General features: G+C 39.2%; 3 protein-coding genes and 1 long non-coding RNA gene across 4 annotated transcripts; 1 reads left to right on the top strand and 3 right to left on the bottom strand.

Annotated features, from left to right (window-relative positions):
* Window positions 1-3,056: 3,056 nt before the first annotated feature.
* LOC109561014 (olfactory receptor 2C3-like) lies at window positions 3,057-4,013 on the top strand. Its single transcript, XM_019963443.2, has one exon. The coding sequence runs from the start codon at window positions 3,057-3,059 to the stop codon at window positions 4,011-4,013; it is 957 nt and encodes a 318-aa protein (XP_019819002.2).
* Window positions 4,014-17,061: 13,048 nt separating this feature from the next.
* On the bottom strand, window positions 17,062-23,929 carry LOC109561011 (putative olfactory receptor 2W6). Its single transcript, XM_019963441.2, has 2 exons — window positions 23,021-23,929; window positions 17,062-17,247 (listed from the first exon to the last, which is right to left on the bottom strand). The coding sequence occupies exons 1-2, from the start codon at window positions 23,927-23,929 to the stop codon at window positions 17,062-17,064; spliced, it is 1,095 nt and encodes a 364-aa protein (XP_019819000.2).
* A 19,477-nt stretch (window positions 23,930-43,406) lies between these two features.
* On the bottom strand, window positions 43,407-44,351 carry LOC109561010 (putative olfactory receptor 2W6). Its single transcript, XM_019963440.2, has one exon. The coding sequence runs from the start codon at window positions 44,349-44,351 to the stop codon at window positions 43,407-43,409; it is 945 nt and encodes a 314-aa protein (XP_019818999.2).
* Window positions 44,352-49,756: 5,405 nt separating this feature from the next.
* Window positions 49,757-70,520, bottom strand: LOC139183909 (uncharacterized). The gene is made up of 3 exons (XR_011567413.1): window positions 70,455-70,520; window positions 51,891-51,993; window positions 49,757-50,186 (listed from the first exon to the last, which is right to left on the bottom strand). It is a non-coding gene; the product is annotated as an uncharacterized lncRNA (long non-coding RNA).
* Between the last annotated feature and the right edge of the window lie 1,569 nt (window positions 70,521-72,089).

The following is a 72,089-nucleotide window of genomic DNA, read 5'->3' as shown; positions in this document are numbered from 1 at the left end:
GTCTTGTGATTTTAAGAGTTTTATGACATATTTGGTCCTTTGGGGGTTGGCATATATTTCTTGTTCTGAAGATACTGTGAATTATCCTCATTATTTTTGCTAACCACTTTCTTAGGGAAAATATCAGTGCTTCTCTGTAATTTAAACTTATTCTAATTTAAAAAATTAAGACTGTGTCCTTACACATGCATTAGAATAGAATTTAGTACACCTGCCACCACTGACATGAAGATTTCCAATATTTTTAAGGCTTCCAAATCCCTTGGATGCTCTCCTATTTTTAATGCCACTTGCATTTAATTTGTTAATCTTATCAAATATTGAAATAAAATACTGCCCATTATACAATATTTGCACACTTACTACAGAGAGATGATGCTGAAAGATAGCCATCAGTGAGTGATATTCTTCAGTTTATTTGTTTTCTTTCATGGTACATATTTAAGATAAAATGGTATCACAGAGTTTCTGGTAATTCCAATAATAGGATTTTCTCTTTTTGAAGTCCTTGGTATTTTAGTAGGTTGCCTACCTTCAGGGGAAGAGTTTGGGACTGCATAAGTGATTTTAAAAATATGGGCTCATTCCTGTAACTGTCATCATGCTTTCTATGTTATAATGTCACAGGACTTAGGGTTGGGTTACATTTTTCAAGAGTGATTTTTATTGTAATGGTTTTGGTGAGTCATTGGATGAGCAAAACTCTTCCTTTACAGGACTTTTTTTTTTTTTTTTTTTTTTACTAAGAATCTGGGTGTCATGAGCGTAGCTCCAGAACTTGCACTAAGCAACTCTTGGACTTTGTGTAAGCCACTGAACATTTCTAGAAATGAATCACATTATCACTAAGATCTCCATTTCCTCAAAAATTCAACTGAACTATTAATTCATGACTGTGATTAATGTTTTGATCCCCATCTGTTGGGAACACTCATACATGTTCATATGTGAGTCAACAAAATTTTCATTATCTCCAGAGGGGCAACTAAACCTACAGATGACAACACAGTCCTCAGTTTAGACTTTTACATTTCTGTGTCATCATAAACTCATCTGTGGTGACTCCTTGCACCGGGAAGTTATTTTATTGTATCATGACTATTCTTTATTGCACATCAATATACTTATTCACATATCCTCCCACACATCCACATTATGAAACCACTCCTGACATCTCTCCATGCTTCCTGAATTTGGATGGGATCAGAATACATCCCCTTGGTGCCTTCTCAGAGTATTAGGTGCTGCTCTAGTATGCTGGAGGGTTGTCTCAGCATTCTGGTGCAGTGAAGACCACAGCATTACAACTTCTGTGTATGAATTTTTGCAAATTCCTGAAGCTCTCTGAGTCCTATTTCTACAAATTCATGGGGAAACTCTACATATATTTTTTATAATTTATTCATTTGGTCAACTTCCAGTTATACAAATAGGTAAGTTCCCTGCTGTGGGATTTTAAAAAAGTTGATAGTTGAGTTTATAAATGCTCTATTCTCCACAATGCATGGACTCCAATTATAATAAATTCTTTTCCTTTTAAAAGACTGAAAAGACAAAATTCATGTTTTTGTTAAGAACAGTCCCAGAACCCTTCAGATACACCTGAGGCAGACTGATTGTTTTCTTCTAAGAGCTTCTGACTTCACACACTGTTCCTGCTAGGTCCTGTGTTATGTATTTAACGTTTATAAGAGGAAGAGATGGTCTGGGTCACTGGGGCATGACTTTGACAGCCTTAAGTGTTCATTCTTAGAAATACTTTTGTGAGGTTATCAACTATAACCTTCATTTTGCTTCAGTTCTACCTCCACCATGATTACACGCCATTCTAAAAACTGCTTCACAGTTTTCTCATTCAATGATAATTGATTAAGGGACTTCTGTGTGCCAAACACTGGGTTAGCACTGGGGACCCAAAAATAAAGTAACAGAAAGCCATAACTCTATGAAATTTTTACTCTAATGGATTGAGGTAGGTAATAAACAATAAATTGGAATAGAATATTTGTTCTATGGTAATAAATATTATGAATAAAAATAAAGCAGGAAAGGGGGAGAATGGAGCTGAGAGGAAGCTATAATTTTCAATATTAAATAACACAGTGAGGGAGGCCCTCAGTAAAATATGACTTCTGAGAAACAAACTGAAGGAGGTGAGGAATGTGAGCATGTGGCTGTCTTGGAGGAAAACCACTGCAGGCTTTGCTCCATGAAACTAGGGGTGTTCAGCAGGGGAGCAATATGACCATATTGCATTTTAATGTAATCTTCCAACTACTGTGTTGAGAATAACTTGAAGGGAAGTAATAAGGAAGCAGGAAGACAAGTTAGGATGTTACATCAACAGTTCAGGTGATAAATGATAACAGCAAGGGTCAGGGTAGAAACAACAGAGGTGGTGAGAAGTCATGAGAATCTGGATAAATTTAATAATAAAACAAAAAATTGCCAATTATTGTGGGATTTGAGAAAAGAGAAATGTCAAGATGGATTCCACGTGGCTATTAACTAAGTGGCAAAGGAGCACAGGCTCAACTTCTTAAAATTTTACTTTATACTGGACTATGAATGATTAACAATGTTCAGGTAGACAGCAAAGGGACGGAGCCACATATATAAATGTATCTATTACTCCCCCAAGCTCCCCTCCCATCCAGGCTGCCATATAAGATTAAGCAAATTTTAGCACAGGCTCATTTTAATGCCTGTGCAGTACTTCATTACTTGAAATACCATACCCAGTGATAACTCATCAATAAAAACCTAGGTTAATTCCAGATGTTGCTTCTGTAAGTAATATTTCAATAATAACCTATTGCCAAAAATATGTTTCCACAGGCTATGCATATTTCCATGTCATTTAGCACACATTCCAAACTGGCCTTCAAGAAGATGATGCAACGTCATCCACAGTGAAGTTGAATGGATGATTTAGGAGCAATGAATATTCATCTAGATTTAAAGTTTGCTCACTGATATAGTCCCTTTATACCTCACACCCTGTGCCCCCCACTCATTTGCAGGTGACTTGTTTGCCCTACATTTAGCTGTATGTGATGATGGAAATAGCCAATGTAAGTTTTCCAGAAGTTTTTATTCTGCTGGGCTTCTCTGAACGACCCTCTCTAGAACCCATCCTTTTTATCTTTGTCTTGGGGATTTATGTGGTGTCTGTCTTGGGTAATGGCATCATCATTGTGGTCTCCTGCATGGATGTGCATCTCCACACTCCTATGTACTTCTTTCTTGTCAACCTTTCCTTCCTGGACATTAGCTTCACCACAAGCATCGTCCCACAACTCCTGGTCAACCTCTGGGGACCACAGAAAACCATAAGCTATGGAGGGTGTGTGATCCAGTTCTATATCTCCCACTGGTTGGGGGCAACTGAATGTGTCCTCCTGGCAGTCATGTCCTACGATCGCTATGCTGCCATCTGCAGGCCACTCCACTACACTGTCATCATGCATCCAAAGCTTTGCCGCAGCCTGGCTTTTGCCTCGTGGCTTGGGGGTCTGACCACCAGCATGGTAGGTTCCACGCTCACCATGCTCCTGCCTCTCTGTGGGAACAATCGCGTTGACCACTTTTTCTGTGAGATGCCCCTCATTATGCAACTGGCTTGTGTGGATACCAGCTTCAATGAAGTAGAGATGTACGTGGCCAGCTTTATCTTTGTTGTCTTGCCTCTGGGTCTCATTCTGGTCTCATACAGCCGTATTGCCTGGGCTGTGTTGACGATCAGGTCAGCAGAAGGATGGAGAAAGGCGTTCAATACCTGCTCGTCCCATGTGGCAGTAGTGGCTCTGTTTTACGGGAGCATCATTTTCATGTATCTCCAGCCTGCCAAGAGAAACTCTCATGAGGAAGGTAAGCTTGTGGCCCTCTTCTACACTGTGGTCACCCCAATGCTGAACCCCCTGATTTACACGCTAAGGAACAAGACTGTGAAGAAGGCACTTAGGCACATTGTATTAGAGAACTGTGGTTTTGGAGGGACACATATATTTTAAAACTTATCACTTGTGAGGAGGAAGCAGATTTAAAGGCATCAAAACTGATTTGGAGTGTCAGGATATTTGGGATATCATTTCTATACACTATTTCTTAAGTTCAAAGTAAATAACAAACTGAAATGGGTGTACTTACATATTTTTTTCAGGCCAGTGCAAAGAGAACTTATTTTATGTTTTTATTTTTTATTAATAAGTATATTTTGCTAATTATTTATATAGCTTTGTGTATGTTATAGTCATGCTACCTATGATATTGTAAGTTGTTTATGTAGCTACATATGCTAATTGTTATATGATTTTGTTAATATTTTAAAGCAATGTCTGTCACTAAGGGTGTCTAATATGTGTGAAATCCTTTACTTTTTCTCCCCTAATATTTGTAATGACTCAGTGAGGTAGATAGTATTGACCTCACAAATGTTAGATAATTATAAAGTTATCAAGATTTTATGCTGAGATGTAAGTCTATTCTTTGTATCCATGGATATATTTGCCATTTTGGCTACAGTCTCTTGTGATGTAATAAGAAATATATACTTTTTTTTTTGTCCTGACTTCTGACACTGAGCTTCTAGGACCCTTGAAATTTTCTGAGTGATATGGATGAGAAGATATCTTTTATTTTTTTGAAAGGTTATCTTTCATAACAAGCACATTTCAACATACCTAAGTTTATGCCAATGAATTAACTCAAAGAAGAGTCCCTAGATAGCTTCCAGAGGATGCCTGGATACCAGAAGAACTGACCATGTGGTTAGAAGTTTGTAATTTCCAGTTCCAGCCCCGTGTCTGGGAAGGAGTTACTGGAAATTAAGTCATAATGGCCAATAACTTAATGAATCACGCCTATGCAATGAACCTCACAAAAGCTTTAAACAATAGTGTTTGGAGATTTCCAGGTTGGTGGCTGCATCTATGTGACATCTATAAAATGTCTTACACACATTTTATATGTGACAAGAAGGTAGAGTGCCCTAAACTCTGCCGAGACAGAAGTTCTTGTGCTCAAGACCTTTCCAAACTTCATCCTGTGTATCTCTTCTTTTATATTATTTGTAATAAACCAGTACACTAAAGTGTTTCCCTGAGTTATGTGAGTCATTCTTGCAAATCACTAAATCTAAAGAAGGGGTTATGGCAACTCTTGATTTATAGTTGGTCATAGACATGGATGCCAACCTGGAGCTTGCAACTGCCTTCTAAACTGGGGGTGGTCTTGTAGAGGACTTTGTTCTTAAATTGGCAGGATCTGGTACTAGATTTAGGTAGTTACTGTCAGAGTTAAACTGAATTACAGGATGCCCAGTTGGTGTTTGGAGAGTTGGAATATTGGTTATTGTTGTGAAAAAAATCTCACACATTTGGTGTCAGAAAAGATGTGATCAAAATATAATTCATGCACTTTCAGGAGAAGGAAACTAAAGAGGCAAATGCCTCAAAAGTAGAATTTTGAGTTGAATTTTCAGCAATTTAGAGATTTCATCAATAACATGCTGCACAAATGCATCTGTAACTATAGAAAGATCAGTTTCCCAATACAAGTCTACATATTCTGTGTACAGGATATGTAAAGATATTTTTATTCACTCAGTACTATTCATATGTCCAAGATGATTTCTGGAGGTTATGAAAACTAGCACACAAAGCTGCACTAAAAAAGTAAGTTAAGTTCAAGAGCAATCACTGGACTTGATGATTTAAAACTCAAAATCATATTGTAAAGTTAATAATATTTACATTTTTGAGATGGGAAAATTGTGATCAGAGGGAAAAAAATGATCATAAAGAAGAAAATAGCATTCATGTTTTTCTTTCAAACATATTAAGTAGGAGTACCACAAACTCATTTACTTTCAGCAATATTTTGAAAGGTTTTTCTGGACTTTTTTTGGCCAAAACCCTGTCTCTAGAAATTTGCTCCCACTTTTCAAATTCAACACCTCCCTAAATGTCACAAGTTGACTCTCAGACTACTCATTTGAATAATACCAACAGATATTGGGAGATTTGGATCTTGGATAAAGTAAAAGTAAATAGAGTATTGAGGTTGATAACTTATCAACACTATCAACTATTAATTCCTTAGTTTATTTCTGTTTATTGGGATATAGTTGGCTTACAATGATGTGTTTGTTTCTTGAAGTAAAGCTACAACAAACCTAGAGAGCATATTAAAAAACAAAGACGTCACTTTGTGGACAAAGGTCTGAGCTTGGACAAAGGTCTAAGCTATGGTTTTTCCAGTAGTCGTGTATGGATGTTAGAGTAGGACCATAAAGAAGGCTAAGCACCAAAGAATTGAAGCTTTTGAACTGGTGTTGGAGAAGATTCTTGAGATTTCCTTGGACAACACAGAGATCAAAACCCTTCATTCTAAAGAAAATCAACCCTGAATATTCATTGGAAGGACTGATGCTGCCACTGAAGCTCCAATACTTTGATCACCTGATGCAAAGAGCTGACTCATTGGAAAAGACCCTGATGCTGGGAAAGATTGAAGGTAAAAAGAGAAGAGGGTGGTAGAGGATGAGATGGTTAGATAGCATCACTGACTCATTGGAAATGAATCTGAGCAAAAACTGGGAGACAGTGAAGAACAGGGAAGTTTTCTGGGCTCCAAAATCACTGCAGATGGTGACTGCAGCCATGAAATTAAAAGGCACTTACTCCTTGGAAGGAAAGTTATGACCAACCTAGACAGCATATTAAAAAGCAGAGACCTCACTTTGTCAACAAAGGTCCGTCCAGTCAAGGCTATGGTTTTTCCAGTGGTCATGTATGGATGTGAGAGTGTAACTATAAAGACAGCTGAGCACCGAAGAATCAATGCTTTTGAACTGTGGTATTGCAGAAGACTCTTGAGAGTCCCTTGGAATGCAAGGAGATTCAACCAGTCTATCCTAAAGGAGATCAGTCCTGGGTGTTCATTGGAAGGACTGATGTTGAAGCTGAAACTCCAATACTTTGGCCACCTGATGGGAAGAATTGACTCACTGGAAAAGACCCTGATGCTGGGAAAGATTGAAGACAGGAGGAGAAGGGGATGACAGAAGATGAGATGGTTGGATGGCATCACCAACTCAATGGACATGGGTTTGGATGGACTCCAGGAGTTGGTGATGGATGGGGAGGCCTGGCATGCTGCAGTTCATGGGGTCACAAAGAGTCAGACATGACTCAGCGACTGAACTGAATATGTATTCTGAAATTTTAATTACTATGAGCATTTTCCTCAGTTTCATTATAACATACAAAATTAAAATAAATCCATATGTATTGAAATTCTTGCAAACTTGATTACTAGTTATAGAAGATGGATCTTAGAGTTCTGAAGCAAATAATGTTCACATGTTTATATTTTATGGAAATATAAATTTTGAAATTGTTAAGAAACTATAAATTTATACTTTTACCAATAGCATGTGGAAAGGCATACAGTCTCACAATTTCACTAACTTTGGATTCTGTGGATCATTTTAGTCTTTGCTTGTCAATTATCTGATCACTAGTGAGTTTTAACACCTTTTGAAATGTTTTGAATACTATATGCTTTCTGCACTAAATTGTTTTCCCCCTTTTTTCATTGTTGTTCTTATTGTTTTACATTTTCTTATTGCTTTAAAGGAGTAGTTTATACATGAATCTATTTCCCTTCATTATTAGAAGTGATAATTTTTCCAGTGGGATGTTTATTCTTTTGATATGATTTTTTTTGTTTCCTTTGTGGTACAAAAGCTTTAAATTTTGTGTATTAAATTTCATCAACCATGTAACTATAACTTCTTATAGTCCTTATTTCATTCAACAAAATGAAATATTATTTTAACTTATTTTGTATATGCAACCTGTTTTGTGTGCTGGAGATGCAAGAACAAAGAAGTGATGTCACCCTTTCACAGATATACAAGTTTATCAAATAAGCAAGCCTATAGAGAATGTAGGTTAAGACAAGACAGGACCAATACTCAATAGGGTGAGAGTGGAGAAGGTGACAGGAGATCTTGAGTTGCCATTTTAGCTCTTCATAATTAAATGGGGGAGGGAGATACAAAACATGAGTGTGAAGGGAATTTCATGGAGAAAGAGTAACTAGTGCAAAGGCTTTAGAGAAGAAAGAATTTCAGATGGAGAATTGTCAGGTGTGGGTGAAAGGGAGTGAGGGAAAGTGTGATCGGAATTTTTTTAATTTATTTATTTTAATTAGAGGCTAATTACTTTACAATATTGTATTGGTTTTGCCATACATCAACATGAATCCACCACGGGTGTACACGTGTTCCCCATCCTGAACCCCACTCCCACCTCCTTCCCCATACCATCCCTCTGGGTCATCCCAGTGCACCAGCCCCAAGCATCCTGTATTTTGCATCGAACCTGGACTGGTGATTCATTTTTTATATGATATTATACATGTTTCAATGCCAATCTCCCAAATCATCCCCCACCTCCCTCTCCCACAGAGTCAAAAAGACTGTTCTATACATCTGTGTCTCTTTTGTTGTCTCGCATACAGGGTTATCATTACCATCTTTCTAAATTCCATATCTATTCATTAGTATACTGTATTGGTGTTTTTCTTTCTGGCTTACTTCACTCTGTATAATAGGCTCCAGTTTCATCCACCTCATTAGAACTGATTCAAATGTATTCTTTTTAATGGCTGAGTAATACTCCATTGCGTATATGTACCACAGCTTTCTTATCCATTCATCTGCTGATGGACATCTAGGTTGATCTCTGAGAGATCCTTAAGATCCAGGTGCTGAGGGGTCTTTCAGACCCCAGGCAAATGTTGACATTTATGTTTTCAGACTATCTTAATAAGTCAGAGCAAATTATTTTATGCCCTGATGTCTGAAATATGCTTAGAAATGGTCCTCCAACCACAAAATTGTGTTTATTTTGTGTTTAATAGATTTCTATTTTATTCTTATCTTTTCAATCCCTTCTACAATGTCTGTGTGTGTGTGTGTGTGTGTGTGCATAATAAGACAAAGAAAGAATTATATTAAATATATTCCAAATGTTTATTCAATGGTCCCTCCACAATTTATTTCAATTAGCTATATTTCTACTATTATCCTGAAATTATACATTTTCCAAAAACTAAATCTCCTATGTATATAAGTTTATTTGGGGAATATCAATTCTGTTCTTTTAATATTTATTTATGCATGATGTGTCCATGGTGGCTCAAACAGTAAAGAATCTGTCTGCAATGCAGGAAATATGTTCAAACCCTGGGTCAGAAAAATCACTTGGAGAAGGAAATGGCTACCCACTCCAGTATTTTTGCCTGGGAAATCCCATGGAGAGAGGAGCCTGGCTGGCTACAGTTCCTGGGGTCACAAAGAGCTGGACACAACTAACACTTTCACTTTCACAGCATCCTTTCAGTAACCGTGGATTTATGGAATATTTTCTTAGCTAGTAGAGCAAGGAATATTTCATTATTCTTTCTATTTTTCAAATTTAGAAATTTCATAGCTGTTCCTATACTTACTTTACTATCTTAAATGTCACAATAAGTTCCATTCCTGCTACTCAAAAACAGTATCTTATTGGGACTCTGGAGTGAGCTACAGTATCTTATTGGGACTCTGGTAGTGAGCTAGAGTTTAAATTAATGTCAGAAGAACTCACATTTTTGTAGGACCAAGACCTCTATGTAGATAATAAGGAAAGGACATGAAGCACAGGGTTTTGGTATCTGGTATGAGGTCAGGTCATACTTGCCATAGGACCTGGTTCCTTACTTAGTGACTATGTGACTTTATTCAATTAACTCTCCCCTCTGAGCCTCATTCTCTTCATCTGTAAAACTGTGTAATAACACCAACTACATATGGTTGTTATGGAGCAATAAGTAGTGAGAGGCTGGAAAATAACATAGTGATAAACATATAAAAACTTAGTAGTGTTTATGTTTCTTTTTATGCACATAATTCTTTTATTTCTTCATAAAATTTTCTAATTTTCTTTTACTACTATTTACACTGGATGTACTGCTGTAACTGATACCAATATAGTTACTCAAAGGATACAAAGTTTATATAGGTGCATCTCTTCTGTAGGTGGTTGACAACCATCAGAAAGAGAAAAGAGAATGGTCAAAGTTGACTTTGAGGTTTCTAACCTGAGAAACAAGTAGAATAGAGTTGTCATCAAGTGAGATGGGTATCCTGAAGCTAAAGAAGGTCTGGTAGGAAACAGGGTTCATTATCAGAAGCATTAAGTTCAGAATGTGTATTAGCCATCTGTATTTAAATTTGAACTAATATTACATGTAGAATGGCTTAAACAACAATAACATATTTTCTCACAGGTCAGACATTGGACCTGTGAGACAGATCAGTCTTACACCAAGGTGTCATCAGGTTAATTGCTGGTAAGGTCTCTCTTCCTGGTTTGGAGACTCCCTTGCTCTTACTGTGTGGTCACATGGCCTTTCCTCTCTGCACACTGGGGAATAGAAACAGGGAGAAAGAGATGCAGATCTGGTATTTTCCACCTTCTTATAAGGACACATATCCTATGGGATTAGGATGTGACACATGAGCTCCCTCATATAAACTTAATTATTCCTTAAATCCCTCATATCCAAACACAGTCACAATAGGAGTAACAGCCTCAACATATGAATGCTGGTGTGGGGAAAGAGTCATTTCATAACACCCTTTAAATCAACATGCAACATAGACAATAAGTTGTTTGAGTCTGAAGTGTGGAACTGAGTGCTGGCCAGGGATACAATTCAAAGAGTCTTTAGGATTTAGTTAATATTCGAATCCATTAGTCTACATTAGGTCACTAAGGGAATATGTGAGATAGGAAATAAATATTTATGAGTGCAAATCTCTCCACCATTTAGTAGCCACATGACCTTGAGCAAGTCATTTGCCCATTCAAAGCCTCAGTTGCCTCACCTTTAAAATGAGGTTCATATTAGCTCTTTGCAGAGTTAAATTAAGAGTAATTTTCACTCAAAAATAAGATAAAATATTTATTGGTAAAAATGACCCATATTGGATTGTAAGGCAGTAGACTATGTTGACCACATATTTCACTGCATACATTGCTTGGTTGTTTCCCATTCACACAATAACACAAATGTCCATCAATTCACAATAGTATCAAAATAATAATATACTCAGGAATAAACTTAACCAAGGAGATAAAATATATGTATATTCAAAATTATAAGAATTTGAAGAATAGAATTTGGAAGAATTTGAAGAATTTGGAATAACACAAATAAATGGAAAGAGCCCACGTTCATGGATCAGAAGAACTAATCTTGGTAAAATGCCCATATTACCCAAAGCCATCTGTAGTTTCATAGCAATCTCAATCAAAATAAAATGGCATTAAAAAAAAATGTAATCACAATATTTGGATGAAACTTTAAAAGATTCCAAATAACCAAAGCAATCGAGGAAAAATAACAAAACTGGAATCTCATAATTCCTGATCTCAAACTATAATACAAAACTATGGCTTCCTTGGTGGCTCAGTGGTAAGGAATCCACCTGCTAATGCAGGAGACACGGGAAGCCCAGGTTCAATCCCTGGGTCAGGAAGATTTCCTAAAGAAGGAAATGGCATCCCACACCAGTATTCTCTCCTGGAAAACCCCATGGACAGAAGAGCTTGGAAAGCTAAGGTCCATGGGGCCACAAATGGTCAGACACGATTTAGCCACTGAAAAACAACAGCATAGTAAATATAATAGTGTGAAAGCGTGAAAATGTTAATTGTTCAGTCATGTCGACTATGAGACTCCATGGACTGTAGCCTGCCAAGCTCCTCTTTCCATGGAATTCTCCAGGTAAGAATACTGGAGTGGGTTGCCATTACCTTCTCTAGGGGACCTTCCTGACCCTGGGATTGACCCCAGGTCTCCTGCATTGCAGGCGGATTCTCATACATTGCACCACCACACCAAGGAAGTCCCCAAAATAAGTTCTAATCACAAAGTTACCATGTGATCTATTAATTCCACTCCTAGATGTGCACCAAAATAATTGAAAACAGATGTTCAAACAATATTTGTAGAGAAATGTCATTAGCAGCTCTATTCACAATAGCAAAAAGTGGAAATAACACAAATGTCCATCAACAAATAAACCAATGTGCTTAGTTGCTCATTCTTGTCCGACTCTTTGCCACCCTATGGACTATAGCCCACCAGGTTCCTCTGTCCATGAGGATTCTCCAGGCAAGAATACTGAAGTGGGTTGTCATGCCCTCCTTCAGGGGATCTTCCCAACCCAGGGATCAAACCCTGGTCTCCCACATTGCAGGCAGATTCTTTACCATCTGAGCTACCAAGGAAGCCCAAGAATACTGGAATGGGTAGCCTGTCCCTTCTCCATGGGATCTTCCCAATCCAGGAATCAAACCAGCATCTCCTGCATTGCAGGTGGATTCCAATGGACATCAACAAATAACTAGATAAACATAATGTGGCAAACTCATACAATAGAATATAACTCAGCTTTAGAAGTAAATAAAATAATGATACACACTACAACATGGAAAAACCTGAGACCATCCTAAGTGAAAGAAGTCAAACATAAAAGCCCACATGCAGTATGATTTCATTTACATGGAATATCCAAGACAGGCAAACTCATAAAGACAGAAAGTAGATTTCTCTAAATACTAGAAAAATCGAAAGTGACTGCTAAAAAGGGGTTTGGTGGGGTTAATAAGAAAGTTCTGGAACTAGATACTGGTGACAGTTGTACTATTTTGTAAATGCACAATTCCACTGATCTGTACATTTTTTAATGGTTACAGTAGCAAGTTTATGTTACGTGTATTTTACTACAGTAAAAATAATCTTGTTCCATCAAGAAAAATATTAGTTCATCACTGTATTATACTCCAATAATAGAATAATTGAATTTTGAAAAAAATCTGTAACACAAGTACTGAAGTTACTGTAGTGAACAAATATTTCATGCTTTTATTCACAAGATACAGACACCATTGCATAGATGTGTAGACAATCAATGTTTTGCAGTATAAAAACCTAAAATAACACTGAAATAGCATTCAAACTAAACTAACACTTCTGCACACATATGAACAATTCTATGTGTATAGACATTCTAGTAGAATTATAATTATTCAATAGGGAAGAAAATCCCCAAAGCTTTTTCTCCTCCAACTTCACTCCCCTGATGTAATCACAGTATGCCTCCTTCCTGAATGCTCCGGGGGATAAAATGAATGTCTTGTAATTTTATTAGTTTTATGACACACTTTATCTCTGGGGACTGCCATATATTTCTCATTCTGAAGACTCTGTGAATCATTTTCATTTCTTTTGCTTACACCTTTGTTAGGAAAAAATAAATGTTTCTCTCTAATTTAAACCTATTCTAATTTTAAAACTTAAGACTGCCCTCACATATGCATTTGAAGCGAATCTAGCACACCTACCATCACTGACTTGGAGATTTCCAGCAATTTTAGAACATCAAAATACCTTGCCGATTCTCCTACTTTTTAAAGCCATATGTATTGAATTAATGGACCTTATTAATTATTGAAATAAAATACTACTTGTTATACAATATTTGCACCCTGCATAGAGAGAGAGGATACTGCTAGCTTACCATCAGTAAGTGATATTCTCAGATTTATTTGTTATTGATGATATTTAAGATAAACTGGAATCATACAGTTTCTGGTCATTCTAAAGTTTGAGAGCACTGCACCATGTCGATTTGCTCTTTTTGGTGTCTTTGGCATATTAGCAGGTTGAATAAATTCAGGGGTAGAATTTGTGATGACATAATTGACTCACAAAATTTGAACTCATTCCTGTAACTCTCACCATGCTATCTTTCTTTGTCATAATGTCACAGAACTTGGGGCTGGGTCACATTTTCATGAATGATTTTTTATTGTGATATTTTGGTGAATCATTGAATGAGCAAAACTCTTCCTTTACTGGGAATTTTTTTTTTTTTTTTTGTACTAAGAATCTTGTTGCTTGACTATAGCTCCAGTACTTGCACTGAACAACCCTTGAACTTTGAGTAAGCCACCGATCATTTCTATACTGAAAGTGAAATCACTCAGTCATGTCTGACTCCTTGCGATCCCATGGACTACACAATCTGTGGAATTCTCCAGGCTGGCAGCTCAGCTGGTAAAGAATCCGCCTGCAATGCAGGAGACCCCAGTTTGATTCCTGGGTTGGGAAGATCCCCTGGAGAAGGGAATGGCTACCCACTCCAGCATTCTGGCCTGGAGAATTCCATGGACTGTATAGTCCATGGGGTTGCAAAGAGTTGGACATGACTGAGTGACTTTCACTTCACTGATCATTTCTAAAAATGAATCAAATTATCACTAAGATCTCCATGTTCTCAAAAATTCTACCAAACTGTTACTTCATGACTGTGAAATTCTGATCCCTATCTTTTGGTGACAGTCACACATTTTATTCATATGTGTGTTAATAAAATTTTCATATCTCCAGTAGGGATACTTAAGCCCATGAGAAACAATGCAGTCTTCAGTTTAGCCTTTTACTTTTCTATGCACTCATCAGTTCATCTGAGGTGACTCTTTATATGGCTCAATTACTTTACTGTGTCATGAATCAATTGCACAGCACTATCCTCATTCACCTCTTCTCTCCCACATTCACATTATGAAACCACTCTTTATGCTTACTGAATTTGGAGGGGTGCAGAATCCTCTTCCTGGTGCTTTCTCAGAGGCTCAGTACTGCTCTGGTGTACTATATGTAAGAAGATGATTTTCTCAGCATTCTAGCTCAGTAAAATCCAAGTATAAGTTCTGTGCCTGAATTTTGGGAAAGGCATGAAGCTCCCTGAGCCCCATTTCTACAAATGCATGGGGAAATTCTACATGTATTATAAAACACTGTAAACATACATGTGTTGAATTTATTTTGCTTGGTCAACTTCCAGTTATAGAGATGGATAAGTTTCCCTCTCTGGAATTTTTAAAGCATTGATAGTTGAGTTTATAGCTGCTCAGATCCTCACACTTGAATGAACTCTAATTATAATGCATTTATTTTTCCTCTCAAAAACCAGGGGAGAAAAATTTCATGTGTTTGTAAACAAAAGTTCCAGAACTTTTCAGAGATACCTGAAGCAAAGTGCTTGTCTGTTTCCCTTTAAGAGGGCTTCTGACTTCACACATTGTCCGTGCTCAGTTCTGGTTTGTTTTATTCAACATTTATAAGAGGAAGGCATAGTCTGGGTCAGCTGTGCATGACTTTGACGGCTTTAAGTGTTCCTTCTTGACAGAACTGCTTGATGTTGCATTTTCATGTCCCTCTGCTGCTGCTGCCGCTGCTAAGTCACTTCAATCGTGTCCTACTCTGTGCGACCCCATAGACGGCAGCCCACCGAGCTCCTCTGTCCACAGGATTCTCCAGGCAAGAATACTGGAGTGGGTTGCCATTTCCTTTTCCAATGCACGCACGCTAAGTCGCTTCAGTCGTGTCCGACTCTATGCGACCCTATGGACAGCAGCCCATCAAGCTCCTCTGTCCACAGGATTCTCCAGGCAAGAATACTGGAGTGGGTTGCCATTTCCTTCTCCATCACGTCCCTCAACTATAGCTTTATTTTACCTTCTGTGCTTCAGACACTGAGTTAGCACTGGGAACTCAAAAATAAAGTAACAGAAAGCCCTATGTCCATGGAATTTGTTGAGGCAGGTAATAGACACAACAAATTAGAATAGAATATTTGTTCTATGACGATAAGTACTACGGACAAAAAAAATTAAGCAGGAAAGGGGATAAGGGAGATGGGAGAGAGCTGTTATTTTCTATTTTAAAAACACAGTGAGGGAAACCTTCAGTAAAAGATGACATTTTAAAACCAACCTTAAGGAAGAGAGGAATATGAGCATGTGGCTACCTTGGAGGAAAACCACTGCAAGCCTTTTTCTATGATAAGAAAGCAGTGGACCGATTATGACCATATTACATTTTAACATAATCTTCTGGATACTGTGTTGAGGATACTTTGAAAGGAAGTAACAGGGAAGCAGGAAGACAAGCTAGGATGTTACAGCAACAGTTCAGGTGGTAAATGATAACAGCAAACATCAAGGTAGAAGCAGCAGAGGTGGTGAGAAGTGATGACAAGCTGGCTATATTTAATAATAAGACAAAAATTTGCAAATGTTTGTGAGATTTGACAGAAGGAGAAATGTCAAGATGAACTCATGTGGCTACTAACTGAGTCAGGAAGTAGCACAGGCTCAATTTTAATATCTGTGCTGTGTCTCATCACATGAAATGCCATCCTCCACCCAATGAAAACCTTATCTCTAAAAATTTAGGTTGATTCCAAATTTGTTACTACAAGTAATATTTCAATAAAAACTCAGTGCCAAGAATTATGCATGCATCCATTTTTCCCAAGGCTATGCATATTTCCATATCACTTGGCACACACTCCAAACTGACATTCAAGAAATTGATGGACCATTACCCATGAAACAGTTGATCAGATGCTTTCAGGAACAAAGGATATAAATTTATGTTTAAAGTTTGCTAACTAATATAATCATTATATGCCTCATACCCTGTGCCCCCCACTCATTTGCAGGTGATTTGTTTGCCCTACATTTAGCTGTATGTGATGATGGAAATAGCCAATGTAAGTTTTCCAGAAGTTTTTATTCTGCTGGGCTTCTCTGAACGACCCTCTCTAGAACCCATCCTTTTTATCTTTGTCTTGGGGATTTATGTGGTGTCTGTCTTGGGTAATGGCGTCATCATTGTGGTCTCCTGCATGGATGTGCATCTCCACACTCCTATGTACTTCTTTCTTGTCAACCTTTCCTTCCTGGACATTAGCTTCACCACAAGCATCGTCCCACAACTCCTGGTCAACCTCTGGGGACCACAGAAAACCATAAGCTATGGAGGGTGTGTGATCCAGTTCTATATCTCCCACTGGTTGGGGGCAACTGAATGTGTCCTCCTGGCAGTCATGTCCTACGATCGCTATGCTGCCATCTGCAGGCCACTCCACTACACTGTCATCATGCATCCAAAGCTTTGCTGCAGCCTGGCTTTTGCCTCGTGGCTTGGGGGTCTGACCACCAGCATGGTAGGTTCCACGCTCACCATGCTCCTGCCTCTCTGTGGGAACAATCGCATTGACCACTTTTTCTGTGAGATGCCCCTCATTATGCAGCTGGCTTGTGTGGATACCAGCTTCAATGAAGTAGAGATGTACGTGGCCAGCTTTATCTTTGTTGTCTTGCCTCTGGGTCTCATTCTGGTCTCATACAGCCGTATTGCCTGGGCTGTGTTGACGATCAGGTCAGCAGAAGGGTGGAGAAAGGCATTCAATACCTGCTCGTCCCATGTGGCAGTAGTGGCTCTGTTTTACGGGAGCATCATTTTCATGTATCTCCAGCCTGCCAAGAGAAACTCTCATGAGGAAGGTAAGCTTGTGGCCCTCTTCTACACTGTGGTCACCCCAATGCTGAACCCCCTGATTTACACGCTAAGGAACAAGACTGTGAAGAAGGCACTTAGGCACACTGTATTACAGAATTGTGGTTCCGGAGGGACACGAGGTGATATTTAGAAACTCATCACTTGTGAGGAGGAAGCTGGTTTAAAGGGATCAAAGTTATTTTTTAAAAATGAGGGAATAAGAAATAAATGATTCAGAGGGGCAGAATATTGGGGACGTCATCTCTGTACAAAATTTCTTGAGTTCAAGTTAGGTGACCAATTGAGTTGGATGTACTCATACTGTTTTCAGGCCAAGATAAAGATAAAGTATTTTCTGTTTTCATTTTTTGTTCATAATTATATTGTTTGGTTGTTTCTATAGTTTTATATGTATATGTATGCTGGTTATGGTATTGTAAATTGTTTATGTAGGTACATATGTTAATTGTTATATTATTTTGTTAATATTTTATAGAATGTCTGCAATTAAGGGTGGCTAATTTGTGCGAACTTTGCCTTTCCCCACCAATATTTGTAGTGACTCAGTGATGTAGATATTATTGACCTCGTAGCAGTTAGATAATTACAAAGTGACTCAATGGACATGAGTTTGAGCAAATTCTGGAAGACAGTGAAGGACAGGGAAGCCAGGCATGCTGCAGTCCATGGGGATGCAAAAAGCAGGACACAACTGAGCCACTGATCAACAACAAATCAAGATTTTAGGCTGATATATAAGTCTAGCATATTTATCCATAGTTATCTCTGCCATTTTTCTTATAATCCCCTGTGGTGTAATAAGAAATAGGTAGATTTTTCTTATCCTGAGTCTTGGCACTGAGCTTCTAGGACCCTTGGAATTTTCTGAGTGCTAACAGTGAGAAGAACGACTTCTGTTATTCATAACAAGTCCGTTTCAACCATACCTGAGTTTATGACAATGAAATAACTCAACCTAGAGTCCTTGGATAGCTTCAGGATGGAGTCTGGGTGTCAGAGGAACCAACCATATGATTAGAAGGCTGGAACTTTCAGCCCCACATCCAACCTCTGGGGAGGGGGAGTAGCTGGAAAATAGGCACCAATGGTCAGTTTTTACTTAATCAATCATGCCTATGCAATGGACCTATATAAAAACCTTAAACACTAGGATTTGGAAAGCTCCAGGATGGTGAATAAATCTATGTGGCAAGAAGGTAGTGAACCCCAAACTTTGCAGAAACTCCTTTGCTCAGGACTCATCCTATGTACCTCTTCATTTATATTCTATATAATAAACCAGTACACTTAATGTTCCCTGAGTTCTGTAAGTCATTCTAGAAAATCACTTAACCTGACCAAAGGATAGGTCCTGGCAGTCTATGATTATAGTCAGTTGGTGGTTTGTGGCAATCTAGAACTTGCAAATGGCTTTTGAACTGGGGCCAGGCAGGGGGTAGGGATCTTGTGCAGGACTTTGCTCTTAAATCAGTGGGATCTGGTATTAAATTCAGGTGTACTTAGTGTCAGAATTAAATTGAATTATCAGATATACAGCTGGTCTTTGGAGAGTTGGAATATTGGTTATTGATGTAGAATAATCTCACACATTTGGTGCCAGAAATGTTGTGAGCAAAAAGCAATTCATACTGCTTCAGGAGGAGGAATATAAAGATGCAAATGTCTCAAGAGTAGAACTTTTAGCTGGATTTCCAGCCAATTAGAGATTTCATCAGTAACATACTATACAGATTCATCTCTAATTACAGAAATATCAACTTTCCTACTCAGCTCTATGCCTTCAGTTTACAAGAAATATAACGTTATTTTTTCATTCAGTAGAATATTTTTACTTTCTTTTTTCATATGTCCAATCGTGCATTTACTCATTCCTAAAATGAGATCTTTAAATGAGATCTATTCCTGAAGGTTAGGCTAACTAGCACACAGTGCTGCTCTAAAAAGATGAATCAAGTTCACAGAGCAATCACAGTATTTGTTGATTTAAAACTCAAAACAGTGTTGGAAAGTTAATAATATTGACATTTTTGTGATGAAAAATTCTGTGTCATCATAATAAAGAACAATTTCTGTATACATATAGTTACTTAAAAGCCATTAAGTACATTTTGGTAAAATACAGAGGTTTTAATATCTATCTCCTATAGGTAGATTCTGTTTGCTAGCTTTGTGAAGTTGCATTTGCTAGAATATATATTAGAGAAAGCTGTGTTCACTAAAAATCAAATTATGGTTTTCATAAATCATTGAAAATGCATGCAACCTTATCCTAATTGATTTTTATCAATCTTGATATACTTTACACTTCAGCTATATTTTTTTAAATGGGTACATTAGAAGTGCTTATCAGGCTGTTTTTGTTTTTGTTTTTGTTTTCCAGGAAAAAAATGAATATAATTTTGAATGATTAATTACTATTTTATATGATTTATTTCAATATAGCATAAAATCTTATTCTAAGACTGTTGTTTATCTAGAGTGAAGTGAGTAAGTGAAAGTTGCTCAATGGTGTCTGACTCTTGGTGACCCCATGGACTATACAGTCCATGGAATTCTCCAGGCCAGAATACTGGAGTGGGTAGACTTTCCCTTCTCCAGAGGACCTTCCCAACCCAGGGATCCACCCAGGTCTCCTGCATTGCCCATTGGAAGCCCAAGAATACTGGAGTGGGTAGCCTATCACTTCTCCAGTGGATCTTCTCAACCCAGGAATTGAACCAGGGTCTCCTGCATTGCAGGTGGATTCTTTACCAACTGAGCTATCAGGGAAGCCCTGTTGTTTATACAGGCCTACACTAAATGCATTTGATGTACCAAAAGCTACAAAGAGATGGTATACAAAGCCTGGGAGATACAAGCATAAACGTATCAAAACTATCAATAGACAAAACAGTGAAAAAAATTCAGAGACTTTATGAGACACAAAGAAAGAAAAATTGAAACAAACTTCCTTTTACTTGGAGAAATCAAAAAATAAAAATAGTACTGTAGACGTAGGCTCACTTGTCCTCTTTATTTTCTGCAATACCCACAATTTTTTAACTTCTGACAATTCAAAGAGAAAATCTGAGCAAAAAAACAAAAAGGCAAATTTTATCTTGTCTGAGGAAACAGCTATTTGAATATGCGGGGAAAACATGAAATGGGGTATAAACCTAAAGAATTTAGGGTTTGAAAATTACATAAAGCTTATGCAAAGGTTAACTGAGACATACTTAATTTTATATAAGATTTTTGGAAAGTACTGATAGAGACTGTATTAGTCAGGGTTCTCAGAGAAAGAGAGCTAATAGGATATGTAGAGGTAGGGAGATTTGTAGGTGGTGTTGGAGAAGACTCTTGAGAGTCCCTTGGGCTGCAAGGAGATCCAACCAGTCCATTCTAAAGGAGATCAGCCCTGGGATTTCTTTGGAAGGAATGATGCTAAAGCTGAAACTCCAGTACTTTGGCCACCTCATGTGAAGAGTTGACTCATTGGAAAAGACTCTGATGCTGGGAGGGATTGGGGGCAGGAGGAGAAGGGGACGACAGAGGATGAGATGGCTGGATGGCAGCACTGACTTGATGGACGTGAGTCTGAGTGAACTCCGGGAGTTGGTGATGGACAGGGAGGCCTGGCGTGCTGCGATTCATGGGGTCGCAAAGAGTCGGACAGGACTGAGCGATTGAACTGAACTGAGCTGAGATAGATATTTAGAGAGGGGGTGAGAGAGAAGGAGAGATTATATATCTACATAAGAAAGAGAATTTTAGGAATTGGCTCATGTGGTATAGGCGGCTGGCAAGTTTGAAATCTACAGAGCTAGCTAAAAACCCAGGAAAGAGGTGATGTTGTAACTAGAGTCCAAAGGCAGTTTGGGAGCAGAATTCCCTCTTCCTCTTCCTCTGGTGACCTCTTTCTAAGACCTTCAACTGATCAGATAAGACCTGTTCTATTTTAGGTACTATGACCTAGACAAGTTGACACTTGTTAACATAAGTTAACCATCATAAAGACTAACTAGTTCCTGGAAATAGTTGACATTTTATTATTTTAAAACTTATTCAAAGTTTCTTATTTTCACTTTACACTGTCAAGTCTAAGAAAAAAAATAATGTGAAGCTAACTATGACTTGCCATTAAATCTTGAATCATTTTTACTTCAGAAATGTCAAAAGTGAAAATGCATGAGTTGACAAAACACATCTCTATTTTCATAATAATTAGTTTCATTGTCAGCATTGTCATCATCATCATCATTTGTCCTGGAAAACTCTTTTATATCAAGCAGTTGTGTTTCCCTTGTTTCCCAGACTCTTCCTGTCCATGTGCTACCACACCACTATTCTCCTTCAATGACCCTCTGTTTTTGAATTATTGAAACTTGTATCCCTAATGGTTTCTCCAGTGGAGATATACAGCTTGCTTAGGAGCTTTTTCCAATAGAGACTCTTTAAGGAGGTGACTTTCAAACTTTTGTGTCCATGGTTCACAGTAAGACACGTATTTAACAGACATGCACACTCACACAATTGATTCACCTTACTCTGTGTGATCCTCTAAAATTTTCTAATCTATTCTGTGTTAACTCACTTTTAAATGCTTGTTAAAATTCATTGAATTGATTTCATGATAAGTAAGGGACATATGACCTAAAATTAAAAAGAAATATTGCTCTAACTGAAACAGCTACAAATTGCTTACACAGGACAGAAGAAGGCAAGCAGTGGCCTGAAGAATCAACAGTATCATATCCATGGAGGTCTGAAAAATTCAGAACTAAAAATTCAGAACTATTTCTATATGAAATAGAACAAGTGTACCCCTAAATAGAACAAGTGTGCCCCTAAAAATAAGGAAAAGAAAGGGATGACAGGGAATGAGATGGTTAGATGATATCACCGACTCAATGGACATGAATTTGAGCAAACTCCAAGAGATGGTGAAGGACAGGGAAGCCTGGTGTGCTACAATCCATGGGGTCTCAAAGATGCACATGACTTGGTGACTGAACAACAACAACAAACACAAAATAATGGTCATTCTCTCTCACGTACACACACACACACACAAACACACGCACACACATACATGTCCACACACGTATTGTTCTGACACAAGGCCTCCTTTCCTGTGTGTCTGACCTGAAATTGACATTACAAATCTCTGGAATCAGAGTCACAAGTTAGCTGCAAAGAAACAATTATCTCCCTGTAAAACTCCACTGAGTAGTACATTATCCTTTGTGATTAGCTGGCACATTATCTTTTGTAACTATAATAACTCTGTCATTTTGCAGAAAATAGAGGGTCTATCTGCAAGCAAGGAAACAAGTTATTGAGTAAAGGGCCCCTGAAAGAGAGAAGACCCTGCTTTATAACATTTCAGCATTATACAAGGAATTGTGCATTGTTATTGTCCTGGAACAGAGCAGTTTTCATGGACGAAAGAACCTCAGGATGAGTACTGCCTGCCTACATCAGTGCCTTCCTGCCTACATCAGTGCCTTCCTGCATCCAACAGGCTGCGGTCTTTCCCAAGAACCTTCCGCATGGCCCACTTCACATCCTTGTTCCTCAGCGTGTAGATGAAGGGATTCAGAGTAGGGGTCACTAGGCAGTAGAAGAGGGTGAGAAACTTGCCCTGGTCCTGGCTCGCTGTATTCCCAGGCTGCATATACATGTAGATGATGCTGCTGTAGAAAAGAGATACCACGACCATGTGGGAGGAGCAGGTGTTAAAGGCCTTTTGCCTCCCGGCTGCAGACTGCATCCGCAGCACCGCAGCTGCAATATAACCGTAGGAGACTAGTATCATTGTGAGAGGCACAAGAACGATGGGAATGGCCAGGAAGAAACCCAAGCCTTCAACCCAACTGGTGTCCACACAGGAGATTCGAATGATAGCTGGCATCTCACACACAAAGTGATTGATGTGACGGTGACCACACCTCCCCAGGGACATCGTCAGTGGGGACATCAAGATGGAGTTGGCAATCCCACTAAGCCATGCGAAGGCTGCCAGCTGCAGGCACAGCTGTGGGTGCATGATGGCCATGTACTGAAGTGGCTTGCACACAGCCACAAAGCGGTCGTAGGCCATGACAGAGAGTAGAATGCACTCAATGCCCCCCACAGAGAGGAAGGCAAAGAGCTGGATGACACAACCCACATAGGTGATGGTTTTGTATGGGCCCCAGAGGTTGACCAACATCTGGGGAATGCTGCTGGTTGTGTAGCAGAGATCCAGGAGAGACAGGTTGCTGAGGAAGAAGTACATAGGGGTATGCAATTGAGGGTCCACCAGGGAGAGAAAGATGATCGTGGAGTTGCCAGCAACAGCCAGAAAGTAAAAGATCATGTTGACAAAAAACAGGACCATCTCCAGCTTCGGCCGGTCAGAGAACCCAAGCAAAATGAAATCTCCTCCAGAGCTCTCATTGTTTCTCTCCATCACCTTTGGCTTGATAAACCTATTTTAATATGTGTTCTATTATCCATACAGAAAAGGTGCATCTTATTTTATCCCCACAGTAAGAACGCTTTTTATTTTGCTACCCACACTATTTAAATGGACTGTTTCCAGCTGATTATTGGGAATTGCAGGGCAAGGCATTAAGTAAAGATGCGTTCATGCATCCTAATTCGTTTCAGTCATGTCCAACTCTTTGTGACCCTATGAACTGTAGCTGGCCACACTCCCTTGTCAATGAGATTCTCCAGGCAAGAATACTGGAGTGGGTTGCCATGCCCTCCTCCAGGGGATCTTCCAGACCCAGGGATCAAACCCACATCTCCTGTGGCTCCTGCATTGCTGGCGGATTCGCTACCGCTGAGCTACTGGGGAAGCCCTTAAACAAAGACATTTGACTGTAAAGGAATGGAAGTTATAACTTTTTCTTCAGTAGCCTCTAATATGGTCAAGTGAGTTAAGTGAATAAATCTTTTAAATCTATATATACTGATATAATCAGAAATAAAGTAATTCGAGGGGTGGCAAGCATACTTTTGTCAGACTCTGCTAACATTGAGCCCATTTCCTGTTTACTAACTGATAAATTCACCCTTAAATTTATGGAACAATAGCTTCAATTAATATTATCAGTGCTCATATTTTCATAACTATATTTAAAATCAAATTAAAAAATGTATTTGTGACTGACCATGGGCCAGATACTGCACTGTAAGCTACAAGTATAGATGAGACTCAGACACAGTATCTATTTACAAGATACTCACAATACCAATACATTGTAAGGGAAGTAACAACATGGGGTGGGGGTCAATAGAAACTTGAAATAAGAAAGCCCCAAATTTACTTGCTTCTGAATTGTTCATGATTTGGTCCAGTCTCTTGAACCAGTGGTTACAGTGACATTATCCATGAGACCAAAAGCAGCTTTGTTTGCGCAAAGGTAAGGGGTTTTATTTGTTTGTTTTGTACCTGACAGGAACGTTCACAAAACAGGCAGAAAGATGAGACATGTTCTTGTTTAGAGATACATATTAAAGTATGAAACAGAAATGGTCTAATGTCTAAGAGTTTGTTTCCAAATACTCCAAATGAATAAAAGAAATAGATAAAGGAAAACAAGTGAGAGGTGTTCTGTGCATTTCAGCTCAATATAATACTATGCACAGAGACCAATTAAAAGGAAAAATCAGGATAACTGTGCAAGGTTATTTTTGCAGGTTTGTTTCTGACCTGCATTGGTACAGTGAGAGTTAACTGAATGTTTACATTGTCAAATAGACACCAGTCAAGTGTTTGGCCTGGAAATATAGAACTCTCCTAGGATTTAGAAATTAATGGGAAAAAAAAGTCTCCATGTCAACCATTAAATGTTAGCTGTATGGATATAATTTTCTACATCAGCACATTTGGAGTTGACAAGGACCCAGTGGCTAGAGAAACTAGGATACAGTTCAAATGGAGAGTAAATGCTGTGGTCTTCCACAGCTCTGCTGTCCACATGTAGAGAGTGTTCACTTGTGGTGCAATCAGAAAGGGCTGTAGACTCAGAAAAGAATTATTGTCTGAAATGAATCTACCTGCAAAGAACAATTAGAGTCAGAATTTTTTTAAAAAATTAACTTGAAAATTGTAGCAAACCAACCTAAGGGATGGTCTGCTATGAGTGCATCATATCTACAGATCTCCTAGTGAGTATACACACTGAGAGTGAAACTAGGTCAGCACAAATTGCAAGCTTGAAAATCGTAACATGGACAGGACAAAATTTTTTTTCTAGTAGAAGAATCATTAACTGCATTTCAAAAAAAGAAACACTTTGTAAGGAAACTTGTGATTTGTAAACACTGTATATAAAAGAACAAGATTTCTTTTTCTTTCTTATTTTTGACTGAAGAGTGATGCCCTAAAGACAAGGGCCTTTTAGTTAGTTTCTTAATTACTTGAAAACAATCCTTCTCATAAAAACAATATGTGTTTGTTACAGAAAAACAAGAAAGCAAAGACAATTGAAGAAAATAAATTCCATAATCCCATTCACTCATAGACAATTATAGCTAATTATTTCATGTGTATACTTTTTTCCCTACTTTATTATTCCAGATTTGTTTAATACATATGTGTATTATATGTATAATCATATATAGTGCAGCTGCTATGGAAAACATATAAAGGATCCTCCAAAACTTAAGAATACAAATTTAATATGATTGAGCAATTCCACTTTTGAGACTAAATCCAAAGAAGATGAAAAGAATAACCCTGATGGAGACATATATATATACTGCCACATTATACAAGAATTATTGCAGCATTATTTACAAGAAAAAAGATATAGAAATAACCAAAGTGCCCATCAATGGATGAAAGAATAATGAAGTTTTCAGTATTATTCAGTCATAAAACGAGGAAGTCCTACCATTTGTGACAACATGGATGGACCTCAAAGGCACTGAGCTAAGTGAAATAAGTCACAGAGAAAGACATATACTCTATGATCTACTTGCATGGGGAATTAAACAAACAAACACATGCATAGCAAAAGAGATCAGGCTTGTGGTTACCAGAGGTGGAATGTAGTAGGAGACAAAATTGGAAGAAGGTGGTCAAAACATATAAACTTCCACTTACAAAATAAATAATAAGTACTAGGGATATAAGTTTCAACATGAAGACTATAGCTAACACTGTTGTATGATATATAGATAAGTTGTTAAGAGAATAAATCCTGAGTGTTCTCATCACAAGGAGGTTATTTTTTTCTTTCTTATTATTTTCTTCCTTTTTTAATTTTAATTGTACCTATATGAGAAAATAGATGTTTGCTGAGCCTATCTTGATAATCAATTCACAGTATATGTAAATCAAACCTGTATGCCTTAGACTTCCCTGGTGGCTCAGATGGTAAAGAGTCTGCCCGCAATGCGGGAGACCCGGGTTCAATCCCTGGGTTGGGAAGATCCTCTGGAGAAGGAAATGGCAGCCCACTCCAGTATTCTTGCCTGGAAAATTCCATGGACTGAGGAGCCATGGGGTCACAAAGAGTCGGACACAACTGAGCGACTTCACTTTCACTTTTCATGCCTTAAAAATGCTGTATGCCTTAAAGTTACACTGTAATATATGTCGAGTATTTCTCAGCAAAACTGGAGGAAGAAGAAAATAAAACAGGGTGGGAGAACTAAATGTGGGGAAAAGACCATTGTGAACTCAGAAGAAATATGGTATCTGGAAGGGAGATAATCTACACATTTCCCAGATGACAGCATGCTTCCTAAGAAGGAGCCCCTAGAATTATAAGATATTTGTTATGATGCTTTAGGCACTGGAAATGGAACTGAGCATCTAAGTCACCTGGGACAATTTACCATATCTTAGAGATCACGGCTGTCTAAAGAGGGTTATTTGAGTGAATTTTAATTCTTTGTAGCTACATTTCCTTCACCAAGGAACAGAATTAATAACACCAGATTTGTGTTTTGTCAGGGCTTTCTGATTTTTATGTTACTTTGCACTGTTATCTAATCATGTAAGTTTTTTGGGAACTATGTTCAAACAGAGACTATTAAATATTGAGAAAATATGACCCAGAGGGATGGTATGGGGAGGAAGGAGGGAGGAGGGTTCAGGATGGGGAACACATGTATACCTGTGGTGGATTCATTTTGATATTTGGCAAAACTAATACAATTATGTAAAGTTTAAAAATAAAATAAAATTAATTTAAAATTAAAAAAAAATATGTAGAAAGCTAGAAAGTTTATTCTGAAAAAATATTCTTTTCTAACCATTCAGTTCAGTTCAGTTCAGTCGCTCAGCCGTGTCAGACTCTGCGACCCCATGAATCGCAGCACGCCAGGCCTCCCTGTCCATCACCAACTCCCGGAGTTCACTCAGACCCACATCCGTCAAGTCAGTGATGCCATCCAGCCATCTCATCCGCTGTTGTCCCCTTCTCCTCCTGCTCCCAATCCCTCCCAGCATCAGAGTCTTTTCCAACGAGTCAACTCTTTGCATGAGGTGGCCAAAGTACTGGAGTTTTAGCTTCAGCATCATTCCCTCCAAAGAAATCCCAGGGCTGATCTCCTTCACAATGGACTGGTTGGATCTCCTTGCAGTCCAAGGGACTCTCAAGAGTCTTCTCCAACACCACAGTTCAGAAGCATCAATTCTTCAGTGCTCAGCCTTCTTCACAGTCCAACTCTCACATCCATACATGACCACAGGAACAACCATAGCTTTGACTAGACGGACCTTTGTTGGCAAAGTAATGTCTCTGCTTTTGAATATGCTATCTAGGTTGGTCATAACTTTCCTTCCAAGGAGTAAGTGTCTTTTAATTTCATGGCTGCAGTCACCATCTGCAGTGATTTTGGAGCCCCAAAAAATAAAGTCTGACACTGTTTCCCCATCTATTTCCCATGAAGTGATGGGATCGGATGCCATGATCTTCGTTTTCTGAATGTTGAGCTTTAAGCCAACTTTTTCACTCTCCACTTTCACTTTCATCAAGACGCTTTTTAGTTCCTCTTCACTTTCTGCCATAAGGGTGGTGTCATCTGCATATCTGAGGTTATTGATATTTCTCCCAGCAATCTTGATTCCAGCTTGTGTTTCTTCCAGTCCAGCGTTTCTCATGATGTACTCTGCATATAAGTTAAATAAGCAGGGTGGTAATATACAGCCTTGACGTACTCCTTTTCCTATTTGGAACCAGTCTGTTGTTCCATATCCAGTTCTAACTGTTGCTTCCCGACCTGCATACAGATTTCTCAAGAGGTCTGGTATTCCCATCTCTTTCAGAATTTTCCACAGTTGATTGTGATCCACACAGTCAAAGGCTTTGACATAGTCAATAAAGTAGAAATAGATGTTTTTCTGGAACTCTCTTGCTTTTTCCATGATCCAGTGGATGTTGGCAATTTGATCTCTGGTTCCTCTGCCTTTTCTAAAACCAGCAACCACAGACCTCCCTCATTATCCATTATAGTGATAACTTACTAGTCAGATCTATGAAACTGCTATAGGGCTTGAAGCCGTTTATCCTAGGATCTGAAATATATATCCATACACCCCAAGACCTGAGTATAATCATCAGAATTAATTTCATCATACAAGGAAATATTAACAATTATATCACAGTGTTTTTCAGAGCAGTCTCTGAAATTATGCTATTTAAAAACACTCAAATGTTTTCATGAACCTAGATGTCCATCAACAGATGAATAGATAAAGATGTTGTTTTACGTATATACAATGAAATATTACTCAGCCATAAAGAGGAACAAATTTGAGTCAGTTCTACTGATGTGGATGAACCTAGAGCCTGTTATACAGCGTGAAGTAAGTCAGAAAGAGAAAAGCATATAAAAATGGTAGTGATGAATCTATTCATAGGGCAGCAATAAAGATGTAAACTTGGAGTACAGACTTGTGGACAAAGTGGGGGAAGGAAAGGGTGGGACAAATTGAGAGAGTAGCAATGGAAACATATATATTACCATATGTAAAAGAGATAGCCAGTGGGAATTTGCTGTATGATGCAGGTGCTCAACACAGTGCTCTGTGACAATACAGAGAAGTGGGATAGGATGGGAGGAAGGAGGGGGGTTTAAGGTGGAGGGGATATATGTATACCTATGGCTGATTCATGTTGATGTATAGCAGAAACCAATACAACATTGCAAAGTTGATATTAATAAAAGGGAAACAAAGACAAAGAATGATGGAGTTGTATGAAATAAAGTTATTATTTGCTTTAGTTAGAATTCTATTTGGAACCACATCTACAAATTGGAATCATATTTAATGATGAAACTTGTTGACATGAAGGCCTTTGTAATGGAAAAATGGCTTTGAGATCTCTTTCTCTTTATAAAGAAAAGGGGTACATTTAGTAAATTCAACTATTCACTTATTCTAATTCTATATCTTATCAGAATGAATTTCTGTCAAAATTCCGACAAATTTATAATTTCTGACTATATGTAATTACTGAAAAATCTTTAAGTACTTTTTGGTAAAATACAGAGGTTTTAATATTTATCTCCTAAAGGTAGACTCTGCATGTTAGCTATGGGAAGCATTTGTTAGAATATTCATTAGAGAAAGTCGTATCCACTAAAAATCAAATTATGGTTTTCATAAGTCATTGAAAATAGTAGGAGGGTTATCCTCCAATTAAAAATAAATACAACTTTGTAAATGTTTTGATGACAATCAGAACATATATTAGGAAAAATAGCAAAATTATTTCCAAAATATGTTTAAAAGATTCTAAACTTGCAACAGCATCAGTATTCTGGGACCTTGTTCTGGGACCCCATGATCTCACATGGCATACATCTGCCAGCGAGTCTTTTGGGGAAATATGCTGTCATCACTGCAGCAAAATCATACATTTATGCTGACCTGGATTAAGTTCTCAGAAAAAAAAATAATAAGTAGGTATGGGTTGAGAGATGGTCCCTGGATTGATGAAGTCACTTCCCAGAGTCATCCTCCTGTGTTAGGGGGCAGGTGGTAGACCTAGGGAACCAGGGCATTTCTCTAAGAATTTTCAATGTACAGCACATGCTCAGAGCTCACAGCTCTTGATTGCCCTTATCCTCATCAAGATCTTGTAAAAGAGTTTCAACTTTTAATAAGTTCATGTGTTACAAAAGCCAGCAGCTGATTTCTTGCTCATCCTGTTATGTTGGCAGACCAAGAACAGCATGCTATTTGCTGGCAGACATCAAAACAAAGCAAAAAGCAAAAAAAAGGCATTTTGATTAAGGTAGATTTTTAAGTCCTCTAACTAGAGATGGTCAAAAGAAACATAAGCCATAGCTCTGATGAAGGTAATGCTTTGATCAATCCTTGTCTTAGGAAAAAGAAACTGCAAAATCATTTAAGATAAGATTTTTGTAATACTTTGCACATTGTACAAAGCACAGCTCTTTGGAAAATTGCCGCATAAATAAAATTAAAAGATTCAATGTGTTGCTAGTGGTATAAACACATATACGAATCATTTTTATAGCAGCATTTAGTGTAACCTGAGAGAATGTACTCAGCAGCTCACACTGAAGTTAATGAGTTTGCGGAAGAATGGGTGGGTAAATCCGGGAAACAAGGAAATAGAGATAAGAAGGTTTTCTGAAAAAATGATTGCATATTAACAGGGAAGCCTAATTTTAGAGTTAAAATAGCAAATGTCTAGGGAATGAAAACGCATGGTCAAACTATTTGCATGATCAAATTGTTTGAGCAATTCAGTACTGGCCTAGGCTTTAATGTTACCCTCCAAATACAGCCTAAAAATGAGGAGAGAAAATAAAATTAACTTTCTCTGAAACATTGACCCAGAGGAAGAAGTAAGTATGTAGGTGTTCAACAAGCTCAGTTACAAGGGGATCATGAGCTCATAATACTTACTGAAATGGGGTGATGAAATTCTATCACTCTGGAAAACATCATCTCTCCACTTGCTCCCTAGACTGGGGAGTCATTGACAGTAAGCCCCCACTCCCATCCCAGGGTTCCTTTCACATATTACACTGGAAGGTATTTTAAAACTTCTCAAGTTGTCAGGAAATTATCGTTAAACCCCTGTAGATTTATTAGTAAGCAAATTATACTTATGCTATTAAACTGCCTGAGTTCTTAGGTCTCCTTCTCTTCCCTAGAGATTCAAGAAATATCTCCCTTAAAGATTCAAGAGAAAGAGATCTCGTGCGTTTTTTGGTGGGTACAGAAGAAGGCAAATAGCATAAGCAATAATTTTATTTCAAATCAATCACTAAAATGTCTCAAATTTAAAGACGAGATAGAAATAATTTCTCCTAAGTACTGGTTAATTACAAAAGACTGATTGAACACTTATTCATCTGCTGCTGCTGCTGCTAAGTCGATTCAGTCGTGTCCGACTCTGTGCGACTCCATAGATGGCAGCCCACCAGGCTCCCCGGTCCCTGGGATTCTCCAGGCAAGAACACTGGAGTGGGTTGCCATTTCCTTCTCCAATGCATGAAAGTGAAAAGGGAAAGTTAAGTCGCTCAGTCGTGCCCAACTTTTAGCGACCCCATGGACTGCAGCTCATCAGGCTCCTCCATCCATGGGATTTTCCAGGCAAGAGTACTGGAGTGGGGTGCCATTGCCTTCTCCACTTATTCATCTAGAGTTAGAAAATAATTTGGCTAACATTGCCATTGCATTTGTATTTGAATTCTGTTGTATTTGAAAATGCTACATTGTGCTTACAGGGAGAATAAAAAAGTACTGAATCTTTACATTAGCAAGCCTTAATCCTGACCCAATACTCAACACTTAGGACAGGAGCAGTGACCCCACAAGAGACTGACCCAGACTTGCCCGTGAGTGTCCAGGAGTCTCTGGCAGAGGTGAGGGTCGGCGGTGGCCTCTTGCAGGGTCAGGGGCACTAGGTGCTGCATGGGACCTTTTGAAAGAGATGGCCATTATCTTCATTACCTCCACGATAGTTTGGCCTCAGGTCAAACAACAGGGAACACAGCCCCGCCCATCAACAGAAAATTGGATAAAAGATTTACTGAGCACGGCCCCGCCCATCAGAATAAGACTCAGTTTCCTCCTCCGTGGCTCAGACGGTAAAGCATCTGCCTGCAATGCGGGAGACCCGGGTTCGATTCCCCCCTAGGTTGGGAAGGTCCCCTGGAGAAGGAAATGGCAATCCACTCCAGCACTCTTGCCTGGAAAATCCCATGGACGGAGGCGCCTGATAGGTACAGTCCATGGGGTCGCAGAGAGTTGGACATGACTGAGCGACTTCACTTTCACTTTCACTTTCCTCCTCAGTCTCTCTTATCAGTAAGCTTCCATAAACCTCTTATCCTTATCCATCAGAAGAGAGACAGAATGAAAAACATAATAACAGAAAACTAACCAATCTGATCACGTGGACCACAGCCTTGTCTAGCTCAATGAAACCATGAGCCATGCCATGTAGGGCAACCCAAGACGGATGGGTCATGGTGGAGAGTTCTGACAAAACGTGGTCCACTGGAGAAGGAAATGACAAACCACTTCAGCATTCTTGCCTTGAGAACCCCATGAACAGTATGAAAAAACCAAAAGATAAGACACTGAAAGATGAACTCCCCAGGTCGGTAGGTGCCCAATACGCTACTGTAGATCAGTGGAGAAATAACTCCAGAAAGAATGGAGAGATGGAGCCAAAACAAAAACAACACCCAGTTGTGGATGTGACTGGTGATGGAAGTAAAGTCCAATGCAGTAAAGAGCAATATTGCATAGGAACCTTGAATGTTAGGTCCATGAATCAAGGCAAATTAGAACTTGTCAAATAGGAGATGGTAAATGTGAACATCGACATTTTAGGAATTTGTGAACTCAAATGGACTGGATGGGTGAATTTAACTCAGATGACCAATATGTCTACTACTGTGGGCAAGAATCCCTTAGAAGAAACGGAGTAACCATCATAGTCAACAAAAGAGTCCAAAATGCAGTATGTGGATACAATCTCAAAAACAATAGAATGATCTCTGTTTGTCTCCAAGGCAAACCATTCAATATCACAGTAATCCAAGTCTATGCCCTGACAAGTAACGCTGAAGAAGCTGAAGTTGAATGGTTCTATGAAGACCTACAAGACCTTCTAGAGCTAACACCCTAAAAAGATGCCCTTTTCATTACAGGGGTCTAGAATGCAAAAATAGGAAGTCAAGAGATACCTGGAATAACAGGAAAATTTGGCTTTGGAGTACAAAATGAAGCAGGGCAAAGGCTAACAGAGTTTTGCCAAGAGAACACACTGGTCATAGCAAACACCCTCTTCCAACAACACAAGAGATGACTCTACACATGGACATCACCAGATATTCAATATTGGATTCAGATCGATTATATTCTTTGCAGCCAAAGATGAGGAAGCTCTATATAGTCAGCAAAAACAAGACCAGGAGCAGACTGTGGATCAGATCATGAACTCTTTATTGCCAAATTCAGACTTAAATTGAAGAAAGTAGGGAAAACTACTAGACATTCAGGTATGATCTAAATCAAATCACTTACAATTATACAGTGGAAGTTACATATAGGTTCAAGTGATTTGACCTGATACATAGAGTACCTGAAGAACTATGGACGGAGGTTAGTAACATTGTAAAGGAGGTGATGATCAAGAGCATCCCCAAGAAAAAGAAATGCAAAAAGGCAAAATCATTGTCTGAGGAGGCCTTACAAATAGCTAAAAGAAGAAGAGAAGCAAAAGGCAAAGGAGAAAAGAAAAGATACACCTATTTGAATGCAGAGTGCCAAAGAATAGCAAGGAGAGGTACGAAAGCCTTCCTCGGTAATCAATGCAGAGAAATAGAGGGAAAAAATAGAATGGGAAAGTCTAGAGATCTCTTCAAGAAAATTAAAGATACCAAGGGAATATTTCATGCAAAGATGGGCTTGATAAAGGACAGAAATGGTATGGACCTAACAGAAGCAAAAGATATTAAGAAGAGGTGGCAAGAATACACAGAAGTACTATACAAAAAAGATCTTAATGACCCAGATAACCACAATCGCGTGATCACTCACCTTGAGCTAGACATCCTAGAATGCGAAATCAAATGGGCCTTAGGAAGCATCACTACAAACAAAGCTGGTGGAGATGATGGAATTTTAGTTGAGCTATTTCAAATCCTAAAAGATGATGCTGTGAAAGTGCTGCACTCATTATGCCAGCAAATTTGGAAAACTCAGCAGTGGCCACAGGACTGGAAAAGGTCAGTTTTCATTCCAATCCCAAAGAAAGACAATGTCAAAGAATGCTCAAACTACCACACGATTGCACTCATCTCATACGCTAGCAAAGTAATGCTCAAAATTCTCCAAGCCAGGCTTCAACAGTTTGTGAATCGTGAACTTCCAGATGTTCAAGCTGGATTTAGAAAAGGCAGAGGAACCAGAGATCAAATTACCAATACCTGTGGGATCATCAAAAAAGCAAGAGAGTTCCAGAAAAACATCTGCTTCTGCTTTATTGACTATGCCAAAGCCTTTAACGATGTGGGTCACAACAAACTGTGGGAAATTCTTAAAGAGATGGAAATACCAGACCACCTGACATGCCTCCTGAGAAATCTGTATGCAGGTCAAGAAACAACAGTTAGAACTGGACATGGAACAACAGACTGGTTCCAAATAGGGAAAGGAGTACAACAAGGCTGTATATTGTCACCTTGCTTATTTAACTTATATGCAGAGTACATCATGAGAAATGCTGGACTGGAAGAAACATAAGCTGGAATCAAGATTGCTGGGAGAAATATTAATAACTTCAGATATGCGGATGACACAACTCTTATGGCAGAAAGTGAAGAACTAAAGAATCTCTTGATGAAATTGAAAGAGAAGAGTGAAAAAGTTGGCTTAAAACTCAACATTCAGAAAACTAAGATCATGGCATCTAGTCCCATCACTTCATGGCAAATATATGGGGAAACAATGGAAAACAGTGAGCAACTTTATTATTTTGGACTCCACAATCACTGCAGATGGTGACTGTGGCCATGAAATTAAAAGATGCTTGCTCTTTGGAAGAAGAGCTATGACCAACCTAGACAGCATAAAAAGCAGAGACATTACCTTGCCAACAAAGGTCCATCTAGTCAAATCTATGGTTTTTCCAGTAGTCATGTATGGATGTTAGAGTTGGACTATAAAGGAAGGTAAGTGCCAAAGAATTGATGCTTTTGAACTGTGGTGTTGAAGAAGACTCTTGAGAGTCCCTTGGACTGCAAGGAGATCCAATCAGTCCATCCTAAAGGAAATCAGTCCTGGCTGTTCATTGGAAGTACTGATGCTGAAGCTGAAACTCCAATACTTTGGCCACTTGATGTGAAGAAGTGATTTGAAAAGATCTTGATGCTAGGAAAGATTGAAGGCAGGAGGAGAAGGGGATGACAGAGGATGAGATGGTTGGATGGCATCACCGACTCAATGGACATAGTTTGATTAAGTTCAGGAAGTTGGTGATGGACAGGGAAGCTTGGCATGCTGCAGTCCATGGAGTTGCAAAGAGTTGGATGTAACTGAGCGACTGAACTCAACTGAATCCTGACCCAACACTCAACATTTTGTTCAATATTTGACATACAGAAAAATTCATAAGGCATACAGAGTTGCTATCTTGAACCTTTATACACTTAATTACCTAATCTTTCATATCAATTACAATGAAAATTGCCCAAATAAGCAAATCATGTTTTCTAAACATGGCCCATATTGTTGAAATTAAAAATACAGTATAGTCATAGTCTGAATAGATCAATATTGAGAGGAGATAGATTTTTATTTGGGTCTTAAAGTGGGTAATAGGAATTTGCAAGAGAGGGTGAAAGGTGTGCTTGTAGTAAGAACAAATACTAATAACTCTTGCCTGGAAAATCCCATGGACGGAGGAGACTGGTAGGCTCCAGTCCATGGAGCCGCTAAGAGTCGGGAAGGACTGAGTGACTTCACTTTCACTTTTCACTTTCATGCATTGGAGAAGGAAATGGCAACCCACTCCAGTATTCTTGCCTGGAGAATTCCAGGGACAGAGGGGCCTAGTGGGCTGCTGTCTATGGGGTCGCACAGAGTCGGACACAACTGAAGCGACTTAGCAGCAGCAGTAGCAGGAAATATAATTAAACTTTATTTGTTCCTTTCACAAGAAAACACTGCAATATTCTTTTATATATTTAACTAACAGTTATGTGGTACTATTTTTTCACTGTTTAATTAGCGTAATTCATTATATCCTCATCCAGTGGTACAACCAAAAAGGGCCAAACATTAGATCTCTGTAGATTCAGATTCAATTCCGTACTCTACCATTCATAAGCTCTTTGACTATGGACAAACTAGATTTCCTCTGATACTCTTTTTCCACCCTTCAATCTCTGCTCCCACTTTCTTTTGGAATTCAAACTGCATTATAACTCACCATCAGGGCCTGCATTTCCAGTCCTTATCATTCACAAAATATTTTATTAAACCAAGTCTCAATACTACTTGATGAAAATGAATTAATAAAGTTCTTAAGTTACCAAGTAAGGGGAAATGTCCAAAAACTTCAAAAGAAATATTTCTATCAGAGAAACTGCAATATGGTAAAAATCACTCCTATGAACTATGTTAACAACAGAAAGGAAAATCTTGGTCAGAGTGTTAAAGTCACTTTTTAGAAAATTATGTGAATAGTCTATGTTCCAAAAGTCAGTATTTTGCAATTGAAAGAAAATTTCGGCTGGTAAAGTTTTTTTCTTACCCAGAAGAATGAAACAATGAGACTTGGTTTTTAAAAGCTAGGAAAAAGTCCACACAAGGTACAGACTTTCTCAATGGCAGGAGTCACATGAGATGTTCTGTTGTTGATCCCGAGTCTAACCCACTGAACCAGCACCTTCATGGGGCAGAGTTAACAATATCTTGACTGATGAGAAATGTAGCAAGACCAGGCATCTAGAAGTCTTGTTTCTAATGCTCATTCTAACAAGAAGCTGTGTGAACTTGGCATTTCTTCCCTGGTGGCTCAGACAGTAAAGAATCTGCCTGCAGTGCAGGAGACCTGGGTTTTATCCCTGGGTTGGGAAGATTCCCTGGAGAAAGAAATGGCAACCTGCTCCAATATTCTTGCCTGGAGAATGCCCTGGGCAGAGGAGCCTCGCAGGCTGCAGTCCATAGCGTCACAAAGAGTCGGACATGGCTGAAGTGACTTAGCACAGCACATCCTTATGCTCTCAGACTTCAGTCACTTGCATCTGATTCTGTGTGATTTCACAGGAATTCAGGGCAGGAACCAGAGCACAAACAGTCCTTTTCATGAGAAAAAGAACTTGTAAAAACACAAGATACTTCTCACATAAGATGCTTTTCTATTAATGTTTCTCCTTCCCTACTGGCTGATTTCCTTTACTTATTCCTCTGGCTCACCCAAGTACCATCCTACCTAATACATATCCCATGTTGCTAATCTCAGTCTGATCTCTGATTGATCTTTTTCTTCATCACAATGTGTCTACTTCAGCACTTATTCACTGCTATATTAGTTCCTCAAATTCTTAATTCTAAATGTACATGAAAATGATAAGAATGTTTAAGCTCAGATCATTTTTCAGGCCACATCATATCTCCAAGGGGCTGCTAGCTAGAAGTTCATCATGCTAAACCTGGGTCCATGTTCATTCTTTGTTCAGAGCTGTGAGTAAAGCCCTGTGGTGCTAGAATAAAGAACCCAGCTGCCAATGCAGGAGACATAAGATACGTGTATTTGATCCCTAGGCCAGGAAGATCCCCCGGAGAGGGCATGACAACCCAGTATTTACGCCTGGAGAATCCCATGGACAGTGGAGCCTAGCAGGCCACGGTATATAGGATCACAAAGAGTCTGACATGACTAAAGCAACTTAGCACATAACTTAGTAAAGCATGAATGCATCTCCGGGTCAAGGGCATGAACTCTGGAGCTAGATACTCTGGAACATGGCCCTGGCTCCAGATTAAGCTGTGTGACCTATGCTGAGTCACAGCATAGGTCTCCTTCTCTTCTCCATCTCTTCTCAAGGTAGTTTTAAGGATCTAAGTGAGTAATAGAAGGCAAATGTTTGAGTGCCTGGCAAATAGTAAACACTAGTCAGGTGTTAGATATTGTTCATTGTCAGAGACTGATCATTTTAAATCAAATTCCTGTTATTCACTTTACATGTTGACCAAGCCACTCTCTGATAATTTTGCTTCATCATTTAGCTTCCCAAAAGGAATAAAATCTACACTAGAAAAGACCCTGATGCTGGGAAAGATTGAGGGCAGGAGGACAAGGAGGAGACAGAGGATGAGATGGTTGCAAGGCATCACTGACTCAGTGGACATGAACTTGAGCAAACTCTATGCCATAGTGGAGGACAGGGAAGTCCAGCATGCTGCAGTCCATGGGGATACAAAGAGTTGGATGTGACTTAGCAACTGAAAAACAACAACAAAGTGGCAGGAAAGACTGGACATTTAAAGAGAGTTTTCTCTCATCATTAAGCAGCACACTGCTATTCTGGTATGATATACTAGGGCTTTTTTTTTTTTTTTTTAAACTTTACAATATTGTATTAGTTTTGCCAAATATCGAAATGAATCTGCCACAGGTATACCCGCGTTCCCCATCCTGAACCCTCCACCCTCCTCCCTCCCCTCCCCTCCCTCTGGGTCGTCCCAGTGCACCAGCCCCAAGCATCCAGTATTGTGCATCGAACCTAGACTGGCGACTCGTTTCATACATGATATTATACATGTTTCAATGCTATTTTCCTATACTAGGGCTTTTATTAAGTTGATTGAAGTGAATCTGCATCTCTGAGCCTGCTCGACTACAAGTCACTATGGAGGTCCAAAGGGTATTCTGTAAGGTGGGATCTCAGTGCTTACATCACAGCACACTCCAATGCAAATCCAAACATGTGGTGTGTTAGCTGCTGCCAAGAGAGTATTCCTCCAGCAAAAGTTTGCCTTACTAATATCTTTTTTTTTTTAACCTGAAAACTTTGTATCCATGGTTTAGGACTATTTACAGTCAATCTTACTCTACCTGTACTGCATAAACAAACTCTCTCTCAGATGGAAATGTCTATTTCCATATACTACTTTTTTTGTGCTCTTTTCAAATATTTTTTACAGATTTTCAGAATCCCACAATTTCTAGCTATTCTAATTCAACTCTCTGGTCAAACATTTTATCACTAATTTCCTCTTTTCTTCATTTTATTTTTTGTTGTATTTTCTTATATTAGTAGTTTATTCCAATTTATTTCCAAATGATGACATTTTGGCTCAACATCTCTGTAACACCCCTCTCTAGAGGGGTGGAATGGGAGGGTGAGAGGGAGGTGATATATGTGTACATATGGCTGATTCATGATGTAGTACAGCAGAAACTAATGCAACATTACAAAGCAATTACATCCCAACAACAACAACAACAAAAAGAATCAGTTTCCTAAGTCCCTAAAGAGACAGTACAGAAATCACAGGCCAATTTATGGATGGACTAATTGATTTCCCACTCCATCTCCTGAAGCTTCCTTTCACCATTACCTATATACAAGAATGAGGTTTTGTTGAAACAGAATTTTTCCACTGCTCCAGTGTCAATGCCAGAACAAATGTCACATTTCTGAGTGGAGGTATACCCAAAGAGGTGTGAATGAATGGGCTTCCTACAACTATGCCATTTTATTTGATTTCCTTAAAATTTCTGAAGTATATATGCGTTTGTGTATTTATAAAGTACTTGTTGACCCACTGAAATTTATCACAGTAACATTATGACTACAGGAGGTTTTAGGCAAAAGAATAAACCCTTTTGGGAAATGATGTTCACAGCTGTTGCCAAAGCCCTAGTTGAGGTAAGCAGGAAATACACTCATTTTATCTGTGTGTGTTAGGGGAAGCACACTGACTGAAACCTCCCACCCTGGCCAGGCACCATAGTCACCATTTGCATGATTTGTTTTACAACAGAAGGTCCTAGTAAGGACACAGAACTAATAAGCCACCACCAACCGGAAGAGTTCAGGACAGGTCAAAAGGAGACACCACATATCTGACCACCTCCCAGAATCCTTCTCGCTGGCATCCATCTTGGCTGAACAAGGCGTGCACCACCAGGAAGAACTCTGAGTCAGAATGATTGGCTAAAGACAACCTGGAAACTAATCCCATCAGTGTAAAACCCAAGACTGTGAGGCACATGGCAGAGCAGTTCTCCTGGGTTCCCTTACCCTCTTGCTCTCCACCCTCTTTCCAGTAAGGAGCACCCAGGCACTCTTTCCAGTAAAATCTCTTGCTTTGTCAGCACGTGTCTCCGCGGACAATTCATTCCGAGTGTTAGACAAGAGCCCAGTTTCAGGCCCCTTCCTGCAAAACATGGATGATTGGTCTGTGGTTGTAATATCACAGAGATGCAACAAGGAAAATAAGAATAAAGAAAAGGACTGGCATTGGGGGAAATAAACTAAATTTCTTCCACACTTTATTTCCAAGACGATGCCCTGTGGGTGATTTCTTAATCTTAAAATGAAAATTTAAATATTCTGTTTTAGCAAATAGGCCACATTTGGCTACTAGATAGTCAAAATTTTAGCTTCATAGAACCCAAATTCACAGGAGGGAAATTGTGAAATGGAAAAAACTCAATGGGAAATGGAAAATGCTTAACATATATTAAGAACTATTTTGGGTACTCTTTTGCCTTGTAATTCTAAGCAAATTCCTTAGCTTCTCTGTGTTTTGTCGTGTAATTTGCTTCCACGTGTCTGTGATCATTTACATAATACAGGAAGATTACAAAAGCAAATAAGTTTTACTTTGTTCCTAATATCTCCTAGATATATATTTGAATGACTTTGAAATAATTTTTCCATTTCCATCTGGATATTTTGTTATCGCAGATTTGACTTCTTTCATAGTCTATGAATCCACTCTCCCCAAAATCCCAACAGCCTGAACTTGTATTATCCATTAACAATATAGAATCATCACACTTATCCTGAGTCTGCACCCTGAGACCTCACATTTATACTAGGGTGCTAACTTATACTGGAGAAGGCAATGGCACCCCACTCCAGTACTCTTGCCTGGAAAATCCCATGGACTAAGGAGCCTGGTAGGCTGCAGTCCATGGGGTCGCAAAGAGTCAGACACGACTGAATGACTTCACTTTCACTTTTCACTTTTCATGCGTTGGAGAAGGAAATGGCAACCCACTCCAGTGTTCTTGCCTGGAGAATCCCAGGGACGGGGGAGCCTGGTGGACTGCCGTCTATGGGGTCGCACAGAGTCGGACATGACTGAAGCAACTTAGCAGCAGCAGCTAACTTATACAGCAAAGTTCTCTGAGAGTTTATAAAGGACCCTATTTACTTAATATAAAAGAAACAAGCAAAGGGTGATTCCTATAACTAAGAGAAAGCATTTTTTACCTTGCAGATATTCACTGGGAAAATACTAAAGTCAGTTTTTACTAAAAAAAAAAAAAAAAAAATCTAAATAACAAAATTGAATCTATTCCAAAAGGAATAGATTACCAATGACTGTAAATATTATTGAGAGGCCGTTTACCTCACATTTGTCATCTCTAAACTTATTTAATCTCTATTGTTCTCAGTCATTCAGTCATGTCCAACTCTTTGTGGCTCCATGGATGGTAGCCCACCAGGCTCCTCTGCCTACCAAGCTTTTCTGTCCATGGAATTTCCCAGGCAGGAATACTGTAGTGGGCTGAAATTTCCCTCTCCATTAACCTTTGCTACAATCTTGTAAAATTAGGATTATTTACCCCTATATGATACAGATGAAAAACCCTAGACTCCAAGATATAAGTGGTAAGAGGATAAACCAGTACCAAGCACAGATATGGATGATATCATCTCCTGTATCTGCTTTGTAGCATCATTCATGCCCAGTGAAGGTGGCCAAACATTCAAAATGCTCTAGGAGGATTTCTGGTTGATGTAAGAAGTTGGATTTAGAGTATTTCTAAATAACAATGATTTCCAAATTTGACTGTCATCTAGTAACATCTAGAGACCTTTTTAATAATAGAAATGCCTAGACCCCACACTTGTTTCAACTACAAGAAATCTAATGAGTTCTTGGAAATCTGTATTTTACAAGTCTGATAGAAAATGAAGTTCTGGTAATACTGCTCTTAGTAACTTCCAGGCCCAATAACTTTGGCTGCCAAAAAATTTTTTTGAGGTGGTAATAATCGATCTGTCTATAAAACAGCTTTTTAAAAAGAAAAATATTTGCACCTGTTTAAAGTAGCCTGCTAAAGATTCCAGAGTGTTTCATTCTAATATTTTCCACTTGCTCTATTCTCTACAAAGTCTTAAATGCCTAAATCTACTCAACTATCTTGTAAATGCTTTGGCTATGAGATAAGGTCAAGGAAAAGGTACAAATGACAAAAAAAAAAATCTTCCTTCCTTTTCAAAAAGCAAATCAAAGAACACTCCTTAGTCGTAGAGAGCTAAGATATATCTAGAACAGCACACTATGATTTTACTGATGCTGACTCAACCCTCTCTGAAAAAACACTGTCATCATAAATAAAGGAGCTTCAAGAGGAAGCCATTCGTGTTGTCTCATTTTTATTTGACATCTCATGACGTTGTCTGCAGACTGTGTGATCTGAATTCATTCCACATATCCCCTGCAGTTCTAAATAAAGCCCAAAGATGGATAAAATGCAAATGCACTAAAGATCTTCTAAAGTAGACACCTTTAAACAGAAGAAAGACACTTCACATCCAGAGAGTAAAGAATGGGATCAAACTCAAAAGCCCATTGTGCCTATCCATGTTCCCTTCACGCTTTACATATTAGTTTTCCACACAGTTAAGATACACATAAGACAGCAGAACACCAAAGTATTATTCCAACATTTCTCTTAGGTTTCCTTATTCTCTTTCTCCCACCCCAAGAGTTTCCTCATTGCCCCTTTCACATCTTTGTTCCTTAAAGTATAGATGAGGGGGTTGACACTGGGAGTGACAATGGTATAGAAGAGAGTGAGGAACTTGCCCTGATCTTGGGAGTAGCTGTTGGCTGGCTGCAGGTACATGTAAATGATGGTTCCATAGAAGAGAATGACCACTGTTAGGTGAGATGAGCAGGTGTTGAAAGCCTTCTTGTGCCCTGCTGCTGACTTGATCCTCAGCACAGCAGCAGTGATCATGCCATAGGAGATGAGGATCAGAGAAAGGGGCACCAGGAGAAGAGCAACCCCCAGGACAAAGGCAAGTGCTTCCACCAGCATTGTGTCTTCACAGGACATGGCAATAAGAGCAGGCATCTCACACAGAAAGTGGTCCACCTCGCGACGCCCACATCGGGACAGATGCATCGTCTGGGGACACATAACAAAGGAGTTTAGAAAGCCACAGCACCAGGCCACAGCCACCAGTTGCAGGCAGAGATGTGAGTGCATGCCCACAGTGTAGTGCAGTGGCCGGCAGACAGCCATGTAGCGGTCGTAGGACATGACAGCTAGGAGAACACACTCAGTTGAGCCCAACACCATATAGATATAGAGTTGGGCCACACAGCCATGGTATGTGATAGTCTTCTCTGGACCCCAAAGGTTCCACAGCAGCTGGGGAACAATGCTCGTTGTAAAGCAGAGGTCCAAGAAAGATAGGTTCCCAAGAAAGAAGTACATGGGTGTGTGGAGCCTGGAGTCCACGATAGACAAGAGAATGATGGCTGTGTTGCCTACTAGAGTCAGGATGTAGAAGATCAAGATAAAAGCAAAGAGAATTATTTCCAGTTGAGGCCGGTCAGAAAAGCCCACCAAGATGAATGCCTGGTGGTAGCTGTCATTGTCCCTTCCCATAATCTTCACCAGTTGTTATGGAGACACAGAGAAAAGAATCAGATAAGATAGCAGGTGAAGACTACCTAACACTCTCCAATTTCCACTTATGGGTCTGTGAATTTTGCAAGTTCATTTGCCCTTCCATTACTTTTTTAGCATACACTTATGGATATATTTCTTACACAAAGCAGTGTGCTTGATACTGCTGAAGATTAAAGGGTGAATTGACTTGGGAGTTGTTCTCCCTGGTGAATAATATATGCAAATAATGACAAAGAAAGGAGAAAAGTGAAAGTTCTCTAAAAGAAAACTTGTTTAAAAGCTGAGTGTTTTGCAAGTTATTTCCAATTGATCAGGAAAGAACTTATAGAAGTGCGTATATTACAAGGGCTTCCCAGTTGGCGCAGTGGTAAAGAATTGGCCTGCCAATGCAGGAGACGCAAGAGACACAGGGTTGATCCCTGGGTCAGGAACGACCCTTGGAGTAGGAAGTGAAAACCACTCCAGTATTCTTACCTGGAAAATTCCATGTACAGAGGAACCTGGCAGGCTGCAGTCCATAGAGTCGCAAAGAGTCAAACAAGACTGAGCACACATACACATTGCAAGAAACTGTTGCACCTGAGAGGTCCTTGTTTTTGCCTGTTTTTCAAATACCAAGTAGGAATTTTACATGTGGCAGATTGAGCAATATGTTTCAAGGAGAGAAAGTAGTACATAGAAAGGCCCAAAGGTTAAATTCATGGATGATGTTCAGGATATCCATGAATGTATATGTCTGGCAACTTCTTAATGACATGGAATTTTATTGAGATTAAACACAATATCTTTGGCTCTAAAAGGAGGAGTTGAGATAGATTGGATTCTGCCTCAAGTCTGCAAATGTGTGGCCAAATATCTGATTTCTTTCTCTGTATCTTGGATTTTCTTTGTGCAAGAGAGGGGCTAGATCCTTTCTACATCTCCATCCAGATGTCACATGTTTTCATGATTCATGACATCAGGTATATTCCATGAACATTTTTAACTTCTCATGGTTTCTACAGTCAATACCAAGGGATTTGTTGGGGCTCTGCCTCATAGGAGAGCACTGGCATTCACCCAAGCTTGTATCAACTGTGGTAATAGAAAATGGCATCAAAGCAACACACAAGAAAGAAGCAGTAAGAACTAGAGTACAAAACCTTTTTGAAAGGTGAGTGGCTCCATGAGATTGCTGTCACCACTGTTTTGAGCCTGATAGTGAAAAAGTTATGAAATTCTCTCTAGTTGAAGCTGCAGATGGAAATTCTGTAAGTTCCCATTCAGTTCAGGCATAGGACTGAATCTAAGTTCCCATTCCCATAAAGGCACAAGAAGCTCAGCAAAATCCCATGAAGAGATTAAAGGGTGCAGGGAATGATCAGAAATAATCAGCCAAGTACCAAAGACTTTACTAGGTCAACTGAGTATTCAAAAGGGAGACTCCTACACACACACTCTGCTGGCATTTGTTTGAAAAACAACTTGCACTGTTTTTCCCACCTACCTGTCACAGCTCTCACTCAAGCTTAAGAGAATCAATAAACAGATCCTGTGAGTGACAATTAGACAATGTACACAAATTGCTTAGTTATATATATATCACTTAGGACATGTTAGGTAGGTAGAATAGGGAAAAGGAGTCCAAAATGGTGGTGGCTAAAAGACAAGGAAGGTCAAAGGAAGGTCCGAGGACCAGAGTGAAAACTTCAGGCAGAACAAACAGCACTCCTGGCTAAGCCCAATTTGCATAGGGCAGGCCCAGGTGGAGGAAAAAACATATAAAAGGAGGAGCCAAAGCGCTTTCTCTCGGACTCTCTCTACCGCGTGCATGCGCGCGCACTCTCTCTCTCTTTCTCTCTCTCTCTTTCTCCCTCCCTACGCACTCCTCCACTTTCTTCTCTTTAAGTCTTGGATTCTCCTGCTATCTTCTAAATAAAATGGAGCTGTAACACTGATTTGCCTAAGAGCTGTAACACGGTTTGTCCAAGACCCGAGAGCTGTGATGCGCCGAGGGCTTTAATGTCCATCGCTCCAAATCTTTGTTGTGACGAGACAAAGAACTGAGGAACGTACACTCGCATGACACGACATAACTCCTCAGCCAAATTCCAACATCACATTTATTTATAATTTACCTATTCTAAAGGGCAGTTTATGAATGTGTTATTCTTTCATTCCAAGATGCCCTAACGCTTAGGCCTCTGTCCCATACCGGAGACTCACCCTGTTTCACCTAACAAGCATTTCAAGTATAATGTACTTGATTTTTCATGCTTTTCTTGTTTTAACTCATCCTTAGTTCAGAATCACGAAATTGCAAGGAATAAAGCTGTTGCAAATGGAAATTGAAAAGAATTAAGCTGTTCAAACACCAGTAGTAGTTTAGTTAGCATTGTTGTTCAGTTGCTCAGTTGTGTCCTACTCTTTGCAACATCATGGACTGCAGCATGCCAGGCTCCCCTGTCCCTCACTATCTCCCAGAGTTTGCTCAAACTCATGTCCATTGAGTTGATCACACCAACCAACTATCTCATCCTCTGTTTCCCTCTTCTCCTCCTTCCCTCAATCTTTCCCAGCATCAGGGTCTTAAAACTATAAACTTGTACTAATTTTGAAAACTTTGGCCTAAAAATCTGGACAGATGCACTGGACTTGATTCTCTGACTAAGGATTATACCCAAACTTGTACCACCAACTCATAAAGGAAGACTACCTGAATGGGATTTAACAATATCAAGTAGTGGAGCTAAATTTGTCTGCTTCAGGTATAAACATATCCTAAACAATCATCACTCGTTTCACAATTACAATACATTACATGTTTTGAAGAGCTTTTACACCTACACTTGCACACCATCCTCACAACAACTCTGTAATGTGGGCAAGCCAAGCATTAGGATCTCCATTTCAGAGATGAACAATCTCAATGACAGAAGGGTCAAAAGGATAGCCAACACTTGAAATTTCGTATCATAGCAGGAACCATAAAGCCGCATGTGTGTGAAGTTGCTTCAGTAATGCTGACTCTTTGCAGCCCTATGGATTGCAACCCACCAGGCTCCTCTGTCCATGGGATTCTTCAGGCAAGAATGCTGGAGTGGGTTGCCATGCCTTCCTCCAGGAGATCTTCCTGACCCAGGGATCAAACCCGTCTCTTACATTTCCTGCATTGGCAAGGCCATTCTTTACCATTAGCTCCACCTGGTAAATCCATAATCCTACTTATTAGCATGAAGTTTCATTTGCTCTGCTTCCTCCCCTATTTCTATCTAGTTACACTTGTTTAAAGATGATCTTTTATTACTACTCCCCCATGAATCTGCACATACAGACCTAACTACTATATTCTGAATACTTGCTGGGGTGAAATTTGTGATCATTCTCAACATTACCAGAGAAGGTTTGCAATGCTTGATTTGTCACTGTGACAAAATAGAACAGCAGCAGAGGTTTTCTGCTCAAATTGGCTATTATTTCAAGAGGAGATTAAAAAGGATAATTTAATATGTGTAAATCTAAGGTGACAGGATGCCCTTGGATTGTCCCAGCTATGAAGAGGAAGCAAGTAGAATGTAATTTATCCTAATCTACCTGTCTTGGATCCAGTTCGTTAAAATGTGATGCATTCTGTTGTTTTCTAATTGGATGCAGTTGCTGTGTTCCAAGATGAAATTAAAGTGTGAGTTGGCTTTGAGAACTTTCTTATTCTGTCACCCTAACAGATAAAAACCCTACTAGAACCATCACAAAGATAATCATAAATCCTTCAAATGATCAAAGGTACAGAAAAAGATTCATTGCTACAGCAAAGCACATATCAAAATCTTCACTGTTGTTCCTCCCAGAAAGTAGAAGACCTAACAGTCTGTTAGCCCTCCTTACTTTGATTCCAGAGAGTTTTCTCAGGGATAAGGCAGCTAATTCTGGTCCCTTTTAGTTTCTGGATCTTCTGAAGGAAGGAAACTCCAACAAAAACTGATGGGGGATTGAGGACAAAAATAATTTATGCCCCATTAATGCCTTAAAATGAAACTTTAAGTATCACAGCTTGAAAAAGAAATAGTTAACTGTGGGCAAAAGTTATCAGGAATGGCCACAGATAGCATCTCTTCTTAGCTAAATGGATGAGGTGGCGTGGTGCCACATTTCAAATCTGTATGTTTTATCTTACTCCTATATAAACAGGCACCCTAGGATTAAGGAGATAGTAGATGTTCCCCAGGGATGAAGGGAAGCATGCATCACTAAGAGCTTTAATACATATGATGATATTTCACTTGTGCATAATAAGGGGATGGGAGGACAACTTCAATATCATGTCACCTTGGGGATTTGAAATAATCTAGGGGCCTGAAGATAGATATCAGTTTGTTTACAGAGTTAAGACCTTAGGGACTGATGCTCTCATCTAGAGATCAGCTCAGGTCCCCACACATGAAGGCAAAACTCACAAGGGAGGTATCAAGGGAAATTCCCAAGTATGGAAGTCAGATTTTCTTGAAGAGAGGATGATTACTGAGTTTTACATAAAATTTAAGTTAGATCAATTTATTTTGATCCTGGACTCACAAAATTAAAACCATGTAATTGTGGGGAGCCAAGCAACTCCAAAGAGCTGAATCCATACCTTCTAACATGGGAAAAATGGGGTAAGGGAGACCAGATATTATAGAGAGTGGTTTGGTCTCCTGACATATTGAGAAGTCAAGAGAAAAGTCACTTCTTCCTTCTATTCCACCCAATGTGTCTTCATCTTGTATGGATAGTGCCAGAACTTGAGGCTGGTGTTCAGCCAGTCCAATCTAGTTCAAGTGACTAGATAGTGTCTCTGCCCCTCTGCTTTCCACATTTACTGTTCATATGACTTTCCAGGGCCCAAGGCTGCTTTGTCTTGCCTCTTGCAGACCCACCAAACACAAATATGGGATGGGAATATCAGTATTCCACATACTAGTAAAAATAATTTGATTACAATGTTTTATTTTATTTTTTCTTAGGCTTCAAAATCTCTGCAGATGGTGACTGAAGCTATGAGATTAAAAGGCATTTGATCCTTGGAAGTAAAGCTATGACAAACTTAGACATCATATTAAAAAGCAGAGACATTACTTGGCCAACAAAGGTCTATATAGTCAAAGCTATGGCTTTCCATTCTTCATATATGGATGTGATAGCTGAACCATAAAGAAGGCTGAGCGCTAAAAAGTTGATGCTTTTGAAATCTGGTGTTGGAGAAGACTCTTGAGAGTCCCTTGGACTGCAAGGAGATCCAATCAGTCCATCCTAAAGGAAATCAGTCCTGAATATTCTTTGCAAGGACTGATGCTAAAGCTTGTTGGGGATTTTCTCCCCGGGACTCGGAAGCAATGAACCTGAAAGAAGGACACTCGGACAGTCTCTTGCAAGGACTGACAAGTTTATTTCTGCAGTCAAGCCTTTTTTTATAGAAGTAGGAACGAAGAGCTTAGAGTATACAGCCAGCAGAGTGCATATGGGGTTAACACCTAGTCAGTAAAAATATTTCAAGGACAGTGCACTCTAAGTGACCCATGTGCTTATCCCATAACCCGTTTTCTCAAGCAACATCCTTAATATTTATTATTAAATCTTGGCGCCAGGCATAACCAAAGGCAGGAGATGTTTTTCTGCCCAAGCACACCAAGCTGGGGTATTTCTGGCCCTTCGCCATTTTCCCAAGGATTTCCTCCAACCGGCTATTTTGTACTGGGCTTCCCAACTATCCTCCTTTTGTTTTTTATTTAAACATGGCAGCTGCTAGTTGGACTCCATCGTGGGAGGCACAGAGTCTTGAGTAGAGACATCTGAATCCTATAAGCAATGACAGAAAAAGCAGGGTGATTAATACATATATAAAAATGTTGCTTCCTGAAAACCAAGCTCTAGGGTCTAGAGATGATAGGGTTTTGGTTAAAGTATCATAAAATTGAGTGCTGTACAATTCCTTAGGTACCTTAACTTGAAAATTAGCAACTTGTTGTTTCAACAAATTGATGTCTAAACTTGAGTTATCTGTGAGATCCTGCAAATGTGCTTTAACTTTATCCCAAGGATATTCAGTGCTATTATAGGGCATGTTAGTCAGACAAAAAGAAGTAAAATTCCAGTGACAACGTATACGTGTTTGGAAAGTCAGTTGCTGCACTTGATCTCCTAAGTGGATAACCACAGTTTGTAAGTCATTAATTCATGTTTGTAATTGCTGATCTATTTGAGCTTGTCGAGTCCAAAGATCATGAGAGTCTTTGTGCCAAGCAGTGATAAAATCATGATTTTGTATAGAATTATGTAAAGCCATACTGGACAAAGTTCTTACAGTCACAATAAAGATAAGGCTTAAGATGCCTGCAATAATCCACCCAATGATTCACTTAGATCACCTAAGTCCAATTTTCAACAATACAGAAAGAAATACAGAACCAGTCCAAGGCTTAGTTAAGTTTACTGGAAGCCATAACTCAGATCTTTGTTTAACTAGTGCAATGCTAGCATTGTGATATGAAATGGTGTGATTAAGGCAGGTATACAATGCACATGCAGTACAATCAACAATCTTGGCCGATAAGTCAATATCAAAATGCCCTACAATAAACAAGTGCGGAAGGTGAACACACGATTGAATATAGCCAGTACTATTGTATAGGAAGGTATAATTAGAAGGACGAAACACACCCACAGTCCCATAAACACTAGCGAAGTGCTGTAAGGCTGCTGGAATTTTCCAAATGTGCCATTGAAGTAATTGTCGAGGATTTTGAATTATCTTTGCTATTTGAAAAAAATCATATGGCATCCAAAGGTCAGCCCATCCTCTGAGAAATTCTATACAGTAAGGAGAATTAGGTCCATATAGAGTGAATGCTTTCTTAAAGCTAGACAACATGCCAAAATCTAGATTAGCCCAAGTATTTTGGTCTTGGTCAGGTTGATTAAATTGCATTGGGAAAACGAAAGCGCAAGCAGGCATCTCCTGAGGAGGAGCGAAATGATTAGTATGAACAAAGTTAGCAATTGCTGTTACAGGTGGAGCAGAAGGAAAAACCTCAGATTTGGGCTGTCCATTGAATGAAATGACCTCCGTTCTAAGCGGCTTCAGTTTTGACACATCCTGTATATAGGTCTCTAAGTTGTTTTTCTAAGGATTGTGTCTGATTGAGCATAACATCCTTATATTTCAAAGCATCTTGCATATCTTGTTCCTTATGCTCATATTCATGTAAAGCTTGAATAGTTTTTCACTTCCAAATTAACGTTATGCCCTTCAATTTGTTCTATGATAGCCCATATGAGTGACCATGTAACCCTTGCCGATATGCTTGCAAAACATTATTTTTAACCCTTTTCTATATGTCTAGATTGAGTGTCCCCTCTTCTGGGAACCATGAATTGTTCCAATAGTATATGATAGCAGTCATTCAACTGATCTCTGGAAACATTAACACCGTTTTGTTTCAAAAAATGATGCATTATAGAAATGAAAGGAATTTTACTGCTATGTTGTCCCATCCTGCTTACCTCTTTCTGCAGGGCTCGTCGCTTTGTTCAGCCTTCCTTTCAAGCCCCTGTTCGTGGCGCCACTTGTTAAGGATTTTCTCTCCGGGACTTGGAAGCGACGAACCTGAAAGAAGGACACTCGGACAGTCTCTTGCAAGGACTGACAAGTTTATTTCTGCAGTCAAGCCTTTTTTATAGAAGTAGGAACGAAGAGCTTAGAGTATACAGCCAGCAGAGTGCGTAGGGGGTTAACACCTAGTCAGTAAAAATATTTCAAGGACAGCGCGCTCTAAGTGACCCATGTACTTATCCCATAACCCGTTTTCTCAAGCAACATCCTTAATATTTATTATTAAATCTTGGCGCCAGGCATAACCAAAGGCAGGAGATGTTTTTCTGCCCGAGCACACCAAGCTGGGGTACTTCTGGCCCTTCGCCATTTTCCCAAGGACTTCCTCCAACTGGCTATTTTGTACTGGGCTTCCCAACAAAGCTGAAACTCTAATACTTTGGCCACCTTATGCAAAGAGCTGACCAATTATAAAAGACCCTGATTCTGGGAAAGATTGAAGGCAGGAGGAAAAGGGGACAATAGAAGACAAAATAATTGGATGGCATCACTGACTCAATGGACATGAGTTTAAGCAAGCTCCAGGAGATGGTCAAGGACAGGGAAGCCTGGTGTGCTGCAGTCCATGGGGTTGCAAAGAATAGAACATGACTCAGTGACTGAACAACAACAACAACAAAACAGTGTTTTATTTAGCTCTTTAAATTGGTGTTGGCACTACCTCTTGCAATAAGACAAGAATTTCTTTGAGAAGTTGTAGAAAACAGAATATATATGATTTTCTTGGAGCCCAGCTGGTCACACTTCATTAATTTAAAGAATACAATCCTACATACAGTTTAAATTATTCTAACTTTATATATAAAGAAATTAATTTCCAGACACGTTGTGAACTCAAAGTCAGGTCACTAATGGCCAGTGACTACCAAATAGGACAAGTTCTCAGACCTTCTTAACACACAATATTTCCATGAAATCAGATAAAATGCAATGCTACTCATTGAAGTAAGAGATAATTAGTAATAAGATTCAAACTATGCTGTTAAGGCTACAAGTTTAAGCTCTTGTTTTTGTAGAATAAAAATATGTGCTCACTGCACAGGATTCTGTCTTTTCTTGGACTTTGAAAATAGGAAGGCTTATGGAAAATTGGAGAGAATTTTTATATTTGGGCCTAAATCTAATACCTTTTCTCTTCTGTAGTATGCAGCAAGACATTGAGGATCACTTATCACTTAATACCTGTCAGAATGGCTATCATCAAAAGACCACAAATAAGGACTTCTTTGGTCATATGGTAGTTAAGAATCCTCCTTGAAATGTAGGGGACATACATTTAATTCCTAAGTTGGGGAACTAAAATCCCACATTCCATGGAGCAACTAAGCCCATGCACCACAACTGAGCTCTCATGCTCCAGAGTCTGTGCATTACAACTAGAGAGCCCGCATGCCACAACTAAATAGTCGGTATGCCACAATGAAAGATCCTGCATGACACAATGAAGATCCTACATGACATAATGAAGACCCAATTCAGTCAAAGAAATAAATAATTCTTTAAAAAGAATGCCTTGAAAAAAATACCACAAATGATAAATGTCTGTGAGAATGTGTGGAGAAAAGTGACCCCTTGTACACCATTAGTGGAAAAGTAAATTTGCACAGTCACTGTGGAAAACAGTATGGAGGTTTTTCAAAAAACTAAAACTGGTACTGCCATGCTGCTGCTGCTGCTGCTGCTAAATCATTTCCATCGTGTCCAACTCTGTGCAGCCCCATAGACAGCAGCCTACCAGGCTCCTCTGTCCATGGGATTTTCCAGGCAAGATTACTGGAGTGGGTTGCCATTACCTTCTCTGGGTACTGCCATATGACCCAACAATTCCTGGGATTCCTTAAAAAACTGGTAATAGAACTGCCATATGACCTAACAGTCCCACTGCTGGGCATATACCCCTAGGAAAACAGAATTAAAAGAGACACATGCACCCCAATGTTCATTGCAGTACTATTTACAATAGCTAGGACATGGAAGCCACCTAGATGTCTGTTGGCAGATGAATAGATAAGAATGTTGTGGTACATATATACAATGGAATATTATTCAGCTATAAAAAGTAATGCATTTGAGTCAGTTCTAATGAGATGGATGAACCTGGAGCCTATTATACAGAGTGAAGTAAGTCAGAAAAAGAAACACAAATACTGTATATTAACATATATAGGAATTTAGAAAGACGGTACCGATGATCCCACATGCACGGCAGCAAAGGAGACACAGATGTATAGAACAGACTTTTGAGCTCAGTGGGAAAAGGCAAGGATGGGATGATTTGAAAGAAAAACATTGACACATGTACATTACCATATGTAAAATAGATGACCAGTGCAAGTTTGATGCATGAAGCAAGGCATCTAAAGCTGATGTTCTGGAACAGCCCAGAGGGATAGGGTGGAGAAGGAGGTGGGAGGGGGCTCAGGATGGGGGAACATGTGTATACATGAAGCAAATTCATGTTGATATATGGCAAAAACCATCACAAAATTGTAAAGCAATTACCCTCCAATTAAAATAAATTAATTAATTTTTTAAAAATTCCACTCCTGGATATTTATCCAAAAAATATCAAAACACTAATCCAAAAAGATACAATGCACCCCAATGCTATGTTCATAGAAATATTATTTACAATTGACAAGATATGAAAGCCACCTAAGTGTCCACCAACAGATAAATGGATAAAGAAAAAGAGATGTGTTATGGGGGGGACCTCCAAGATGACAGAGGAGTAAGACATGGTGATTACCTTCCACCCCCACAAATACATCAAAAATACATCCGTATTTGAAACAACTACATAACATCAACTGAAAACTGGCAGAAGACCACAGACTTCCAAAAAGGTCAGTTAATTTCCCCATAATGGAGTAGGACAAAAGAAGTAATGAAAAAGAAAGAAAGAGAGAAAGGAATCATGATGGGACCTGTGCCTCTGGGAAGAAGCTGTGAAGAAGGAAAATTTTCCATACATTCAGACACCCCCTCACTTGTGGAGACAGTAGGGAGCTTCAGAGCCTCAGAGAAGAGTGCAGCAGCAGGGGTGCAGAGGGAAAAGTATAGAGAATTCCACACAGGGATTGGTACCAACCAGCACCCCCCAACCTGAGATGTTTGTCTGCATGCCTGCTGAGGCAGCTGGAGACTGGGTACTGAGGCTTAGGCTTTGGAGGTCTGACCCCAGGGAGAGGACTGGGGTTGACTGCCATGAAGACAGTCTGTGGGGGCTAATATGACATAGCCAAGGGAATCCAGGGAAAAGCTTCTGCTAGCCAGAGAGGCAAGAGATGCCTGTCATGGGGTATACAAGGAGAAGGGCAGGCCTCCCAAAGACCCTCTAACTCCATAAATGACAGATGGCAGAGCACCAACATCATGAGTTCCAGAGGCAATGCAAGCTGTGGCTTCTATCTCTGACCCCAGATGTGGCCACAACAGCCACCATTGATGCCACTAAGCTGTGAGCAAGTACAGGTCACTGCCCACACCATCCCAGAAGATTGTGCAGCCTGGCAATGCCAAGGGACCCAGAGCCAACTCCCCAAGGAGAATGCATGGCCCCCCTCAGGCTGTAGCAACACCCTCAAGGTCTCTACCACCACAGGTGCATTCCAATTGTAACTGCTGGATTCCTCACTCTGGCCAAACTGAGCAAGTGAAGTTGAACCAAAGTGAAGTCGCTCAGTCGTGTCCAACTCTTTGCGACCCCATAGACTGTAGCGTACCAGGCTCCTCTGTCCATGGGATTTTCCAGGCAATAGTACTGGAGTGGATTGCCATTTCCTTCTCCAGGGGATCTTCCCAACCCAGGGCTCAAACCCGGATCTCCCGCATTGTAGACAGACGCTTTACCATCTGAGCCACCAGGGAAGTCAGACTGAGCAAGTGAGCCCTAATTAACCACTGCTTTTGCCCCCCTTCTGTCTGGGCAGGGAACTGGAGAGAAGCATATAAGCAGAGGTGGGGCCAAAACTAAAACTAAGCACAGTGGCTGTGTGATTAAAGAAGAGGACAACTGTGGACACTGGAAGCAAGTACAAGCTGGAGTAAAGCCAGATTAGAATCTGAACTGGCCCCACAGTGCTCATAGCAGGTCCAAACACCTTCCTAAAAATATTGAATGACTTCCTGAGTAGGCAGATTGGCTGGAGCTCACTGTGGGGAGCATGAACACTGACAGCTGAGGCCAAAGGAAAATAGTCTTCTTACTACTACTCTTTCTATATTTAATTTTCTTCTGTTCTTTTCTGTTTTGTTCTATTGTTATTTTTATTGTTCTTTAATTTTTTATTTTTTACTTACTTTTTAATGCTTTCACTTTTAAATAAATTTATTTTATTTCCTATTTCTACTGCACTCTTTTGTTATATTGCATTTTTCTGGACTTAGAAAAGATCTACCAGAGATCAAATTGCCAACATTCATTGGATCATAGTAAAAGTAAGAGAATTCAAAAAAAAAACATCTACTTCTGTTTCATTGACTATGCTAAAAACTTTGACTCTGTGGATCACAACAAACTGGAAAATTCTTCAAGAGATGGGAATACCAGATCACCTTACCTGTCTCCTGAAAAATCTATATGCAGGTCAAGAAGCAACAGTTAGAACCGGACATGGAACAAAAAACTGATTTAAAATTGGGAAAGAAGTACTTCAAGACAAAGGTGTCCACTCTCATAATTATCATTCAATAATAAGATTTGGAAGTCCTAGTCACAGCAGTCAGAGAACATAAGGAAATAAAAGGAGTCTAGATTGGAAAAGAAGTAAAACATTCACTGTTTGCAGAAGACATGATGCTATACATCTAAAGAAAACCCTAAAGATGCCACTAGAAAATTACTAGAGCTAGTAAATAAATTTAGTAAAGTCACAGGATATGAAATTAATACACAGAAATCCCTTCCTTTCCTATACACTAGCAAGGAAAAATCAGAAATAGAAATTAAGGAAATAATCCCATTCACCTTTGCAACAAAAAATTAAAATATCTAGGAATAAACCCACCTAGAGAGACAAAAGACCTGTATGTACAAAACTATAAGATACTGATAAAAGCACTCAAAGACAATACAAACAGATGGAGAGATATATCATGTTCTTAGATTGGAAGAATCAGTAGTGTGAAAACTACTATACTACCCAAAGCAATCTATAGATTCAGTGCAATCCCTATCAAATTACCAATGGCATTTTTCACAGAACTAGAACAAAAAATTTCACATTTTGTACAAAAACATAAAAGAGCCCAAATAGCAAAACAAACTTGACAAAGAAAAACTGAGCTGGAGGAATCAACCTGCCTGACTTCAGACTATACTGCAAAGCTACAGTCAACAAGGCAGTACGGTACTGGCACAAAAACAGAAATATAGACCAATGGAACAAGATAGAAAGCCCAAAAATAAACCTATGCACCTATGAGCACTTTACCTTTAACAAAGGAGGCAAGAATATATGATGGAGAAGAGACAGCCTCTTCAATAAGTGCTGCTGGAAAACTGGACAGCTATGTGTAAAAGAATGAAATTAGAACACTTCCTAACACAATACACAAAGATAAACTCAAAATGGATTAAAGACCTAAATGTAAGACCAGAAACTATAAAACTCTTAGAGGAAAATATAGGCAGAACACTCAGTGACATAAATCAGAGCAAGGTCTTCAATGACCCACCTCCTAGAGTAACAGAAATAAAAGCAAAAGTAAACAAGTGGTACCTAATTAAACTTAAAAGTTTTGCACAGCAAAGAAAACTATAAACAAGGTGAAAAGACAGCCCTCAGAATGGGAGAAAATAATAGCAAATGAAACAACTGACAAAGGGTTAAGTCCCAAAATACACAAGTAGCTCATACAACTCAATACCAAAAAAAAACAAACAACCCAGTCAAAAAGTGAAAAAAGACCTAAGCAGACAGTTTTCCAAAGAAGACATACTTAATGGCTACCAAATACAGGAAAAGATGCTCAACATCACTCATTATTAGAGAAATGCAAATCAAAACTACAATGAGATATCACCTCACACTGGTCAGAATGGCCATCATCAAAAAGTCTAAAACAATAAATGCTGGAGAGGATGTGAAGAAACGGAAACCTCTTGTACTGTTGGTGGGAATGCAAATTGATACAGCCACTAAGAAGTATGGAGTTTCCTTTTAAAAGTAGGAATAAAACCACCATATGACCTACCAATCACACTCCTAGGCATATACACTGAGGAAACCAAAACTGAAAAAGACACATGTACCCCAATGTTCATTGCAGCACTATTGACAATAGCTAGAACATGGAAGCAACTTAGATATCTATTGACAAATGCATGGATAAAGAAGTTTTGGTACATACACACAGTGAAATATTACTCAGCCATAAAAAGGAACACATTTGAGTCAGTTCTAATGAGGTGGATGAACCTAGAATCTGTTATACAGAGTGAAGTAAGTTTGAAAGAGAAAGATAAATATCGTATACTAATGCATATATATGGAATCTAGAAGGATGGTACTGAAGAATTTATTGGCAGGGCAGCAATGGAGAAGGCAATGGCACCCCACTCCAGTACTTTTACCTGGAAAATCCCATGGATGGAGGAGCCTAGTAAGCTGCAGTCCATGGGGTCGCTAAGAGTCGGACACGACTGAGCGACTTCACTTTCACTTTTCACTTTCATGTATTGGAGAAGGAAATGGCAACCCACTCCAGTGTTCTTGCCTGGAGAATCCCAGGGACAGGGGATCCAGGTGGGCTGCCGTCTATGGGGTCACACAGAGTCGGACAAGACTGAAGCGACTTAGCAGCAGCAGCAGCAATGGAGAAGTATGGAGACATAGAGAACAGACTTATGGACACAGGGAGAAAGGAGGAGAGGGTGAGATGTATGGCGAGAGTAACATGGAAGCTTATATTACCATATGTAAAATAAATAGCCAACAGGAATTTGCTGTATGTCTCAGGAAACTCAAACAGGGGCTCTGTAACAATCTAGATAGGTGGGATAGGAAGGGACGTGCGAGGGAAGTTCAAGAGGGAGGGCACACATGTATACCTATGGCTGATTTATGTTGAGGTTTGGCAGAAAACAACAAAATTCTATAAAGCAATTGTCCTTCAAGAACAAAACCAAGAGCATTAAAAGAAGTAACCAAGAAGGAATCTAGCTTCTCTATTCAGCTTTAAGTAAAGTCACATTTATGACTTCCTTTAAAAAGTCATATAGGACTCTTTTCTTCTTTCAGGAGAAAAAAGAGTAGTCATCATAATTGTATGTTTGAAAAATTGAAAGATCACTTATTAAATAAAGACCATTTATTTTAAAAAAGAATGAAATTAGAACCCTTCTTAATGCCATACACAAAAATAAATTTTAAATGGATTAAAGACTTAAATATAAGGCCAGAAAGTAGAAAACTCTAAGGGGAAAACATAGACAAGAATACACTTTGACCTAAATTGCAGCAAGATTCTCTTCACACTGCCTAGAGTAATGGAAATAAAAGCAAAAATAAACAAATGTGACCTAATTAAACTTAAAAGCTTTTGCACAGCAAAGGAAACTATAACATGATGAAAAGACAATCCTCAGAATAGGAAAAATATTTGCCAATGAAGCAACTGACAAAGAATTAATTTCCAAAATATGGGCAGAATATGGGAGGGGATATGTGTACACCTACAGCTGATTCATGTTGAGGTTTGACAGAAAATAGCAAAATTCTGTAAAGCAATTATCCTTCAATAAAAAATAAATTAATTTTTTTTTAATTTACAAACAATAAATGCCAGAGAGGATGTGGAGCAAAGGGAACCCTTTTGCACTGTTGGTGGGAATGTCAATTGATATGGCCACTATAGAGAACAACGTGGAGATTCCTTAAAAAACTAAAAATAAAACTACCATATGACTCAGCATTACCACTTCTGAGCATATAACCTGAGAAAACTATATTTTAAAAAGACACATGTACCCCAGTGTTCATTTCAGCACTATTTACAATAGGACAACAGTCTGTAAAATACTTTTGCTTATACACTGGGGAAAGTAAGCACTTGTCTGCACATTTTCAGCCAACTATTTTTCATTAAACAGTTGCAAGGGAGTATGCTATGGTGCATTATTTACCATCTGCTTGACTTAAACATGTTAATCACAGGTTGGATTTGTAGGTTTAGTTTATTAACTCTTTGAAAACGTCTCCCATCTACCTCCATGACCCAGTTGTCAATTTCTAATGAACAAGCCTATTAGATTTATTATTCATCTGAAAAATCTGAAAATAATAAAACTATTTTTATTAAATGTGTCTTTAAAAATACATCCCTGTGACATTGTTGTCAAGTCTACATTTTAACCTAGAAATAGACATTAATATGGAGATGAGAAACAGAGAAAAAGTAAATTGGCAGAGATAGATCAATTTAGTTAGATGAGAGGGAGAAGGCATGGGACTCATCATATTCATCATCGTGGGAAATGAGGCAATCCTGCCTTCAACATTTCCTACCTAACCTCTCTTGGGCTCTCTGCTATAAGTGATACTCCTTTAAAAGTGATACTTTAAAAAAAAAAATCATCCCTTTGTTTTAATTAGCCCCTTGTTTGCAATATAGAGTCATCTACTCAGAAATATTCGGGATGAGTGAAAGAAATACCTGTTCTGCTATATGTGTGTGTGCATGCATGCTAAGTCACTTCAGTCACAAAGTGTCTGACTCTTTGCAACCCTATGGACTGTAGCCCACTAGGCCCTTCTGTCCAAGGGATTCTCTAGGCAAGAATACTGCAGTGGGTTGCCAAACTCTCCTCTAGAGGATCTTCCTGACTCAGGGATCAGACCCACGTCTCTTTACATCTCCTGCATTGGCAGGCAGGCTCTTTATCACTAGTGCCATCTGGGAAGGCCATATGTGGGCTATATGTGGGAGGAGATTAACTGTGTAAAGGAAGATGGGGAAGAAAAACTAGCAGTCAGCTTCTGGATTTTCAGAAAAGCATTTTGGGAGAAAGAACACGTGAAAGTTGAAGCGTACCTCCCATAGTATCTATCAAACATCGTCTTTCAGTTTCTTTGTAATACCTCTCATGAAGCCTTTGTGAATTTCAGAAATTATTTAATTTTATAATGAAAGATTGTACAGGTCAGAAGCTGTTTGGCTCCTGATCCTAGAAATTGTGAAAACAATGTTATCTGGAAGATGAATCTGTACTGAGAAAATCTTCCCGGTGCTGTGTCCTAAATATCTGAAATATTCCCCGAAGCAGAACAAGGAAGAACAAGAAGCTACAGAGGTGTGGCATCACACGGGGACCTCAACATTCAGACTCAGAACTGGAATGGTAGTCTAAACAGAGCCTTAACTAAAACCAGATTACAAGAAGTTACATCATAAGGGTTTGCTGGTAGCTCATTTCTGTGCTATACAGCGGGTCCTTGTTGGTTATCTATTTTAAATATAGAAGTGTGTACACTTTGTCGTACACCTGAAACCAACACAACATTGTTAATCAACTCTACTCCAATATAAAATAAAAAGTTAAAAAATAGAAAGGTAGACAATTATATAGGTATGTTTTATACAATGTACATAATTATGTGATTTATATTATATAGTATCAATATAAATATAATATAAATGAGCATGTATTTTAATATGTATATGCTGAGAATTCTGTGGATGCAGAGACCTATATTGAAGAACACATCAGCACATTCATGTTGTCAGGGCAATGAAAGACAAAATGTTCTGGAAAGAAAAAGAGTGATAAGCAGAGAGAATGGAAGACAAGTCTGGAGATCTGGATAGCCCCTGATTTTGCTCAGAGCTCTTCCTGCTCCTACTTTTGCCACTGACAGCATCTCTCATTCATGTCCTGCCTCTTGTATCTTGTCAAAGCCACAGCAAGTAAATCATAAAAATAAGGTTTCTTATTTTTCTCACCCATCTGGACAATTTTCCTTATTTTAATTTAATTATCCTATTTAATTTGAGTCTAAGCAAGAAACATGGCAGACGGTATGGTCCAGTGGTAATGCATCCTAAAGCTGGTCTGAAAATAATTACCTGTATTTTTCTTCTCCTGGTCTCCCATGAAGCATGTAACTATCTCTGCATAGCCTGTTAGCAGTGCACTCTGATGTATCAGTTGAATATTTACAGCAACTATCTGGAAGCACTTATAAATTAACTATTCCAGAAAAACCTCTAGTAGTCATAAGGCATTAGCAAACATAAAGTTTTAATTCAGGGTCATACTCTCAAATGTCCTGGAAATGATTTTAATAGTATAGTGTTTCAAAAATATAAATTAAAACCTGTCATGTTGTCTGTAACACTGTCTCTCATAAACGGTGCTATTTAATCATTGTTGTTCCTTCTTTATCAGTCTTTCTATTCTTTTTTTCTCTTAAAAAAAAATCTCAGTTTTTTTTTAATTTTCTTAATTTTATTTGTTTATTTTTCCCAAATATTATAAGTCTTTATTTTTTCCCATTTGGTTTTTCCTATTTGGTTAATCTGAAAATACAGTCCTTATACACCAAATTTAATTTTGAAACATTTTTCCCACAGAAGCAGTCCTTCATTTTTCTTTCATTAATAGTGGTGGTGGTGGTTTAGTCGCTAAGTTGTGTCTGACTCTTGCGACCCCACAGACTGTAGCCTGCCAGGCTCCTCTGTCCATGGGATTCTCTAAGCAAGAATACTGGAGTGGGTTGCCATTTCCTTCTCCAGTGAATCTTCCCAACCCAGGGATCAAACCCAGGTGTCCTGCATTGCAGGCAGATTCTTTACCAGCTGAGTCGTGATTCATACCCACATGACTGAGATAAAGTTGTCTGAAATTGGTTATTAATTTATGTACAACATATGATGACTTTAGTATACTTAACATAATTTTTATTGTGACACAAATAAAATTTGATGATCTGAAAGGAAACCTTGCTTTTCTTTCTTTTTTTTTTTCATTTTAATTGGTTGGAATAGATGCCAAAGAGACCAAATCATGGATGTTAATAAATAATGATCTTATCATCTTCTATTTATTTCTGAGCATGGGTCTTATTGGATACTATGGAAGTTGCCTATGGGGGTCCAGCCCCAGTGGATCCAGGGAATTCGAAGCGGGGACGGCGTCAGCAAGGATCAGGAAACAATTGCTTAATTAAACGTTAATTAAGTATATACAGAGTGGTTAAATACGGATAGCTCAGTGAGGAAATTCAGTGGAGAAAAGAGGCTGAATAATTCAGCCAGAAGGTGAGAGAAAGAATGACATGGGGAGACCAAGCTTCGGTGAACAAGGCCCGCACTTTATTTTCCAAAGTAGTTTTTATACCTTAAGTTATGCATAGAGGATAATGGGGGAAGGGGTAGAGTCATGCAGTAAGCCAGGCTTTCTTCCTGCAAACTTATCATATGCAAAAGTTTAGGTGATTTGCATAATCTTCTGGCCCAGAGGCCTGTTAACATTTTAAGACCCTTTCTTCAGAAAACTTATTTTTCTCTAAAGGTGATTAGTCAGGCGCCACCCTCCAAAAGCATTAGATAAAGTTGCATTCCTACAGGGAAAAGGTATGGTGGGCTATAACAAGAAAAAGAATTAACTCAAGGGTCCAAAGTTACAGACATTAAAGCTACTACTTACATTTCTATACACCAATTATATCAATCAATACACTGCCAGGGACACAGTAGGTAAGGGATATGGAGACTTAGCAGCAAACATTGGCCCAACAAGTGAAAAACCATTCACCAATACAATTTCTAATCAATCTTTTAACTGCTCAAAGGAATCTGTATTAGACAGTTTAGAACATCTCATGCCTCTCACAGTTGGGAGGCTCTGAACAATCACATGTGGCCAGAAAAACCTATTCAGGCAGGCTAGAGGACTTCCAAAGGAGTTTGTAGGTTGAAACACTATCACACCCAGGAACTTTATTAACTGGAGCTGTAAGTTAACTCTTTTTTCAGAGAGAGGTAGTGGGGGACAGCCCCCCGTAAAGTCAGAGGTGTAGGTGAGAGCACAAAGCAGTAAACTAGGCAGACTCTGGTTTTGGGGGTAGATGCTCGAGAATTTCCAGGGGGACTCCTGAGGCTTGATCCCGCCTTTGCGTATGCTGAGCCTCCTTCCTCATGACCTTTGCCATGGGCGGAGTTCCTCACGCTGGCTCCCAGCAGTTGCCATTCAATAGGGTAGGTCAAAGGTACTGAAGTACAATAATTATCCATGACTGCATCACATAGATTGCATGTTCTGCTCAGAGACAGGTCAATTCCAACATCTTTATGGGTTTAAGACAGATATAACTCAGAAGTGTGATTATGTGTCATCTCAGTCAGTGCTTGCCAATGAACATCCCTGAAGGTCGAAAACCCAGGTCTCCTGAATTGCAGGCAGATTCTTTACAGTCTAAGCCACCAGGGAAACCCAAGAATACTGGAATGGGTAGCTTATCCCTTCTCCAGAGGATCTTCCTGACCCAGGAATTGAACTGGGGTCTCCTGCATGGCAGGCGGATTCTTTACCAGCTGAGCTACCAGGGAAGCCCAAGTGTAAACTACTATTTATTAAATTATATACCATGAATACTAAGAAATTTGCATCTATTATTTCAGTTTTCCTCATAACAACCCAGGGCTCAGATATTACTATTTCTATTTTACAGATAAATAGACTGGGCCTCAGAAAACTTCTGCAACTCATTCAAAGTCCAATAGTGAATACATGGGTACTGGGATGAGAATTCAGTTCATTTGATTACAAAAGTCTATTTTTCACCACCAATTTTTACTGATTTCATGTTCAATAAATATTGGTCTGGAGATGTTTCTTGTGGTTATCAGGTACAAATATTTTTCTCCTTTAATTTTAACCATACCTGAAATAACATGAAATTCCAGAAATATAGGCAATCTGTATTATACCCTCCCCCTCCACAAGAGAACCTTCCAGTTCATTCCAAGGAGAAGAGGCATCTCTCTTCTCCACTAACCATAGCCACATTAAGTATTTTTATCACATTTGATCATTAAACTGATCATTCATTTGTTCACTATTAATTCAATTATTAATCTATTTAATCCATATCAAGACAGACTGCTTCAGGTTATATTCTCCCAAAGTTTGGGAGATTGTTGGAAATACTGATATCAATACCTTTTTTATAGCCTATAATATAATAATTTTAAGAAAGAAATTTCAGAAAATCTTGAAACATCTGTCATAATTAGGTTCAGCTTTCTAAAGCATAAAACCAAATTGGTGCTAAAAACAAAGTGGAAGACTCTCTCTCATATCACAGATGCTAGAGGTCAACAGCTCATGGCACTTCCATGATCATCAGGGACCCTGGCTTATGTGAATGCTCCATCATTCATAGTGTGCAGCTTTCATCTTCAAGTTTGCCTCAAGGAGAAATATGGCTGCTAGAATTCCAGCCATCAAATCTAAACTGGACACCAAAAAAATGGAGAAAAAAGGACTGACAAATATTTCTATGAGATTTCCCAGCATCTCATTCATCTCATTACAGTCTTCTATCAAAGAAAGTGAAAAATATAACTCCTTCACAAGGTTCCTTACAGTCTGGAGTAAAAAGGACTGCCAAAAATAAGAGTGGCACAACAGATATTTGAAGTGTGGAAGTTGATCATTAGTATAAAGAGACTCTGTCTCAGTCCTGACAGTTTCTATGTATACCAGCATTTCCTTATCACCAAACTCTAAATTTCATCTATTTTTTTCCACCTTCACATATATTTAAGCCTCTATACCTTTGGAAATCATCCCATCTGAACATGAAGACGATTCCCAAGAATTCCTACATCCCACTTCTGGCTCATCATGAAAGAAAGCACATGTGAAATAAATTGAAATCAGGGAATTGCCCCTCCTTATCAGTGTCAAAGAACGTTCAATCTACTGTATGCTGCTGCTAAGTCGCTTCAGTCGTGTCCAACTCTGTGCGACCCCATAGACAGGAAGCCCATGAGGCTCCCCTGTCCCTGGGATTCTCCAAGCAAGAACACTGGAGTGGGTTGCCATTTCCTTCTCACTGTATAGTCATGCTCACTTCACAGGCTAGCAAGGTTATACTCAAAATCCCTCAAGCTAGGCTTCCATAGTACTTGAGCCAAGAACTTCCAGATATAAAATCTGGGTTTTGAAGAGGCAGATCATATAGCCAACATTCACTGGATCATGGAGAAAAGCAAGGAAGTTCCAGAAAAATATCTACTTTGGCTTCGTTAACTACACTGAAGCCTTTGACTGTGTGAATCACAGCAAATTGTGGGAAATTGTTAAGGAGATGAGAGTACCAGACCACCTTACTTGTCTCCTGAGAAACCTGTATGCAGGTCAAGAAGCAACAGTTAGAACCAGGCATGGAACAATGGACTGGTTCAAACTTGGGAAAGGAGTACGACAAGGCTATATATTATCACCCTGCTTATTTAACTTATACGAAGAGTACATCATGTGAAATGCCAGTTTGGGTGGAATTACAAGTTGGAATCAAGATTGCAGGGGAAATGTAGGAACTCTTCGGAACTGTCTTATTGTTCAGCTGGGATGATTTCCATTGCCGGGGGAAATGTCAACAACCCCAGATATGCAAATGATATCTCTCTAATGGCAGAAAGTGAAGAGGAACTAAAGAGCCTCTTGATGACTATGAAAGAGGAAAGTGAAAAAGCTGGCTTGAAACTCAACATTCCAAAAACTAAGATCATGTTATCCACTCTCATAACTTCATAGCAAATCAGATCAGATCAGATCAGTCGCTCAGTCGTGTCCAACTCTTTGCGACCCCATGAATCGCAGCATGCCAGGCCTCCCTGTCCATCACAAACTCCCGGAGTTCACTGAGACTCACGTCCATCGAGTCAGTGATGCCATCCAGCCATCTCATCCTCTGTCGTCCCCTTCTCCTCCTGCCCCCAATCCCTCCCAGCATCAGAGTCTTTTACAATGAGTCAACTCTTCCCATGAGGTGGCCAAAGTACTGGAGTTTCAGCTTTAGCATCATTCCTTCCAAAGAAATCCCAGGGCTGATCTCCTTCAGAATGGACTAGATTGGGAAAAAGTAAAAACAGTGACAGATTTACTTTTCTTGGACTCCAAAATCAGTGCAGACAGTGACTGCAGCCATAAAATTAAAAGACACTTGCTTCTTGGAAGAAAAGCTATGACAAAACTAGACAGTGAATTAAAAATGCAGAGACATCACTTTGCCAACAAAGGTCCACATAGTCAAAGTTATAGTTTTTCCAGTAGTCATGTACAGATGTGAGAGTTCAACCATAAAATAGGCTGAGCGCCAAAGAATTGATGCTTTTGAATTGTGGTGTGGGAGAGGACTCTTGAGAGTCCCTTGGATTGCAAGGAGATCAAACCAATCAATTGTAAGGGAAGTCAGTCTGAATATTCATCAGCAGGACTGATGCTGAAGCTGAAGCTCCAATACTTTGACCACTGGATGCAAAGAGCCGATTCACTGGAAAAGACCCTGATGCTGGGAAAGACTGAGGTCAGATGGAGAGGAGGGAAACAGAGGATGAGATGGTCAGATGACATCACTGACTCAATGAACAGGAAGCTGAGCTAACTCTGGGAGATAGCAGAGGATAGAGGAGCCAGGCATGCTGCAGTCCATGGGATCGAAGAGTTGAACATGACTTAGTGGCTGAACAACAAAAACCCACCTCATCACCCAGGCACAATTCACCATCTTTTTTGCAGGCAAGCTTTCTATCCTCATTCTAATCCTAGACAAAACGCTTCCTAAAACCCCAGAGGATAAAAAGAAACCACTGCCATAAACTGATATCATGCCAAATCAAGACATCTAGAACTATAGGCAAAAATAATTAAGTTGAAACATACAGAGTAAAAATAACTCTCCCCAAATGTCACTATCCATTGTGTTTTATGGTACACACTAACTTTTATTTCAGAGAAGACAATGGCAAGCCACTCCAGTACTCTTGCCTAGAAAATCCCATGGGCGGAGGAGCCTGATAGGCTTCAGTTCATGGGGTCGCTAAGAGTCAGGCACGACTGAGCGACTTCACTTTCACTTTTCACTTTCATACATTGGAGAAGGAAATGGCAACCCCCTCCAGTGCTCTTGCCTGGAGAATCCCAGGGATGGGGTAGCCTGGTGGGCTGCTGTCTACGGGGTCGCACAGAGTCGGACACGACTGAAGCGACTTAGCAGCAGCAGCAGCAGCAGCTTTTATTTACATGAATTAAAACTTGTACCACTTCACACTGGCTGCCTACCAAAAGATGCTTTTATCCATCCTTTCCATGTGACAAATAGAACAGGCAGTTGAAACCATGTGTAGTAGTCTGAAAAAAACAAAATCCAAAGCTATTACTCTGTGCCAGTCACTGTTCTGAGTGCTTTATGCTTTATAAAAATCAACTCATTTTGCACTTATAATAGACTGAATGATGACATGAGGGTTTCCTGTAGTTTTCTGATCATGAGTGAGGCACACAGAAATTAGGTAACTTGCTCAAAAATGCACAGACGGTGACTAGCTGAGTTTGGTGCTGAAGGCTGTTCAATGTCCACTTTCGGATTGAATTATGTGCTAGACAGATTAATTTTTCACTCTGGTTTTAAAGCAGTCTTGAGCTACCCGAAAAAGTTAAAAATACAGAGTTCTCATTCCTCATTATTGGTCAATTTCCTCTGGTCTTCTGGTCTTCTAGGATTTACCATTAATTGCAAGTACTCCAAACTCTCAGACTACATCAATTATCAGATAACCCCTCAGACACTAATTAAACAAAACATCAGGGATAACTTACAAGCCAGAGGAGAACAAGGTTTTTCTCTCAATGTCTGGGGAGAAAGAACAGAGCCCTTTCAGAAATAAATGTAGACAAGGAGATCAAATTTCATCTGAGGGATAATTTTGAAGTGAGCATGGAGCATGACATAGGAAGGTTTGTCATCTTAGAGTCTTATCCTCAGAGGTAACCTCCACTACATAAGCACATAAGCTTGCTCCACCAAATCAAAATGTCTGCAGGGACTCTGGAGACCAAGACTATAGCAGATCCATGGAGCTCACCCAGAAGGCACTTAGTCTCCGCACCAATCGTGTTGTGAAGGAAGGCAGTCTTTTCTTCTAGACTAAGAATAACCTCTCCACATGTACTCAGAGGACAAGCTTCAGGTAAGGGTGAAGTCCTAGCAACTTCATGAGAGAAAGCATGTTGTATCTTTCTAGAATATGTTTCCAGTGGCTTCATCCCTAAATGTCTCTGCCCAACAAAAAGCACCACATGCTGCTAATAAAGCCTCCATTCCTTAACCAAGCTCTCTGTATAAGTTAAGAAGTTAGCCCTTAACTCCAGACAAACTAAAGCCGGCACCATGCAGTAGAGGTGGTCAGTCTGTGGTATGAGGAACACTGGACTGTAATGGAGAGCAAGATGATATGGGACAGAGGACAGGCAGATCAATGAAGAGTGGCCAAGCATTAAGCAGCTTATACAATACTGTGCACCATAGAAGCTAGAAAAGACATCCAGGAACAGAACAGGCTGCCCCTGCCTCTAGGTAGATGAGCTATTCAATATTCACTGGAAGAGTGGATGTTGCTCCGAGTAAATGAGACTCCAATCTCATTTATGCTGCCTCTGAATATTTTTGACAATGTTGAGTCATAGTCACAAAAACAATATTAAACCCTGCATGGTCATGAAAAAAGATAAACAGAGCAAGTAAAGCCAAACAGTCCCAGAGACAGCAACTTTCCAGATGCATTTTAGCAGGGAAATGAAATATAAAGAGAGCATCAAAAGGCAATGGAAATGGGTGGGGGACCAGCTTTATGCAGGAGAGGCCATCCTGTCTCAGTGACATGTGTCTGCTTGCAGAAGCTGGTGCCCCCACTGTGAGGGTTTGTGTCCCTTCTTTCTGGTCCCAGAGACCCATCACTACTGAGTTCCAGCTCCTTCTTCTTCCTTCCTCCCCACCCCAACCCCACCACCACAAGAAAGACTAACCCATGCAGCTCAGCACTCTACATACCATCTGGAATAAGGAGTTATTTGAAGAATGAGACCTTTGGATTTGTGAACATAATCAGTAATCACTTCATAAATTAATTGCATTACTCATGCTAAGTGCTTTGAATGGCACAATGTGTAAGATTCTCATTTTTAGAGAAATTACAATCTTCCAAAATTAAAAATTAACATATTGGAAATTATTAACAAAAAACATAACACTTATAAGATTTTCCTTTACACAAGGTCTTGAATATTTTTCAGAATATTTAACTAAGATTTGTGAATATAAAAGGGAATTGTTCATACTCTGGAGGCAATGATGTCCTGGCTCAGCAGTTATGACATCTGGGGGCTTGTGAGGAGGTAACTTACCCTCTGGATGAACCAATATCAATGGACTTAAATATCTTACCCCATGGAGTCATACTGCAGCTTCAGCCTGAATGAGGAAGATGTTCTTAAGCTTTGTGAACTTCTGTTTTCCCAGAGTTATTGAAGTAGGAACTGAAACAGTCCATATATAGTGTCTGGTACGAAGACTAAGTAATGACACTCATTCAGTGCTGATTTACTTCCTATCCTTTCTCATGGTTTGCTAGAAAATGTTTGTTTGTCTGTTTTATAATCTCTATAAGTAAAACACCTTGAAAAATCATACCTCAGTCTTCTTGTGAGGATATGGTTACCTATGCTCTTCAAACCTCTCTGTCTATGGGATTTTACTGGGGATGACCCACAGTGAGGATCAGTGAGGATGCTTGAAGAAAGAAGTAGAGGTTGAGCTATAATGAAATCAAGCATATGATGTAAAGTAAAACAGCCCAGATTTGCAGTTGAGGTGTGTGTGTGTATGTGTGTGTGTGTGTGTGTGTGTGTGTGTGTATGCGCGTGCGCACGCATGGTCATCCAGAAATGCCTGATACACTGAACTGGAAATTACAAAAAATCTCTTCTCAATTCCCTTACCACTCTCCCTCCTCTGACATTACTTTTCTCTTTCTGGCGTTCTTTTCTGTCTTAGTCATTTGCACAAATGCTGCTGCTCTCCCAGTCACTAACTGCTTTTACAAAAGCAAAGTTCTAGAAGAAAAAACAGCAAAAGCAAAACTAAACAAGAGGGATTACATCAAACTAAATTTCTGCATGGCAAAGGAAATTACCAGAAAAATGAAAAGGCAACTTACTAAATAAGAGAAAATATTTGTAAATTATAATAACTGATAAGGGGTTAATATCCAAAATATCTATATAAATTCATACAACTTAATAATAAAAAACAATCAATTCAATTCAATTCTAATGTGCAGAGGGCCTGAGTAGACATTTTATCCAAAGGAAACATTATAAACAGCCAGCAAGAAAAGGTGTTCAACATCACTAATCATCAGAGAAATGCAAGTCCAAACCACAATGAAGCCTCACCTCACACCTGTCAGAATGGCTGTCACCAAAAACTCAGCAATTGTTGGTGAGGATATGGAGAAAAAGCCACCCTCATTCACTGTTGGTGGGAATGTAAATTGGTGCAGCCACTATGGTAAGTGGTATGGAAAAAAATAAAAGTGGGACAATTAAATATGATTCAGAAATTCCACTTTTGGGTGTTCATCTGAAGAAACCAAAAACAATCCTGGCATAACTCAGAGATATTGTGGGTTCTGTTTCAGACCACAACAATAAAGCAAATATCGATAAAACAAATGACACATTTTTTTTTTTTTTGGTTTCCCAGTGCATATAAAAGTTACTATATTGTAGTCTATTAAAAGTGTAACAGAAGTATATTTTTTAAAATGTACATACCCTAATTTTAAAATGCTCTATTGCTGAAAAAAGAAAAAGGCTAACCATTATCTGAGCCTTCAGGGAGTTATAATTGTTTTGCAACAGTAATATCAAAGATCACTGACCATAGGGAATTCCCTGGAGGTCCAGTGGTTAGGACTCTGCTCTTGCACTGCTGAGGCCCTGAGTTCAGTCCCTGGTCAGGAAACGAAGATCCCACAAGCCATGTGGTGCAGCTAAAAACAAAAAGAGGACAGGATCA

Source organism: Bos indicus, chromosome 7 (assembly GCF_029378745.1).
Source record: "Bos indicus isolate NIAB-ARS_2022 breed Sahiwal x Tharparkar chromosome 7, NIAB-ARS_B.indTharparkar_mat_pri_1.0, whole genome shotgun sequence".
NCBI lineage: Eukaryota > Metazoa > Chordata > Mammalia > Artiodactyla > Bovidae > Bos > Bos indicus.
Note: the sequence above shows the minus strand (reverse complement) of the source record. Positions and strands in the feature narration are given on the sequence as shown.

What these genes read in the sequence shown, in the direction of transcription:
- LOC109561014 (XM_019963443.2), top strand. Translation starts at nt 3,057, where the DNA reads ATGATGGAAATAGCCAATGTAAGTTTTCCAGAAGTTTTTATTCTGCTG.
- LOC109561011 (XM_019963441.2), bottom strand. Translation starts at nt 23,929, where the DNA reads ATGGAGAGAAACAATGAGAGCTCTGGAGGAGATTTCATTTTGCTTGGG. An exon ending in TGAAGTGGGCCATGCGGAAG is followed by an intron (nt 17,248 to 23,020) that starts GTTCTTGGGAAA and finishes ACTTCATTGAAG; the next exon opens with CTGGTATCCACACAAGCCAG.
- LOC109561010 (XM_019963440.2), bottom strand. Translation starts at nt 44,351, where the DNA reads ATGGGAAGGGACAATGACAGCTACCACCAGGCATTCATCTTGGTGGGC.